Below are 72,089 nucleotides of genomic sequence, written 5' to 3'. Positions count from 1 at the left end.
CATCATTTGTATCCTAGGGCTCAGGAGTTCCCTCTTCACTCCAGGATCCAGCAGGAGCATCCACTATGCAAAGGCAAGTGAGACACCCATCCCTGGAATGTGCGATTCCTTTCTTTTTCTTTAAAGGGTAGCCTCACCTCTCTCCTCTCTTAAAAACAAATTTTTGACTGAGAAAAAAAAATACTCTCTTGAATGCCTGTTTCTCTCCCCTACTTAATATCCTACTGTTTTGGGGAAATAAAGTGGCACCAGGACATCGAGTTCATTTGAGATGGTTATTGTAAAACTTGCAAACACAAGGGACAGACAAATAATGGAAATAGCTGAGGGGTAGAGATAGGAAACATATAGAAGGGATGCAGGAGAGGAACTTTCTCTTCAATCTTTCAGCTAGGCTGGTAGAGAGCAGGAAATTCTTTTATGTCAAATGCAGAAGAATTTTATTTATATAAGTTGACAGAATAAGCTGGGAAGATACAAACAGGTGGGTGTCCTTGGTGGATCCCCTGTAATTCCCAGCATCCTGGCTGAGCAAAGACTCAGTTTACACTTCCATAGGAGACAGAAAATTTTCTGGATCAGACACTGGGATCCTTGAGACCAAAACAATGTTGAGGGTTGAAGAGAGATTACAGAAAGTCAGTGAGCTGTTCCTTAGGCAGACCAGCCGTTTGGTCCCAAACTCCACATATGTGTCCCCAGTCAATGACAGGTTGATCCCTGATACAATCCAGGAACACAACTGCATGCGGGCCTATCACCGCACACCCTACCACCAAAAAAAAAAAAAAAGTATTCTCTATCTGTATCTCTTTCTTTTATTAATTCACCCTATTTCTGTAACTATTGGGTTTTAACCCTCAGTGTTTTTGGCTTCATCAATGAATTGCCACTTTTCCTCCCTCAGAGAAGGTTGCAGTGCTCTTGTGAACACCCCTAATCCCCTGAGTATCTTTAACCTCTCCTTTGTCTTAGTAATTAAGTGAAAACTTCTGATGATTCTGGACTTTGTCTTGGAAGTGAATTACTTGCTTTTTTATTTCCCTTATAAGTTTTCATTTTACTCTATACTAATGTTCTTCTGTTAAACACAGAAAGTGGTTTAATGTTATTCTCCTAATACATGATTTAATTAATGTATATATTTACTCCTGGGCATCCTCATAATTACTAGACTCAGGCATCGGTTACCATAGTTCCTAATACTCCACAAAGGAAGATCCCATAGTGGGACTTGGATGGATTTAGGGTGAGCAGAAAAGTTATACCAACATCAAAACGGGAGAGTTCACAACTCATAAAGCACAGTCTTTTTTTTTTTAAATTTATTTATTTATTTATTTATTTATTTTTATCATTTTTTTTTATTAGTGAAACACCATGAAGTACACTTATAGACTAATAAATTTTTGTGCTTGGGTTTCAGTTATACAATGATCAAGTACCCATCCCTCCACCAGTGCCCATCCTCCCCCACCACGGTTCCTAGCATCCCTCCCACCCCCCATCCTCCCCCCCACACCCCCCGTCCCACCCTGCCACTGTGGCAGGGCATTCCTCCCTGTTCTCTCTCTCTTCTTTTGGGTACTGTGTTTTGCCAGAGAGGCGTTGAGTGGCAGTCATGTTTGGTCTATAGACCACTTTTAGCATGTCTCTCCCACACTGGGAGGGTCTTCACAACACCCTTTATTTGGTGCTCTCTTCTCTATCTGAGCTTCCTTCTCACCTAGCACATGTGGCTGGCCTTCAAGTCATGGAGCTAAATTCCTGGTACTAATCTGAGCCCTTCCTGGGTGTTAGTCTCCCGTTTTGTTGCTTTATGTTCCCCAGATGAATGCAATCTTTCTGTGTCTATCCCGCTCTTTCTGACTCATTTCGCTTAACATGATACTTTCCATGTAGTACCACTTGTATGTAAATTTCATAACTTCATCTTTTCTAACAGCTACATAGTACTCCATTGTGTAAATGTATAAAGCACAGTCTTGGTGCAAGCCATTATGACTTAAGAATCAGGACCCATACGAGGAAGGACAAGCTGAACTAGCCTGTGGGCCTAGTCTGGGATTTACTTAAATTCCAGTGGGCTTGCCCTTGGAGCCAGAGAATTATGTTTTGTAATCTATATCTCTTATCTTTTTTATCCAAATAAATGCAAGTAGTGATAAGAAATAAACTCAATTGTTTAATATGTACAATTAAAGGGAAAGGGAAAAGCAATATAGATATCCCTTGGAGACAGAGTGTCTTCTTGAGTTAAACTTCCCCACAAAATTGCCTCACTGCAAAATTGCTTTCCCTTTGTAAATCATTAATCACACCTATGGGCTATCCTATAGCTCTATCACCCTTCAGATGTTCTATAAGTATGCTCAAAGCTCTGCATTAAAGGGGCCATTTTGACCATTAATCTTTGGTCTTCTGTCTCTTAGTTCCTCTGCTGGAGAGAACTGGGGGTTAGGTCTTGACCAACAAAATTGTGAACTCACAGCTATAAATTAGAAATTGAATACAAATAGTTCTTTCTGTTCATGCTCCACTTTGACTCGGAGTATGTTAAGGTACTTTCAGCAGGCTCTTTCACTTAGGAACAATGCTACTCATTCTTAACATATATGTATACTTTGAGTATTTTTTTCTTTATTGAATTAACTTAAGATACACAATTACAAAACTGCACATGGTTGGGTTTCAGTCATAAAATATTCCAATACCCGTCATTCACCAGTGTATGTTTCCAACCTCTAATGCTCCCAATTTCATAATGCCATATCCCACACCACCAAGCCTGGCTCTACTGCAGGCAAATTTTCTTTTCTTCTCTCTCTCTCTCTCTCTGTATCTCTCTGTCTCTTTCTGTCTCTCTCTCGGTCTCTCTCTGTTGTTCTCTCTTTCTCCTTTGTGCATTATGGTTTGCAACACAGATACTGAAATGTTATCAGTACATATTTGCATCTCAGTGATCATCTCCAACAATCACTGTCATAGTTGTCTCTTCTCTGCCCTAAAACCTACCCCAGTCCCCCACTCCCACAAACATTTCTGGAAATCTTCCAACCATAAACCAGTCTTCCTGGCCCTCACTTCTCCTGTCCTTGGGTATTATTCTCATATTATGTTTTTTTTTATATCCCACAAGAGACTGCAATCTGTAACTTTGTTTCTTAAATGAATACTGCTCCCTAATAAAACTCTATATTCTTAATTTTTTTAACCTGAGTTTGTATTTACTCTTGTGGGATATATAAACCTCTCCTAGAATCTGGGATTAACTGCTTTAGTCCTAACAGTATTCCGTCAACATTTGAACCAGGCCCTGAGAGGGACGTTGAATGGGAATTGTTTCAGCAGTTTCATGCTCAAAGGAAAGGTTTTTATTAACTAAGAATAAATCACTGATGGGAATTTACCTAGGTCGAGTATTTATTTCATAATACTGAATCCACTGAAAAGAGGAAAATAGGACAGTGTTTGGTCTTTGTAACTAACTTCCATCTAAAACATGCGTGCTATAGAGGGAAGTATCATTTGTGCTACTTGCTTAGAGTCTTTACAAAAAGTCATTCAATGCAAAGTTATTAGGAATATATTAAGCTTATCATCTGGTTAGGTTATGGGAAATTGTGAAAAAAGCAACCAAAATTTTTACAGTCAAAATATTGAATCTTTTACCTTTGAACTGGATACAAGCATAAGCATAAGGATACTGTGCACTTTTTCTTATAAATATCACAAATCAATTTTTTTACAATTTTTTAAAAGCTAGGTGATTATGTGTGCAGATTAGAATCTTTACCAATATAGAAATAAGGCCTGATAGGCTCAGAGAAAGAGGTCTTTGGGAAAGTGAAAATGGAAGAGCCAGTATTCAAGTTGTAAAAGGAAACAAGTCTGGCCTTATAGTCTACAAAAACGCCTAGAAAGCCAACATTCTGCAGATAAAGAGGAGTTACGGGAGATGTAAGGGCTACATGACCATTAACGTTGCATTGTCTGTTGGCCCAGAATCCAGACTTAGGATCCCGTCTTATGGCATTGTCTCTCGGTACATTTTCCAGACAAACTCCGACATCCCTGTGACACTCAGATCCTTGTGAAAACATTATGCTAAAGAAATGTTTTCCAGAACTGTAGGCCCCATATCCCAGGACACAGGGTAAGTCTTTAAACCTAGCAGGATTCTCATGCTTCACTCGGGGAGATCCTCGAGTCACCTGTTTTTTTTTTTTTCTCATTCAAAAGTAGCTCTTTGTGTGCTGTGTCTGGATCAAGAGTAGCAACAGCTGCAAAAAAAAAATGGATTATAAAACAAGGGAAAACAAAATGACATGGTTACTTCATACTTATCAGTATATTTTAAATATTATCAGCCCATGCTCAGAAAAAAAATCTCTTTCTGACAGCCTTTATAGTCATTTTATCAAAACTTGTGAGAAAAAGTAAAATAGAGATCATATCGGTCACAAAGGATGGTGAGGGAAGATTGAAGAGCTAATATATGATTGATAGTGGACAGGACTGTCATGATGTGGCATTATAAAATATCTGCTAACTGCTGTAATACACTACTAAGACTCTAAGTACTCTCTTTCTCTTACTCAACATTATTTCTTTCTAACATTAATATAAGCCAAAGAACAGATGAATAGATTTGTTCATTTCTCTCTCTCAGGTCAGACTCTGTCCTGTTCTTCAGATCCCTCCACTTGTATTTGAGGCCCAGAATGATGAGGACTCAAAGACTATCTCTGCGCTGGGTGCCTCAGTGTGCCTTAGTCATTGTCCAAATGTATTCTTTGTTTAATTCACTTATTAAGCTCTCCTTGATGCATTCTAAACAGAGGCTGATGGAACACATTTGGCATTTTATTTGTAAAACTTTGCATGGTTAAAAAACAGACCTTGTTTGAAAAACCATCAAAAATTGGGCAATGAAAAAAAAGGGGGAAAAAGGGGAGAGACGAATAGATGTACAGACACTTCCTTAAAGAATACATGCAGATGATCAATAAGGATATGAAAAAAATGTTCTCCATCATTTGCTATAAGGAAAATTCACATCAAAATAGTAATGACATATCATCTCACACCAGGGAGATTGGCACACACCAAAAAGACCATCTACACAATGGAGTACTATGCAGCTGTTAATAATGGCATCAGATTCATCCTAGATACACTTGCTTTTTGATCTCACTTTGAAGAAACAATTGGCCATGTAGGGAGACTCATGCGAAGTACTTGAGAATTTTCTTCAGGAAATACAGGGAGACATCCAGCCTCCAACCAGCAAAGAGCTACTCCCTAAGATGTATCAAGAAGTGAATTCTGAGGACACAATCACAAAGATTTTGGAAGTGGATTGTGATAGTTTAATGTGAAAACACAAACTAGTGATCGTATTTATTGAAACTTTGTTAGAGTTCATTTTGAGGATTCCTCTGAGCTGTAGTCAGTTTACTGAAATTTATGAGCTCCTGTGTTCTTATTTGGGTGGTGGTGGTGGGGGCGAGGGGTAGATACAACACTTGGTAGTTCTCTGGACTTGCTCCTAACTTGGCACTTAGTGACGATTCCTAACAGAACTCAGGGACCGTATTAGATGGCAGGGATCTACCCTGGGTTGGCTGTATGCAAGGGAAACACTCGACTTGTGATACTATGCTCCGGACTGACACTGCATTATTTTTTTGTGTAAAATCATTTTAATACATGATTTTAAGTATTTATTATGATAATCCATAGTCTACAGAATGGGCTGTAATATCTTTCATTTTATTTATATTTTATATATTTTTTATTGGCTCACCATGAGATACAGTTATAAAACTGATCATGGTCAGGTTTCAGTCGTAAAGTGTTCCAACACCCATCCCTCCACTAGTGTACATTTCCCACCACCATGTTCCCATTTTACCTCCCGCCACACTTCCCCCAGACTGTCTCTATGGCAGGTACTTTCCTTTTCTCTGTCTCTGTCTCTCTCTATCTATCTCAGTCTCTGTCCCCCCACACACACCCCTTTGGGGTATTATGTTTTGCAATATTGGTATTGGAAGGTTATGTTTGTTCCTTCACCTGTTTTCAGGCTGTAGCATTTTAACTGCAATAAAGTCTTGGAAAAATAAAACACAGCTAGAATTTAAATTGTAACATCTATATGAATGGTTAGCTGTTTCAAAATGTTTAGTTCAACACTTATTAAAAAACTAAGTTAGTATTTTATACAAGGCAGATTTACTTTGAGAATATTTTCGGTGACACTGCATTATTTTTAATCAATAGATATTCATTAAATTAAACACAAAAGTTTTCATAGTGATTCTTATTTTATAGCCTAACAAATCATAAAAATATCTGTTTCCAGTGTTTTCTTAAGAAGCTGAAATTGTAGATTACTATGGAAATATAGCAATTATGGAAAGAATGAAGAAACATACATCAAGTCTTTGACTAGGTAGCTCTTGGTTTCAAATGGTTCAAACATTTATTGTTACGTGGTCTAGCCCTAAAACCACTGGCAGCAGAGTCACTCTTAACCTACCTTTCTACAATTATTCTGGGAACTGAATGACATAAATATAATCATTATGTCCAATTCCTATTTTCTATGCTTTGTATAATTAATGATTTTTAAAAATTTGTCACAGTGTACTGAGTGTGAAGTGTTATTTTTTATATACATATAGGACAGGTATAGAATTCATTTCTCTGTGGGACATCATTAGTGAACTGGAGAGAAAGAGCTGAAGATTCATCAATAAAAACAATACTCTAGGAAAGAAAGATGGTGGCCGCACGGGAGCCTGGTGGAGAGCAGGTCTGAGCCGGGAGTGGGGGCGCGATGGGTACCTCATGGGTTGGGGGTGCCCTCTGGCCCGTCCTTCATACCCGACCGAGGTCACCAGTTGCCCCCCACGAGTGGCTCTCCGGCAGGGCCATGGCCCCAGAAGCACAGAGACCAATCTCTTAATTATCTGACTCTCAATAGAAATACTTGCAGGGTTAATAAATAAAATAGCAGAAATCCAAAACCGCGCGGTCGCGATAGACATCATTTAATTCTTGAACCCAGCTGTAGAAAACAGATCATTTCACAATGCTTTTTCAGCATGGCTGAGTTTGGGGGGCGGGTAAAGTCTAAATAATAATGGTGCAACTTTTATCAAAACAATGAAGCTAGTCAAAGTAGACAGTGTTAACTAGAATTCATCTACCCCACAGACATTGGGGGGGGGGGTTGGGGGTGTTTATTGGGGTTCTTCGTGGTGAAAAATAAGTATTGGTAAAGGGAATTGTGATTGATATTTGCATGACTGAGACCTAAACTTGAAAGTTTTGTAATTTTTCCCACAGCGATTCAATAAATAAATAAATAAATAAAAAACAATACTCTAGCTAGAACCTGTCGAGAAAAGAGCAGTAAGTTGTGTTGCCCAGTATTCCTCCCACCTCTATTCTTTAAGGAATTTTAGATGTCACATACCATTGTCGGTCTCAAACAATTTCATCAATTGACTCAAAATGCTATCAAAATCAAGCATAAAGTGAATATCCAATAAGACATCCTGTGGTGCATTTAATTTCAAAGCAGACGTCCTGGATAAGAAGAGTCCAGAAATTTCATCAGAACAATATTCTGTGGATTCCATAGAGCTACTATCCCTCCCTCCTGAATTCAAAAAGCACTCACCTGTCCAAAGTGCCTCTCACATCCTATAAAGCAAGAAAGATAGATGTTGGTATAGAAATATTACCATTTCACCATTTCATAGAACTTTGGTGGGTGGGTGTTCCTTTATAATTATGCCAAGGAAACAATGTAAGAGTTGTACTCCTATGAATTAATGAATTCCCAGGGAATTATTCTGATCCCAATTTTCTTGCACAGCATTCTTCAGCAGTTTTACATCTGTGGTCCAACACCTGTCTGCATATCTTTCTAAAGACTAGCAGTTATGACTACCATGATAGATCATTGATATTCAACATCTCTACCCTTATTTGCCTTCAGCAATACATGCACAATGTTTGAGAGAAACACTGGCCCCGTATAATAGCATGACAGTATCTGATCAACCACCAAGTATGTTTTCTTACTTTGGGAACAAAGCGAGTTTTTACTTCTACCACCACAAATCTGTGAGCTGTTTGGAGCAAGATCAGGAATTGTCTCAAATTTTCTCATTAAATGCTGTTTTCATTCAGTGACCAAATTTCTTCTGAAGAGGTCATAGTGGGCATTGTTTGTCACAAAGGCCCTTACAGATGAACTCATGTAGGTCCTTGGAGACTGACTCACTAAGGTGGTGGCAACAGGTTTGCACTGAGGTGGAAGGTCTTGCTGCGCCACCTCCATCCTTAATGAAAATAAAATAAGGAGCTCAAGGTATTTATCACAGTGTGCAATATCCTTACTATAGCTAAAATAAGGCCTCATAATATTCGCTTGAACAAGAGAGGAGCAAATCAAGGGAAAAGTTGATCAGCCGTTTTGGTGCCACTTTTTAGCCCTCATGTAGGTGTTTACAGAAATAACTTTGAGGAGATCATTTGACACTAGAAATCTCTAGAAATCGGACGGAGGCCAATGGATACCTACCAAAATTCTCCCATGGTTCCCAAGAACTGCCATATCTATCAAAGTGGCCTCTTTACACAAAGACACTCTACAGACTAGTGAAGGACATTTGTATACAGGCATTGATATTTAATAGAAGCATTCATTTAAATCTTCCACACTTCTGTGCATTTTTGAGAAAGAAAGCTTCAGGCCATTTTGCCAAATTCCTCACCAGTTTCTCTAAATCCCAGGAACTGACACCTTCATTCCTCCACATGCACAATGTCACCTGTAGTAACTCCTGGGCTGAGCCCTGACATTTTCTTTCCAGTTCCAGGATGTGTCTGTTCAGTTCCTGGCTTTGCTTCTCAATATTGGCTTCATTGTCCTTCAGTCTCTTTAGAACTTTCTCTTTTTTATTTTCCAGTCTCCATAGATAAGATTTCTCCCCCATGTGCAGGATCATGTGCAATATCTTAAAGTAATACTTAATGGAGTTTTTTCTAAAAAGAATATCAGACTAAAGTAAAGAAAGTCTATTAAAGCAACAGTGGAATGTATTTCTTTCAATAAATAAACCATCCAAATATAGTAGTTTTATTCACTTAGATAATTCTAATTTAATTCTAATTGAACCTTTACAGGAGACAGGAAATTTAACTAGCAGGGATTTGGATTTCTCTCCTTGTTACTTGGATATTGTATCCTCCCATTACCTATCGTGTTAAATTGAGGGAAGCAGAAATACCCTCTGTGAGTCCAAATTCAAAATTCACAAAAGAGATCAGGCCATAGGTTTGGAAAGTTAACCTCAAAAGCCAATGTCCTAATACAAGACTTAAACCCAAGGACAGTAAACACAAGGGCCAGAATTTTGCCCCATAGTTGGTATCCTGTCTCATGAGCTGGGGGAGAAGGCAGCTGGAATAGAGAAGGGATCACTAAGATAATGATGGTTGGATGAATTGTTCAGGATGGAGATGTGTGCTGAAAGTAGATAAAGGACTAAACTTGATGACCTCTCATTATCTATATTGCAATCCAATATGCACCAAAGTAGAGAGAGTATGGGGGAAATTGTCTTCCATAGGGGCAAGGGGGTGGTTAGAAAGGCCAGGGGTATACCGGGGACGTTGGTAATGAAAAATATGCACTGGTGGAGGGATGGGTTTTGATCATTCTACGACTAAAACTCAATCATGAATGCTTTGTAACTATCTCAAGGTGATTCAATTTTTAAAAAAGCCAATGCCCTGTGAAATTCAACACAGACTTTTGGATTACATTAGTGTTGCAAGAAGAGCACTGAGTTTCTCCCCTAAACAGTCTGGTCAATCATAGCAATAGACCTTATTCTGCCATTGCAGATGTTCTTGCCTTATTTTCTGCTTATCCTCATGAATTTTTTGAATATGAATCCCCCCTGAGAGATCCTGTTACTCACAATGATCACTTTCTGAGCATGGAAATTACATGCCAGACACTACATTGTGCTAAATTTCTGAGTGGTACAGGAAGGTACTTTGAGATGTTTAAAGCTTGTAAACAAGTCAAGATTAATCTAAGTAATGACAACACTTCTTCTTTGCCTAACTGATATTAGGACTCCTCAACAATTGCTTTTGAAATATCAAAGAAACATAAGCTCAATTTTTATATTTGTAATCAGCAAGGATCATTAAATAATTTATGATTTATCTACTTAGGGCTGAAGTGATAGCACAGCGGGTAGGGCGTTTGCCTTGCACGCGGCTAACATCGCCAACCCGAGTTCGATTCTTCCGCCCCTCTCGGAGAGCCCAGCAAGCTACCGAGAGTATTCGATATGCCAGACACAGTAACAACAAAGTCTCCAATGGAGACGTTACTGGGCCCGCTCGAGCAAATCGACGATCAACGGGAGGGCCTTTACCTTTACCTTTGGGCTGGAGCGATAGCACAGCGGTAGGGCGTTCGCCTTACAAGTGGCCAACATGACCGACCCAAGTTCGATTCCTCCGCCCCTCTCGGAGAGCCCGGCAAGCTACCGAGAGTATTCGATATGCCATACACAGTAACAACAAAGTCTCCAATGGAGATGTTACTGGGCCCGCTCGAGCAAATCGATGATCAACGGGAGAGCCTCTACTTAGTCTAGATGAATGAGATTAAAGCATACTTTTTTGCCTATTCCTTCTATAGGTGTAGATCTTAAGTTGAACATATCTGAGGCCAATAAACTCAAATTCTTACCTGAAATTTTGATATTTTCTCTCTTATGTTCCCTTGCCATTCCTTATTTTGTTCTTCTAGTTTCCTCAGGTATGCCAAAGATTCCTGGAAGTATTCCTGAAAGAAAAAATGTTTGATAAGGGTCTAATAACTGGGAAAGTTTTCATTATATATGTCAGGGGAGAACATAGACTTGTGAACATAAAATAATATTGTGAAATTGTATACTTATACTTTCAAGGATACATACTGAGGGATTTTTAAGTCCTTAAAAAATTGATATTCTGAGAGAGAAGTATCTGCAAAAGGGGCAGGCTCATGAATGGAAGGGTTGGAAGGCAAAGGGAGAGAAACTAGTGACACTAAACATTGGTGGCAGGAAATGTACAAGAGTGGAAGGAATGGGTGTTAGAATATTGTATGGCTCAAACCCAATTATAAACAACCCTATAATTGTGTATCTCATGGTGCTTCAATAAACAAGATAATTTAAAAAATTTATCTCCTGAACAAACTGACCAATTGGTAAGGTTATTAATATCCTTTTTTTTTCTATTTTAGAAACAGATTCATTTAATGAACCAGGCCCAAGGTATATTATGCTGCATTCTCCTAGTGAACACTTTACAAAGGACAAAAATATAATAATGTCCGAGTTCTTGAGAAAAGATGACTGGTTAAAGAATCTTTGGTATATCTAGACAATGGAATACTATATTGTTCAGCTGTTAGAAAGGATGAAGTCATGAATTTTGCATACAAGTGGATCAACTTGGAGAGTAACATGTTAAGTGAAATGAGTCAGAAAGAGGGGACAGTCATAAAAAGATTGCACTCAATGGGAGACTTACACCCAAGAATAGTAGAGATGAATACTAGGAGGATTGCTCCATGGCTTGGATGCTGGCCTCACATGTTGCGGGAAAAAGCAGTTTAGATAGAGAAGGGACCACTGAGTATATGTTGCTTGGAGGGACCGCTCGAGATGGAAGATGCGTGCTAAAAGTAGACTATAGACCCAACGATGGCCACTCATTACCTCTATTGCAAACCACAACACCCATAAGGAGAGAGAGAGCAAAAGAGAACTCCTTGCCATAGAGGTGGGGTGAGGTGGGGGGCATGAGGTGGGTGTGGTGAGAGGGAGACTAGGATCATTGGTGGTGGAGAATGGGCACTGGTGAAGGGATGACTGTATGACTGAAACATAAGCATAAAATGTTTGTAAGTCTGTAACTGTACCTCATGGTGATTAATTAAAGAAAAGAATATAATAAAGTATAATAATATTTTCTATTATTTTCAATTTTTTATAATTACCACATCATGTTTGGTGGGGTTCAGACAGTAGGCAACAAATTATAGAGAGAAATATATATATATATATATATATATATATATATATATATATATGCCTCTCAGAGCCCTGCAAGCTACCAAGAGTATCCTGCCCACATGGGCAGAGTCTGGCAAGCTCCCCGTGGCATATTTGATATGCCAAACCAGTAACTATAACAGGTTTCATTCCTCTGACCCTGAAAGAGTCTCCAATCCTTGGGAAAGACAAATAAGGAGAGTCTGCTAAAATCTCGGCTGGGAATAATAGAGACATTACTGTCACCTGCTTGAGTAAATCGAAAAACAACAGGATGACAGTGATAAAGTGAATATTTTTATAGTACTGTGTTAAATACAGAAACCAAACCTTGATTATTGATACCTTGACAGTTTTTATATGTTAGTATGTAATAAGTATGAGTAGTCCAAGTGCCATTGTAGTTTTTTGAATCCAGGGACAGATGGTGAGATAAAACAGGGGTTAAGGTGCTTACCTTGTAAGAGCATACATGATTCAATCCTGCCTATGGTTCCCCAAGCATTGCCAGAAATGAGCCCTGAGCATAGAGCCAGGAGTGAACCCTGAGCATTTCTGGGTTTGGTCCCCAAATCCCAAGGTCAATGGAAGAGAAACAGGACAAATGAATGTCAATGTCAACATGCTTTGATGAGGATTTTCTGTTTGATCTCCAGAACCATTTTTTCTCTGAGTGTCAACAGATATGATTCTGTATTCCTGAATATGGCCAGGTATGGACCCAGTGACCCACAGTACCACAGGACCCTAGCACTGAATAGTCAGGCCTCTGGGTCTTGAGTCACATGGAATGACCACTGTATCAGGGGACACTACTAGGAAAATCCTCTTGGAAAAATATAAAGAGACAGAGAAGAGCTGTAATATCTTATGATAAAAGTCATTATGCAAGCAATTTAAAATATATAGTACCAATATCAAACTTCTAAATTATTTTTCAAACTACTTTCTCTCATTTTAGAAGCACACTATTAAGGTTAATCAACTTTCTATCTTAAAAGTAGAATTCAGTTATCTTATTGCTCTATAAAGTCAGTGTATTACTTTGTCAAAATATAGGTATACCTATCAATTGTTCAATGCTATCAAGGGCTTTATGAATTTTTTCAGGAAACACTATTGTTTGGTCATGGGCCAGGATATGAATGTACATGGAGATTACAACAACACTCTGTGTATATGCATTAATATGCCTCTGTTTATATATATATATATATAAATGTATATATATATCACTGTCACTGTCCTCCCATTGTTCATCGATTTGCTAGAGCGGGCGCAGTAACGTCTCCATTGGAGATTTTATTGTTACTGAGCCTGGCAAGCTATCCGTGATGTATACTATATGCCAAATACAGTAACTATATATATATATATGTATATATATATAAAAATATATATTAGATGATCAGTCATTATAAAGTTTATCTAAAGATAGAGTGATGAAAACTTAATCATCATCCTGGGATTCAGACTAAATTATTTTAAGTTCATGGATGCAAAAGAGGAACGGGTACTTGGTGAAGCACCCTGGGCAGGACTCACCTTGTAGCCTTGACAGGCATCTGAGCAAGGACCGTGCTGTGCCCTTTGTGCTGTGGTGTCCACTCACAGCTGAGCTTCTCTTGGTGCTCTTCACACAGATGCTCCTGCTCAATCTTCTTAATGGTGCCAGTGAGGTTTCCTAGCTGCATACTGGGTCAGATACTCTCCCTTTGAAACTGTGCCCCACATACAGGACACTGGTAGTTTCTCTGGAAAGGTGACTGCTGTTGTTGCTTCTCAAGATTTTCCAATATGCAAGAATGGCAGTAGATGTGCCCATAGTCTATGATTACTGGCTCAGTCATTAGCTCCAGGCAGATGGGGCAGGTGGCTTCCTCCCTCATGGTCTTGGCTATGCCTGAGGCCATGGCTTCTCCTGGAAATCTTTAATACTGAAAATTATAGGTAGATATCAAGTAGATGAGATTTTTCTGTAAGTCATAGAAAAGACGTGAGCCTAGTGGGACTGACATTTTGAGATTATGCATTGGGTGTGGAATGCGGTAGTACTATCACAAGTGTTGTAGATTGATTAAATTAAAAATATTTAAATTAAGTGTTGTAACTAGATGCATTTAATTTCTTAGTTGCTGTAGGTACTGGTGTAACTGGCAGTTCAGAAAGAGAACAGACCATAACTACAGAAATTTTTTTCTGGATCAAATCAGAGAGAAGCCAGAAATTATTTCTCACACAAATTACAGATGAACAGAAAAAAATATTAGGAAAGTTTTAAAAAATTTACCAATGACCTAACCATCACAAATAGTTTGTTTCTGATTAATTGCTTGTAACTATGGAAGCAACACTTAGGAATGACGGCTGTGTATGAAAAGGATTCAGTGGATTTATACTTGACTCATGAAAATCTTTCTGTATTCTATCTAATCCTACCTCTAAAGAACAACAATATCAGTTAAATAAAGCCCAGGGAGTTGCCTCTAGAGTGACAGTATGAACTAATAAGTAACTGATATGTCCATTCTATTTTCCTCCTTGATTTGAGGGAAGGAAAATGGATCTAAGAGGAGAAGAGTAGGTCCTTGATCACAGTTTCTGAAACCTCAGAGAAAATGAAAGTGCAATTGCAAGACTCCCTAAGAAAAGCTCATACTCAAATGATTTTAGCAATGTATAAACAAAATGGATGAAAGAAATTTGGCCTGCCAGAAATGATTCCTAAGGGCAGAGACAGAAACAAATCTTATGTCCCAAAGACATGCCTCAAAATTAAAAATTCAATGGCAATGTAATGAAATCACCAGAGATTCAAAACTCTTCCCTGTGACAATAGCTGAAAAATCTTATGTGGGCCTAGAACTTCCAGCAAGTCACTGTGGAGAATATCCACATATAACCTTTTCCCCAGAGACATCTAGGGCTCTTGTTCCTCTGGAGAAGCTCACAATCTCTTTTGAACAAGTTACCCTTTCTTTCTTATCCCTTAAAATGAAGTTACTTTATGTTAAAAGAAACAAAAAATTCTTGGTACAGCCTCTAACCACTTTCCAAGAAAGTCATTCAGTGTTACCAAGTACTTCTCCTCTCAGAGACAGATGTTTCACATATGTAAATCATAAATGCATTGCATCACTTCACTAAACAGGTTTTAAAGAATGAGCAAAATGACTGTGTAAATGCTTTTCACAGACATAAGACTAAATAGATTTTAAAAATGGGCAAAAATTCTGTGCAAACACTTCACAAAAACACAGTTTCTTAACATGTTAAAATGTCAACAACATTTATTATTAGAGAAGTCAAAATTCATATAATAATACAGGACATGCCCCAGAGAAAAAGATCTTATTCTCATGCATAACACAAGGGTTGACAATAACCACTATATACACACACTTAGTTTTTCTTAACATATTTATTTAAATAATAGCATCACAAGCAGCTTTTCTAAAAATGCTTTATTACAGCCTAGAGATCAGTAAGTTCTATTATAAATGAGTTATTTTAAAAAATATATTCATTAAATCTAAGACATTCAAGAATATAATCAAGGCTGTGCCTTCTAGGTGTTTCTCTCTGACTGTCTGTCTCTCTCTCTCTTTATCTCTCCCTCTCTCTGTCTCTCAAACACACACACACACACACACACACACACACACATAAGAATTAGGCTTACTGAGCAAACATTGGCCTTAGATTTTTACTATCTACCCCAAATACTCACATTTTTTTTGTCAGTCTCCTCAGCAGCTTGCATTTACTGAGGTCTGGACAACGGAGCTCACTGGATTAAACTCCAAAGTGAAACAGCTGTCAGTTAGATCAGAAGTAAAATTGTTGGGTGATTCATGTCCTGTTCACCACATGTTTCAATTTACATTCTTCTCACTGGTTGGGGACTCCGAAGAGCAATGCCTTTACTTCCCAGCAATCAATAATACCATGTGATGGGGCTGGAGCCATGGTATAGCTTTTAGGGCATTTGCCTTGCAACTGACCAACCCGGGTTTCATCCCTGCCATCTGTTATGGTCCCAAAGACTGCCAGGAGTGAGTCCTCAGTGTAAAGCCAGCAAAAACCACTAAGTATGGCCAGGTGTGGCCCCAAAACAAAACAAATCAAGCAACAAAACCTACAAACCAAGTGACACAGTCAAAACCTAGGAAGCTGTTTTATGAGCCCAAGAAACTGCAAGCGCCAGTGTTCTGACTTTCACTTCAGATCTCTCTACATTTGCTCCTGAGTCTCCTAGGAGTTAGAAGTATTCCTGGTCCCTGTGAATATTTCCCCAAAGTTAACTTGTGATTTATTATAAGCACATCTGAAATAAGGTGGGAAATGACGTATAAGATAAGCAAGACTCACAATGACCAGAAACTCAGCTTCCCTGTGTGTTCTGTGTCTGAGGATGCTTTGCAGATCCCAATGCTGTAGCAGCAGCAGCAGCTTCTGGGACTGCACGGAAGCCATAAAGCCTCATCAGTGAATGTTCTTAGCTGGAGCCACAGCACCCCTGGATATCACTGCTCACAGTGTCTCAGTGTGGGGAAGTTTCCTGTCTCCCTGTCTGTGTCCTGAAATGAGCAGGTTGGATTCAAGGACAGCAGTGAGTAATGAAAGTTTAGTAGAGTAAAGAACTGCTCTGGAATGGGGCTGAGACTAGGGAAGGCTAAAGCAATGCACAGCTGCTGTGGAGGACTCTTACAGGGACTGGGGCACACAGTGTCACTAATCAGGCCTAAACAGTTTTCACAAGTCTTGGGTTTTTTCTACCCAGCTCCCACAGATGTTTTGTTTAGAATTTTGAAAAAAATCTTCGCTACACATCCATCCTGTTTCTGCTTGCTGATTCTTGTATCCTGTGACCTTATCACGGGGACATTACATCTATTGGCCTCTTAAGGACACTGAAGAACCTACAGATTAATTCAAAATTTAAGATGGTGAGTGTTGTCAGATACTCTCTCCTGGCACCTGGCATGGGGAAAAACTGAGGTTTTGCTGTCATTAACCTGCCCTGTGCTTGTGGGATCCAGTGTGCAATGAAGAGAGATTCGCTAAAGCCTCACTAATAAAAAGTAGGAGCAAGTGTATTATTTCGCCTCAACTGAGACGTAAGTTGAATGGAGAAGAGAAACAGATGGCTGCCTGAAAATAAAGCTTTTCCATATTGCAAACCTCAGTTGTAAAAGGTAAAGGTAAAGGTAAAGGCCCTCCCGTTGATCGTCGATTTGCTCGAGCGGGCCCAGTAACGTCTCCATTGGAGACTTTGTTGTTACTGTGTCTGGCATATTGAATACTCTCGGTAGCTTGCCGGGCTCTCCGAGAGGGGCGGAGGAATCGAACTCGGGTTGGCCATGTTGGCCGTTTGTAAGGCGAATGCCCTACCCGCTGTGCTATCGCTCCAGCCCTTCAGTTGTAAGAGCCATTATAAAAGTACACATGCAAGTTTCTGAAATAAACAGGAACAGTGACCCATGGGGCTGTTAAGGAAATTGCGGGATGGGCAAATGTCAAGTCTGGACCCTAGAGTTGCCTGATCCCATGGGTGCTCCCTGTTGGTGGTTGCTGCTGTGAGGGCTGTTGGGGTCTGACCTGGGCATCAGATCTGCACCAGGAGTTGGGGCTGAGACAAAAAAATTTCTGCAGGTACAGAAGCTCAGTCTGAATAAAAACAGTGAAAATATAAACTACGCTGAAACATTGTATAACAAAATATCAAAGAATATCTTTTTTTGGAAAACTGCTTTGACTGTCCTTTTGGTTTGTCTCATTTTCTGAGCGATAGCACAGCGGGTAGGGTGTCTGCCTTGCACGCAGCCAACTATGGCCGACCCGAGTTCGATTCCTCCGCCCCTCTCGGAGAGCCCGGCAAGCCACCGAGAGTATTCGATATGCCAGACACAGTAACAACAAAGTCTCCAATGGAGACGTTACTGGGCCCGCTCGAGCAAATCGACGATCAACGGGAGGGCCCATTTTCTGAGACCAGTCCTGCAGGTTGGAAACTGGAAGACCAGTTTGGCAGCAATCAGTGTTAATATGCAAATATACATATTAATAGTGCCCACATCAATACTCATAAGAAACATTCAAAATATGCTCACAAAGAGAGGCTATTTCATTTTTTTTTTAATTTTTTATTAGTGAAACACCATGAGGTACAGTTGTAGACTTACAAGATTTTTTGCTTGGCTTTCAGTTATACAATGATCAAGTACCCATCCCTCTACCAGTGCCCATTCTCTACCACCAATGATCCCAGTAACCCTCCCCTTCCATCCCCCCATCCCACCCCGCCTCTGTGGTAGAGCATTTTGTTTTGTTCTCTCTCTCCTTTTGGGTGCTGAGGTTTGCAAAAGAGTCATTGAATGGCAATCATGTTAGGTCTATAGTCTATTTTCAGTATGCATCTCTCATCCTGGGAGGATCCTCCCAACATCCTTTACTTGGTGTTGCCTTCTCTATCTGAGCTGCCTTTTCCCCTAGCATGTGCAGCTGGCCTTCAAGTCATGGAGTGAACCTCCTGGTACTTATCTCAACTACTCTTGGATGTTAGTCTCCTATTTTCTTACTTTATATTCCCCAGATGAATGCAATCTTTCTATATCTGTCCCTCTTTCTGACTCATTTCACTTAGCATGATACTTTCCGTGTAGTATGACTTCATCTTTTCTAACAGCTGCATTGTACTCCATTGTGTAGATGTACCAAAGTTTCTTTAACCAGTCATCTGTTCTTGGGCACTCAGGTTTTTTCCAGATTTTGGCTATTGTGAACAGTGCAGCAATGAACATAGAAGTACAGATGTCATTTCGGCTATGCTTTTTTGCCAGGAGAGGTTATTTCACATCAAATGGAAATATTATTTAAAGAAATAACAGTTGTATAAATTAGAACCACACATGTTTTCTGTGACTATGTAAAGTGTGTGGAATGTGTGTTATTTTGTGTGTGTGTGTGTCTGTGTGTGTGTCTGTGTGTGTGTGTGTGTGTGTGTGTGTGTGTGGAGCATACCCAATCATGATCAGAGTTGTTCCAGGCTGAAGGTGGTGCTTAGGGAAATAAGCAGTTATGTGTATTGAACTCTGAACTCCACCATGCAGAGTTTGTTTTGAAATTTTCAGGATTTAGTGCCATCACCTCAGATGAGCAATATTTTTTCAAGGTACTTTTCTAGTTCCCTAAAGTGTTGAACAAAATTATTACCTTGTGATGCCATAACTCTACTTCTATATATGTTCTCAAGAACAATGAAAATATGTTACAACAACAATGATCACTATGACTTCTGGGGGATGACTTTTGTAGTCATGCTTTGACAGCATATAAACTTTAAGTCCTGGGGTATATTGTTCCTAGGCCAGAATACTGGAGAGTCTCTCTGTCCTCTTAGTGCTCTTTCTGCTACTTCCTCCCTACTGCAGGAGCAGTATCTAGTGAGAATTGAAATATTAATGAGACCAGCACACAGGGAAAGTGATTAGAGACAGCAGGATGTAGTGCTAAGAGGCAACAGCAAGACAGAACTGCATCTGGTCACACCCTGTTTCTCTAAGTGTGGGATATTACCCCTAAGTCTTTTAGGCTTCATCAATGAATTCCCTTTTCCTATATAAATTAGAAATTGACTATAAATACTTCTTTCTCTGTTTATGCTATACTTTGACTTTTACTTTGACAAGCTCTCTTACTTAGGAACAATGCTACTCATTCTTAGCATATATGTACACTTTATTTAATTCTTTTTTTAAATTGAATTACCTTGAGATACACAATTACAAACCCAATCATGGTTGGGTTAGAGTCATACGGTGTTCCAAGACCCGTCCCTTCATTAGTGTACATTTCCCACCTCCACTGTCTCCAGTTTCCCTCCTGCCACAACCCCAACTCTACCTAGCCTGCCTCTACAGCCCTGCATTTTCACTTTTCTTCTCTGTCTCTGTCTCTCTATCTCTCTCTCACTCACTCTCTCTCTCTTTATCTCTCTTGCTCCCTCCTTTTGGGCATTATTTCTGCACTACAGATACTGAAGGGTTATCATGGATATCCCTTCGACTCCTTTCAGCCCTTAATTTGTATTCAGAGTGATCATCTCCAACTCTCATTGTCATAGTGGTCTCCTCTCTGTCTTAACATACCCTCCTTCCCCCCACACTCATGGCAAGCTTCCAATCATGGACCAGTCGTCCTCTTGGCCCTTGTTTCTATTAACCATGGTGTTAGCCCCATACTATGTTTTGTTTTTTTATATCCCGCAAGTGAGTGCAATCTGTAACACATTCTTAAATGAATAGTGTTCTCTAATAAAGATTTTTATAATCTTTATTTTTCTGACCTTGAGTTTGTACTCACTCTTGTGGGTCACATAAACCTGTCCAAGGATCTAGAATTAACTGCTTTAGTCCTGACTGTATTCTCTCAACACTTGCACAAGCACTTCAAGGGAGATTGAATAGGGATTGTTTCAGCACTTTTATGCTCGAAGAAAAGGTTTTTATGTCCTAAGAAAAAAATCACTAATGTGAATTAACATATGCAGAGTATTTCCTTCATAAAAATGAATCTACTGATGAGCAATTAACAGGACACTTTATGGTCTTTTTATTAAGAGGTTTAGACGAACCTCTAAATAGGTTTGCCATGTGTGGTGCTTGCCGAGAGTCTTTATATCCAATCATTGAATGCAAATCTTTTAGGTTTCTACTAAAGCTTGGCATCATTCTAGATTACGGGAAACAGTGAAGAAAGCAACCAAAATTTCTGCGTTCACAGAATTTGAAACTGATTCCTTGAGCTTGACACAAGAATAAAAATACTGTGCTTTTCCCTTACAAATCCTACAAATTTTTTTCTTACAAATTTCTTACAAATATTAGTCACGAGGGTTCAAATATGTCTCTTTTCCAATACAGAAATAAGGCCTGATAGGCTCAGGAAAAGAGGCCTTTGGGAAAGTGAAGATGTGGGAACCAGTTTCCACGTTATAAAAGGAGATAAGTCCGACCTCATAGTCTAAGAAAACCCCTATATAAGTAACGTTGTCCAGAGAAAGAGGAGTTATGGGAGACGTCAGTGCAACATTGTCATTGTTTTCACAATGTCTGATGGCCCAGAATCCAGTCTCAGGCTCCCGTATCATGAAGTTGTCTCTTGGCACATTTTCCAGACAAACTCCTACATCCCAATCAGATTCTCCTACAAAATAGATTTCAAAATAATATTTTCCTGAGGTGAAGGCCTCACATCCCAGGACACAGGGTAAGTCTTTAAACCTAGCTTGAGTGTCCTGCTTCTCTTGGGGACTTCCACCAATGACTGTGTTTTCATCCTCGTCCACCTGTAGGTCATTGTGGGCTGTATCTGGATCTAGAGTAACCTTAACTGCAAAGAAATTAATAAATTTTAGAAGAAGAAAACAAAAGAACATGGTTACTTTATGCATAGTAAAAGTAAAAAGGCCCTCCCGTTGATCATCGATTTGCTCGAGCGGGCCCAGTAACGTCTCCATTGGAGACTTTGTTGTTACTGTGTTTGGCATATCGAATACGTCACGGGGAGCTTGCCAGGCTCTGCTGTGCGGGCGGGATACTCTCGGTAGCTTGCCAGGCTCTCCGAGAGGGGCGGAGCAATCGAACTCGGATCGGCCATGTTGACTGCGTGCAAGGCAAATGCCCTACCGCTGTGCTATCACTCCAGCGATATGCATAGTATTCAGTATATTCCAAATATTATCAGTGCGTGCACAAAAGATTTCTTTCTGACAGTCTTTAAAGTCATTTTATGAAAAATCATTGTAAAAAATTTTAAAAATCATATCTGTCTCAAAGAAGGGGAGTATTGAAGAGCTAATATACATGCTTAGAAGTGGGCCAGACTGCCATTATGTGGCATTGTAAAATATCTGGTAGCAGCAGCAATATACTATGAAGGCTCTGACTAGAATCCTGTCCTTATTTAATATTATTGCCATCTTTTGAAGTCATGAAATTTATGTACAAGTGGTACTACATGGAAAGTATCATGCTAAGAGAAATGAGTCAGAAAGAGGAACAGGCATAGAAAGATTGCATTCATCTGGAGAATATAAAGTAACAAAATAGGAGACTAACATCCAAGAATAGTCAAGATAAGTACCAGGAGGTTCACTCCATGGCTTGAAGGCCAGTCGCACATGCTAGGGGAAAAGGCAGCTCAGATAGAGAGGGGAGCATCAAATAAAGGTCGTTGGGAGGACCCTCCCAGGACGAGAGAAGCCTGCTGAAAGTAGACTATAGACCGAACATGATTGCCACCCAATGTCTCTTTTGCAAACCACAGCACTCAAAAGGAGAAAGAAAACAAAACCCACAGGAGTGGGTTGGGGTGGATGGGAGGGATAGTGGGAGCATTGGAGTTGATAATGGGCACTGGTGGAGGGATGGGTATTCAATCATTGTATAACTTAAACCCAAGCACAAAATTTGTAAGTCTACAAATGTACCTCATGGTGTTTCACTAAAATTTTTTTTTTAAATTATTATTACCATCTTTCTCACAGTAATATAAGCAGAAGACAAGATAAATATAATTGACATATTTATTTATTCTCTTGTCCAAAGTCCTGCCTATTTTTCCAAATGACACTGACACAGTATCAGAATGGGAAAATACAGTTAATTCCATACTTGGTTATTGAAGACACAGGTTGTTACTGGGGCTGTGGGATGACATTGCTTTGTCCTTTCTCCCTTTCTCCACAAGGAGCTTAGATTTATCAGGTTACACCCATCACAGTGCTCCGGAATCACTCCCATTTTTTCATTTATCGGTAACCACTTCTCTCTGCTCTCCTCCCTAACCAGTTAATCAGCTTTTCCCCTAATCAGACTCTGTTAATTTGTTAGGTCAGATCCTTCTTGGACACTGAAATTGTCACTTAATCACTTAATCACTTAACTTCCCGTTAGTCGTCGATTTGCTCGAGCGGGCGCCAGTAACATCTCCAATTGTCCCTGTCGCATGCTAGTGTAGCCCAATGGCATCTGTTCGCTCCAGGAACATGAAGAGCCTCAAACCAATCGTTCATGATCTTGACGAAGAAGTCTGACCATCTGGTAAGTGGGCGGCCACGCAGTCTTTTGACATCCCATGGAATCCAGTCAGTAACAGCTCTAGTCCAGCGGTCATCTTTAAATCTCATTACGTGACCAGCCCATCTGATTTTCGGCACCTTGGCAAATGAGACAGCGTCCCTGATTTTTGATCGTCGACTGATGTCAGAACTCCGGATTCTTTCTCTCATTTGAGTGAAACGTGATATTCCAAGCATAGCTCTTTCTATTCTTCTTTGGGAGACCTGAATAGCGTTCTCATCTTGTTTGCGTAGGGCCCAGGTCTCTGAGGCATATGTTAAAGCAGGAAGAACAGTGGAATCAAAGAGATGTGCCCGGATCCGGAGGTTCTTCGTCCTCTTAGCTATTTCTTCGACGTTCTTGGAGGGATTCCAAGCCGCTCTCTTCCTCCTGCACAGCTCGGGTGCCAGATTATTTGTCATGTTGACCTCTCGACCTAGGTACACATAGCTGTTGCATTCGGAGATGGTTGTTCCGTTGAGAGCGAATGGGGCATCAGGAACGAGGCTGTTTCTCATAAACATTGTCTTCGTAAGATTCAGCTGTAGTCCTACCTTTCCACACTCACGGTCAAAGTCGGCCAGCATTTGTGCCACTTGGCTGATGTTTGGTGTTATTAAAACAATGTCATCAGCAAAGCGGAGGTGGTGTAGTTGCCGACCATCTATCTTCACTCCCATTCCTTCCCATTCCAGTTGTCGCATGATGTTCTTGAGGGTGGCACTGAAGACTTTCGGTGAAATGGTATCACCCTGCCGCACCCATCTCTTGACATCAACGATCACTTCTTTGTAGAATGGTGAGATCCTGGTAGTGAATCTGCAATATAGCTCACGGAGGATCCTGATGTATTGGGCTTGAATGCCCTGATTGGCTAGGGCTTCAATGACTGCTTCCGTCTCAACAGAATCAAAGGCCTTCTTTAAATCAATGAACGTTAAACAGAGCAGCATCTTGAACTCCCGAGAAACCTCAATGAGCTTGGTTATCATGTGGATATGGTCGATGGTGCTGAATCCTTTGCGGAACCCTGCTTGCTCGCATGGTTGTCCTTCATCTAGTGTTCTGCCAATCCTATTTAGGATGACTCGAGTGAACAACTTGTAGATGACAGACAATAGGCACATCGGGCGATAGTTGCCAATGTCATGGATGTCTCCCTTCTTGAACAGTTGTACGGTCCTGCTGGTTTTCCATTGGCACGGAACCTTGCATTCAGACAGGTAGCGAGTGAAGAGCCGAGCCAGTGTATTGATGAGTACTGACGGCAGGTTCTTCAGGTGTTCAGGTCTGACCTTGTCTGGGCCGGGTGCTGTTTGTTTCTTTACCGACGAAATGGCGTGTCAGATTTCGGAAGGGAGAACATTGGGAACGACATATCCATCCTGTGGAATTTGGTATGTCGGCAAGTGGACATGGCTATTGAAGAGATTTGAGTAGAAGTCATGGATAATCTTCTCCATTGCCGTTCTGGAGGATGTAATGGATCCCCAGGATGTCGGAGGGCAGTCATCTTGGTCTTGTAGTTGGCGAAAGACAGGCGGGCGTTATGAATACTTTTCCCGGCTTCTGCCGCATCTACCAGTACTTCTGCTCTTCTCTCTTTGAAGTCTTCCTTGATCGCATCTCTGCACTGCTTTGCAAGCTCGGACATTAGCTTGTGGTTGCCTGAGGCATGCGCCAAACCACGCTGGCGAATTAGCTCAAGAGTTTTAGAAGATAGGCGATTTTTTGTGGCTATCTCTCTCTTGGCATTCCTCGCACATTCATGGAGGTGCTGAACCAATCGATCATATTCCTCCTCAATGTTGTCAACAATGGCATCTTCCCATGTTGCCGCAATAGTACCAAAGAGTTCCCAGTTGGTGGTCATTCTGGGAGTTCTCTTTTTGAACTTTGCAGCCCTTTCTCCCCGCTCTGTGAAGTAGAATTTTGCACGAAGGAGATGGTGGTCCGATCCTGTTCGAAATTTTGGGACAACAGCGACATCAGTCAGGCAAAACCGTCGATTGAATATGATGTGGTCTATTTCGTTGTGGAATCGTCCACTGGGAGACTCCCATGTCCATCGTTTAGATTCTGCCTTTTGGAACTGTGAGTTACCATGAATGGTCTTGGTCGACATGATGAACTCAGACAGAAATTGTATTGGAAGTTAATATTGCCTTTCTCCTCTCCTTATGTCTTATGTCTTTTGAATAGTTTACTTTAAAGCAATGTCCTTTTTGTATAGATACAGGAAGTCCTTAGGATTTAATTGGCTTTTAATATTATTTACTCCCGGGCATCTGCTTTCTTCACTTAAGCCTTATTGCCCTTGGTTCCTAACACCCCCAAAACAGGGTCCCGACAGGGGACTGAATGGACACAGGGTAAACGGTGAGCTACCCTGGCATCAAAATGGGCCAGGCCAAAGTGCCACGATTCTCAACTATAAGTTAAGAGTTTGATCATAGACAAATGCTGTCATGATCCAAAAGTAACGACGGGACTAGGACCCTGCTAGGGATAGGAAAGACTACCTGGCCTGAGCACTTTAGTCTGAGATCAAGATGGTCCTAGGAGGGCAATTCTATAAGTTTAAGGTATTTTTTACTTTATCCATACAAAATGATTTATATTATGAATGCTTATATGTTTGTTGGACAAGGAGAGGAGAAACACACCCATGGGATTCTTCTCTAGGGTGGGTCATCCTGCTGAGAGAGTATCTGTCCTAGAAGCAGCTTTCCCGGGGGAAAGAATTCTACCCCTATTGTTTGTGACCACACCTGTGTGTAATTGTTATCCCAACCCCTCATGCTTTGGGATTTAACTGTACTGTAAGAGTGGGCTGGGGGATCAGAATCGAGACTCCAGAGAAGAAGAAAGGGATCAGAATCCAGACTCCAGAGAAGGATAAGAAAGGGGATCAGAATTCAGACTCCAGAAGGAAAAGGAGAAGGGAGATCGAGAAGGGGAATGAAGTAGCATGGGGGAGGAGGAAGCAGGGGAGGAAGAGGAGAGAGACAGGAATGAACGGAGAGAGGATTGGAATAAACTGCAACTAAGACCAACCAGCCTGGCCCTCGTTTCCTTCCTTCGCCTGCCCATTACCACTGACCTCCCCCGGGGTGGGGGAAGTGGGTGAGGCTACCGAACTCTGGCGGGAGTACAGATAGACCGTTGCCACTGCTGTGTTCTTTTTGAGTTTACACAGGGGCCTTAGGACACATGGCTACTCTTCAACTTTAAGTATCCGCTCTCTTGGGATTCTCATGCACAATACGCACTAGTAAAAGATTATGTACCAAGGACAAATGTACCAAAAATGATCTGAGTAAAGTTAAGGATGAAAGAAATAGAATGATCATTATGGTACTAAGAGCACAATTTAAAAAACAAAACATTTGTTTGTTCCAGCTAGAGAGTTAAGTCAATTAGTCACCTAATGTCTCCTTGTAAACACTGAGTAGATGATCAGAAGGACATAAAAATAAGGTATACAGAAACACTTCTTTCTGTTTTTTTTTCAATCTCCAAACCATTCCCCATCTTTTAATGCCTTGTCTTCCTAAACATATGACTTCTGGGAAACCAGCTTCCTTCCTTCTACCTGATTTCATTTTTCTTAGCCAATGAGAGTGTTGGAGAGAATGAGTGAAACAAAGAGGTGGAGTGGCAATCATTACTATGAAAGTTTCTCCCCAGTGCTCTGAGAGTCTGCACTTGTCTTTCTCAGGTCACACTCTGTCCTGTTCTTCAGATCCCTCCACCTTTATTTGAGTCCCAGCATGATGAGGACTCCCTCAGTATATGTGTGCTGGTTCCTTCAGTGTTCTTTAATCATTGTCCTAAATCTATTCTCTGTTTAACTCACTTATCAAACTCTCCTCAATGAGTTCTTAAAAGGAGCTGACTGAACACATTTGGAATTTTATTTATAATACTTAGATTGGTTAAAAAATAAACCTTGTTTGCAATACCACAACACCCAAAAAGAGAGAGAGAACAAAAGAGTATGTTCTGCCACAGAGGTGGGGTGCGGCGGAGGGGACGGGGTGGGGGCGGTGGAAGGGATGCTGGGACCATTGGTGGTGGAAAATGGGCACTGGTGGAGAGATGGCTACTCAATCATTGTATGATTGAAAAACAAGTATGAAAGATTGTAAGTCTGTAACTGTACTTCACCATGGTTCACTAATAAAAAATTTAAAAAAAAAAACTTGTTTGAAAAAATACCATCAAAATGTGGCGAAGAAAGAAAACCAAAAAAGGGGAGAGAAGAGATGAACAGACCCTTCCTCAAAGAAGCCATGCAGATCACCAATAGGCTATGAAAAAAATTTTTTTCTGTCACTTATTATGAGGGAAACACATATCAAAATGGCAATGAGTTATCATCTCACACCAGTGACACTGGCACAAACCAAAAAGAACAAAGCGATCAGTGTTTGAATGGGTGTGGGGGAAAGAAAGCTTCATTCACTGTTGGGGAAAGGTCACTTGGTTCAAACTATTTAGAAAATGAACAAATATCAAAATAAGAATGAGGCTTCTATATGACACAGTCATTACACTTCTATGCACACTTAAAAGGATTCATACAACTCATTTTGAAGTTGATGAGGTCTGAATTATAAGAAGCTTTTCCCTTACCTACCTAGCAACTGTATCCATTATCACCCATTATAATGGCATAATATTCTCACAGTGTGTATACACTACATTTTCTTATATGAAACATGTCAGGCTAAGCATGCCTTAGAATTCAGAACAGTTTTCTGTCATAAATGCAAATTTGTATATCTATACTCTAAGTATGGGGACACACCCAGTGCGCATTTCATCACCACTCCTACACTAAACAAAGTCAAACAAAAATGACTAAATACTGTCCAATCGAGGACAGTGAGGCTGGCAGACTAACAATGACTTTAATAGTCCCCACTGAAATCTTGTGAACTACTATGTTCTTTGCTCTTGGGCTGGAGCGATAGCACAGCGGTAGGGCGTTTGTTTTGCACGCAGCCAACATGGACGACCTGAGTTCGATTCCTCCGCCCCTCTCGGAGAGCCCAGCAAGCTACCGAGAGTATCTCGCCTGCACGGCAGAGCCTGGCAAGCCACCCATGATGTATTCGATATGCCAAACACAGTAACAACAAAATTTCCAATGGAGACGTTACTGGGCTCGCTCGAGCAAATCGATGAACATGGGGAGGGCCTTTTTACTATGTTCTTATTGGATTGGGGTGGCGGGGAGGGGGGTGTTTGAGGGCCACACTTGGTGGTGTTCAGGACTTACTCCTGACTCTGTGCTTAGTGATCACTCCTGGCAAAATTTAGGGGATTTTGGAATGCAGGAATCAAACCCGAGTTTCCTGTATGCAAGGCAAACACTCAAACTACTATACTGTGCTCAGGCGTAACACTGCATTATTTTTAACCACTAGATTTCCATTAAAATAATAAAGTTTTCATAGTGGTTCTTATTTTATAGTCTAACAAATCATGGAAAAATCTTAACTTTTAGAGTTTTGTTTTTAAGTGCAATTTTCGGTTATCATGGAAATAAAGCAAGTATGGAAAGAATGATGTAACAGCAGTTTTTTTTTACTAGGAAGCACTTGGTTTTCATATGGTTCAAACATTTATTATGCTACTTGGTCTATCCCTAAAACCACTGGCAGCACAGTCTTCACCTACCTTTCTGAAATTAATTTGAAAATTGAATATCATAAACATAATCCTTATGTTCCAACCCTGTTCTCTATACTTTGTGTAATTGATGATATCTTTTTAAATTTGTCACAGTACACTGAGTGGGAAGTGTTAATATTTTGTTATGTATACAGGACAGATATTAATGTTATTTACCTGGGAGATATCACTAGTGAACTAGAAGAAAAGAGGTTGAAATATCATCAAAATCCAATAATCTAGCAGAACCTTCCCAGAGTAGTAAAACGACTTTCCTAGTTTTCCTCCCACTAGTATTATTTCAAGAATTTTGGATGTCACATACCCTTATCAGTCTCAAACAATGTCAGCAATTGACAGAAAATGCTATCTACATCAGGCATAACTTGAATATCCAACGAGACATCCTCTGGTGCATTTATACTGATAGCCAAAATCCTGGTTAAGAAGAGTCAAAAAACTTCATCAGAGTCACATTCCATTAGACTCCATATTGCAACTATCTCTCCCCCCTGAATTCAAAGAGCACTTACCTGTGCAAAGTGTCTGTCACATCCTATAGAGCAATAAAGATAGATGTTGGTATGGAAATATTAAAATTTTATAGAATCTTGATAGGTGGCTGTTTCTCTGAAACCTTGCCAAGGAGCAAATGCAGTGGTTCCAATCCCATGTATTAATCAATTCCCTGGGAATGATTCCCATCCCAAGTTCCTTGTACAGGATTCTTTAACCCTTTCCCACCTGTGGTACAATACCTGTAGGCCTATCTTTCCAAGGACTAGCAGTTATATCCACTGCAGTAAACCATTAATATTCACCCTTTCTATCCTTGTTTACTAGCATGAGTACATTCACAGAGTTTGAGAGAATCACTGAAACAGTATAATATCATGACAGTATCTGATCAACATCAGAGTATGTTTTCTTTCTATGGTGCATGAAGTTATTGCTACAACCACATAACCTGTGAGCTGTTTGGAGGAAAATTGGGAGCTGTCTCATACTGGCTCACTCTTTTGCATTCAGTGACCTCATTTATTCTGAAGAGGTCACAGTAGACATGTTTGTCACAAAGGTCCTCACAGGATAATTCATGTACATCCCTGGAAACTGATTCACTAAGATGTTGGCAGCAGATTTGCACCAAGATGGAAGGTCTTGCTGTGCGACCTCCATCCTTTATGAAAATAGAATAAGGATCTCCAGGGCTTTATCACAGGAAGCAATAACCTTAATGTTACAAAAACCAGACCTTATAATATCTATTAGAGCAATATAAAAGAATAAATCAAGAGAAAGTTTATCAAACATTTTAGTCTTTGGTTTTAGCCCTCACCAGTCAGCAGGAATATCTTTGAGGAGATTGTTTGACCCCAGATATCTCTACAATTAAGACTTAGGCTAACAAAAATTCTCCCATGGATCCCTGAGAACTGCCATATCTATCCAAGGGGACTTTTTATGATTTACACAAAGGTACGTTATAGAGTAGAGGGTGACATCTCTGTACAGGCGTGTGTATCTAAAAGAAACTTTCCTTTAAATTCTCCATTCTCCATACTGTATGCATTTTTGAGAAAAAAGGAAGCAGACCATTTCTCCATATTCCTCACCATTTTCTCTAAAGTTCCAGGAACTGACGGGTTCAGCCATTCTCCATGTACACAGTCTCACCTGCAATAACTCCTCAGCTGACCCCTGACATTTCCTCTCTAGTTCTTGGATGTGTTCGTTCAGTTCCTGGCTTTGCTTCTCCAGCTGGGCTTCACTGTCCTGCAGTCTCTTCAGAACTTGCTCTTCTTCATTCTCCAGTCTCCATAGATAAGATTTCTCCTCCATGTGCAGGATCATGTGCAATATCTTAAAGTTATACTCTATATAATTTCTTTTACTCAGAATATCAGACTAGAATGAAGAAAGCATATTCAAAAATGGCTGAAACTTTAGGTATATTAAAATAAAAATTTAGTACTTTCATTCACTTAGAATTACGTAGAACATATGGAGACAGGAAGTTTACCTTTCTCAGGAATTTGGTTTTCTCTACATCGATTTGCTCAAGCGGGCCCAGTAACAGCTCCATTGTGAAACTTCTTGTTACTGTGTTTGGCATATTGAAAACTCTCAGTAGCTTGCCAGGCTCTCCGAGAGGGGCAAAGGAATCGAACCTGGCTCTGCCAGGCTGGCTGCGCACAAGGCAAACGCCCTACAGCTGTGCTATCACTCCAGCTCTTTCTCTACATATTACTTGGAATTTTTGTCCTTCTACTACCCAAGGCTGTTGAATTGAGGGAAGAAGGAACACCCTCTGTGAGCCAAAATTCAAAATTCACACAAAGAGTTCATGGCAGAGGTTTGGAAAGACACCCTCAAAAACCTTCTGACCTGTGAAATTTTAATATAAACTTTTGGATTACATCAATGTTGCCAGAAAAACTCTGGATTTCTCTCCTGAGCATTCTGGTCAATCCAGGAATAGACCTTAGTCTACCATCATAGATAATCCTGTACCATATTTCTGTTCAATCTCAACAATTTTGAATATGAATTCCACCTAAGAAAGACAACCTGTTCCTCATAATGATTATTTTCTGAGTGTGGAAATTGACATGCCAGATCCTGCATTGTGCTAAATTTCTGAGTGTTAGTTCTAGGCTTCAAATAGCTAGGTACTTTGAGATGTTTAAAGCTTCTAAACCTGTCAAGATGAATCTATGTAAGGAGAAAACAACTCTGCATATCCTAACTACTATTAGGAATCCTCAACAATTACTGCTGAAAAGTCAAAGGAACACGAGCTCATTCTCATATTGCAGCAAACTAGAAATATTCAAACAAATAATTTGAGATTTTCTCTTTAGTCTAAGAATGAGATTAAAGCATTGTTTGCTTTTGTCTAATCCTTCTCTATAACTAATCTCTATTATATATTAGTTCTATTAGTTCATTACTCAAATTCTTACCTGAAATTTTGTTATTTTCTCTCTTAGGTCCCCTTGCCATTTTTTATTTTGGTCTTCTAGTTTCCTCAGGTATTTCAAAGATTCCTGGAAGTTTTCCTGATGAAAAATTGTTGATGAAGGCTTATGAATTGGGCATTTTTTCATTATGTATCTAGGGGGAGATCACAGACTTTCAAACAGAAAATAATATTGAAATGTGCATGGTCCTTATACTTTCAAGGATACAGACTGAGGGATTTGTGTGAAGTGAAAAAATTTGATCTTCTGAGAGAGGAGTGTCCGCCCTGGAGGCAGGCTGCTGGGTGGCAGACTGAAAAACAATGGGAGGGAAACTGGTAACATCCATGGCGGAAAATGTACACCAGTTGAAGAGATGGGTATTAGAACATTCTATAGCTGAAACCCAATCATGAACAACTTTGTAACTGTGTACCTCATGGATATTAAATAAAACAAAATTTAAAATATAATTTTTGATCTCCTGAACAACCTGAAGGAATTGTTAAGGTTATTAATGTAATTTTTCTATTTTAGAAACAGATTCTTCTGGTAAGCCATGGCCTAAGTTACCAATGCTGCGTTCTGCCATATGAACACTGTACAAAGAAAAAATATAATAATGTATAATATTTTCTATAATGTGTTAAATGTAAAAATAATCGCAGAATATTGACACCTTGACATTTTTATTAATATTGTAAGTATTAGTATGTATAAGTAAGAGTAGGCAAGTACCACTGAAGTTTTTTGTAAGGGTCCAGGATGAATGGAGAGATGTTCAGGAGTTAAGGTGCTTGCATTGTAAGTGCATACCTGGTCCAATCTAAGTTTCAACAACCAGAGCCAGAAATGAACCCTGAGCAGTGAGCCGTGAGTGAGCCCTGAGCACCTCGGTGTGTGTTCCCTAAAACCCAACCCCAATATAAGAGTCAACAGGACAAATGAATGTCAATGAGACAGAGCACATACTTTGAAGAGGATTCTTAGTTTCATCTCCAAAACAGTATTTTCTCTGAGTGCCAACAGATATGATACTGGTATTTCTGAACATTACCAAGTATGGACCCAGTGACCCACAGCACTGCAGGACCCTAGCACTGAACAGTCAGGCCACTGTGTCTTGTATCACATGGAGTGACCACTGGATCATGGGACACTGCTAGGAAAATACTCTTGAGAAAAAATGAAATGGACAGGAAGTTGCTGTAATATCTAATGGAAAAAGTCATTATGCAAGCAATTTTAAATTATTTAGCACCAATATCAAACTTTTTAATTATTTTTCAATAGACTTTTATTTAAGGAGCACACTTTTAAGGTTAACCACTTTTCTATCATAAGAGTAGTATACTTGCTCTATAAAGTCAATATATTTTTTGTCTGAAAATATTGTTATACCTCTCAGTTGTTCAATGCTATCAGTGGCTATATGAAATTCTTTCAAAGAACACTGCTGTTTTCATTGGGCAAATATCTTACAGATATCATTGTTCATGGATATTATGATACCAATCTTTGTATATGAATTAATATGGCTGTTAATATATATGTATATATATTAGATGGGCAGGCATTATAAAGTTTATCTAAAGATTAAAATGATGAAAGCAACATCCTGGATTTCAGATTAAACTGTTTCAGGCCCATGGATGCAAAAGAGAATGGGTACTTGGTGAAGTACTCTGGCCAGTACTCACCTTGTAGTCTTGATATGCATCTGCAAAAAGGACCGTGGTGTGCCCTCTGTGCTGTGGTGTCCGCTCACAGCGCCAGCAGATGAGCTGATCATCATCTTCACAAAACAGGCTGAGCTTCTCTCCGTGGTCCTCACACAAATTTTCCTGCTCCATCTTCTTAATGGTGTCAATGATGTTTCCTAGCAGCCTACTGGGCTGGATGCCCTCCCTTTGAAACTGTGCCCTACATACAGAACACCGGAAGTTTCTCTGTGATGGTGACTCCTGTTGCTGGATCTCAAGATTTTCTAATATGCAAGAATGGCAGTAGAAGTGCCCACAGTCTATCATCACTGGCTCAGTCATCAGATCCAGGCAGATGGGGCAGATGGCTTCCTCCCTCATGGTCTTTGCTGCGGCCGAGGCCATGGTTTTCCTGGAAATCTTTAATGTCGAATCCAGTGGTAGAGATCAAGCAGGTGGGATTTTTCTCTACATGATGAAATAATACGTCACTCGAGCTTGATGGGAGTGACATTTTCAGAGCATTTAGTTGGGTGTGGAATATCATAGTTTTAGACTAGACACATTGAATGCTTTACTATGTGTAGGTACTGGTATAACCATCCCTCCAAATATAGAACACACCATAACCACAGAAATATTTTATGGATCTAGTCTAAGAGAAAGAAGCCAGAAGTTATTTTTCACACAAATTACTGTTTAGCAGAAAGAATATTGGGGAGCTTTTAAAATAGTTTACCCCCAATAAATAAATAAATAAATAAATAAAATAATTTACCCATAACCTAATCATCACAAGTACTTTGTTTCTAATCAATTGCTTGTACTAGTAGCAACACTTAAAGTTATGGCTGTCAAGGAAGAAGTTTCAGTGGATTCATATTTGACTGACAAAAATCTCTCTCTGCATTGTATTTACCCCTAACTCCAAAGAATAATATCAGTTGAATGAAGACAGGGAGATTCCTCTAGAGTGACAATGTAAACTAATAGCTAACTGATATGTCCATTCCATCATCTTCCTGATCTAAAAGGTAAAGGTAAAGGCCCTCCCGTTGTTCGTCGATTTGCTCGAGCGGGCCCAGTAACGTCTCCATTGGAGACTTTGTTGTTACTGTGTTTGGCATATCGAATACGTCATGGGGAGCTTGCCAGGCTCTGCCGTGCGGGCGAGATACTCTCGGTAGCTTGCCGGGCTCTCCGAGAGGGGCGGAGGAATCGAACTCAGGGGTGGAGGAATGAAAGTTGATCTGAGGGAAGTAGAAGAGTAAGTCCTAGATCAGAGCTTCAGATGACCCAGAGAAAATGAATCTGCAGTTGCAAGTATTCCTAAGAAGAGCTCATAATCAAATGACTTCACTAGTGTATGAATAAAATGGATGAAAGAAATTTGCCCCTCTTGTCGTGATACCTGAATTTAGAGCCAGAAATAAACCCTCAGTCCCAAAGCCAAAAATTATGATCAAAAAGGCAATGGCAATGCAATGAAACCACCAGAGGTTTAAAACTCTTCCCTTATGACAACAACTGATAGTGCTTACTTGAACTTCAAGTCAAGGCACTGTGGAGAATATCCATATATGACCCTTCCCAAAGTCATTCAGGGCTCTTGCTCTTCTGGAGACGCTCACAGTCTCTTTTGAATGTGCTATCTTTTGTTTCTCTTCCCTTATAATAAAATTACTTTATGTTAAAACTAACAAAAATATCTTGTTAATAGCCTCTAACCACATGTCAATAAAGTCATTCATTGTTACCAAGTGGGTCTCATTTCTGAGACATGGACGTTTGATATATGCAAATCATAAATGTAATATACCATTTCACTAAACAGGTTAAAAATGAGTAAAATGCCTGTGTAAATGCTTCTCCAAGAAATAAGACTATAAAGTTTTGAAAAAGGGCATAGCTTCTTTGTAAATACTTCTAAAAACACAATTTCCCAATATATGTGAAAAACATCAACATCATTTATTATTAGAGAAGTGAAAACTGAAATAATAATATAGTACGTGCCCAAGGTAAAAAGGCCTTATTTTTTTTCAAACAGTTGTTCACAGTAATTCAATACATTCAATATTTCAACATCAATTCAACCACCATTATACTTTCCCACCACCTTTATTTTGAGTTTTCCCACCATCACCCAAGCCTACCCCAAAGGCATATTTTAAATAATTTATTTTTTATTGCTTGTTATGAATAATTGACTCAAATGATCCAAAAAGTTTTCCTTAAAGGAAAGTGAGTGAAAATTGTTGCATCTTATATTGGAGCCACTAAGGCCAGGAATTCAATATTATTAACATAAATTTAAGGTTTTTTTGTGCTAATCTATATATACATATATTCATGTATATATGTATATATATTTTTATTAATATTTTTCTTCCAATTATATCCCACCAAATATGGTGTGCTACTCTTGGTATATCAGTGAAGGCCTTATTCTTATGGATAATTTAATGGTTGACAATTATATACAGACACTAAGATAAAGGTAAGGTAAAGGTAAAGGCCCTCCCGTTGATCGTCGATTTGCTCGAGCGGTCCCAGTAACGTCTCCATTGGAGACTTTGTTGTTACTGTGTCTGGCATATCGAATACTCTCAGTAGCTTGCCGGGCTCTCCGAGAGGGGCGGAGGAATCGAACTCAGGTCGGCCAAGTTGGCCGCTTGTAAGGCGAACGCCCTACCCGCTGTGCTATCGCTCCAGCCCTAAGACACTAAGATATTCGCAGCATATTTATCCACATTATAGCATCACAAGAAGCTTTTCTAAAATGCTAGATTACTGGCCGGAGATAGAGAAGTTATAATAGATATCATTTATTTCAAAAAGTATTTTCAAAAATATGTTCACAACCCAGAATATTATGAAGATAAGAGGCTGCGCCTTCTTGGTGTTAGATGGAGGATGCCAAGAAGGAGCTAGAGTGAATATCGCCTTCTAGTGGGTCTATTTCTATCACCTTATCTATCTCTATCTCTGTCGGTCTGTCTGTCTGACTCTCTTGAGTCTCTCTCTCTCTCTCACACACACACAAACACACACGCAAACACAAGCACACACACGTGCACATGAATTTTACACTCACCTAGCAAATCTTGACCTTATATTTTTACTCTATGCCCCCCAAAACTCACATTTTTGTTGTCAGTTTCCTCAACAGCTTCTATTTAGTGAGGACTCTACAAGGATGCTCACTGGATTAAACTCTCAAGTGAAATTGCTGTGGTGATCAGATCAACAGTGAAACTGTTGTGAGGTTCAAAGTCCTGTTTGCCACATGTTTAAGTTCACCTTCTGACTGGGTGTGGTCTCCGCAGGAGCAACACCTTTACTCCCCAGCAATCAATAAAACCAAGCAATGGGACTGGAGCCATAGTACAGCTTATAGGGCCTTTGCCTTTCAACCCACTGACCTGGGTTTGATCCCTGGCATCCTATATGGTTCTGGGGGACAGTCAGTAGTGAGTCCTTTAGCACAAAGTCAGAAAAATCCCCTGAGTATTTACATGTGTGGTCCAAAAACCACGAAACCAAACCACACCAAACACCCAACCTCCAAACCAAGTGACACAGTAAAAACCTAGGAAGTTGTTCTCTGAGCCCAGGAAACAGCTAAGAGCCAGGGTTTTGACTTTCACTTCAGATCTCTCTACATTTCCTCCTGAGTCTCCTAGGTGTCAGGAACCGTCCTGGTCCTTGTGAATTTTTCCACATTGCTGTGATTTACTTTAAGCATATCTGAAATGGGGTGGAAAATATGTTATAGATAAGCAGGGTTCACAATGACCAGACACCCAGCTTTCCTCTTTGTTCTGTGTCTCAGGATGCTTCTCAATCTTACTCTGCAGATCCAAATGCTGTAGCAGCAGCAGCAGCAGCAGCAGCAGCAGCAGCAGCAGCAGCAGCAGCAGCAGCAGCAGCAGCAGTTTCTGCGACTGCACAGGAGCCACTAAGGCCTCATCAGTGAATGTTCTCAGCTGGAGACACAGCACCCCTGGCTATCAGTGCTCACAGAGTCTCAGTGTGGGGAAGTTTCCTGTCTCCCTGTCTGTGTCCTGAAATGAGCAGGTTGGACTCAAGGACAGCAGTGGGCAATGAAAGTTTAGTAGAGCAAAGAACTGCTCTGGAATGGGGCTAGAGGAGGCTAAAACAATGCACAACTGCTGTGGAGGACTCTTACAGGGACTGGGGCACGCAGTGTCACTAATCAGGCCTAAACAATTGCCACAACTCTTGGGTGATTTCTACCCCGCTCCCATAGACATTTAGTTTGGAATTTAAAAAAAAAATTTTGCTGCATACCTATACTGTTACTGCTTTCTAATTCTTGTATCCTGTGGCACCATTCAGGGCGGAGTTCATCTATTGACCTCTTCAGGGAAACTGAAGAGCCTGCAGATTTATATGACATTTAAGATGGTGAGTGTTGTCAGATAATCTCTCCTGGCACTTGGCCAGGGGAAAACTGAGGGTTTCACTGTCATCAGTCTTCTCTGTGTTTGGAGTGCAGGCTGGAAAGTTGAAAGACTCAGCCAAAGTCTCACTAATAAAAAATAAGAACAAGTGTATTATTTCTGCTCAACTGAGAATTACTGTTGAATGGAGGAAACAGGTGACTGCCTGAAAATAAAGCTTTTCCATATTGCAAACTTTAGTTGTAAGATTCATTATAAAAGTGAGCATGCAAGTTTCTATAATAAACACAAACAGTGACCATTGAGGGCTGATAGGGAAACTGAGGGATAGGCAGAAGTCAAGTCTGGGTCCTAGAGTTGCCTGACTCCCATGGGTGCTCCCTGTTGGTGGTTGCTGCTGTGAGGGCTGTGGGGGCCTGTCCTGGGCATCAGAGCTGCATCAGGAGTTGGGGCTGAGACACAAAATTCTTACCGCTGCAGAAGTTCAGGCTTAATCAGAACTGGGAAAATGGAAGCTATGCAAAATCATTATGTAATAAACTTTTCAAAGCATATCTTCTTTTGAAGACTTCTTGGACAGTCTTTTTGGTTTGTCTCATTTTCTGAGACCAGCCCTGCAGGTGGGGACTGTAAGACTAGTTTAGTGTTAATATGCAAATATACAGATGAATAGTGCCCAGCATCATAAGGAAACTCTAAATAAACTCACAAAGTGAGGCATTTCACATCTAATGGAAGTTTCCTTTAAAGAAACAAAAGTGGAAAAATGTAGAACTGCACATTTTGTTTGTGACTATGTAAAATGTGCAGTGTGTGTGTGTGTGTGTGTGTGTGTGTGTGTGTGTATTTGGGGGCAGACCTAGTCAGGGTTGATAGTCAGGGTTGTTCCAGGAGGAAGGTGATGCTTAGGGAAATAGGCAGTGCTGTGTTTTGAACTCTGGCTTCGCATGCAGAGCATGTGCTTTGAAACATCCAGCCGTTTGTGCCATCACCTCAGACATGCAATATTTTTGGAATGTAGTTTTGCAGCTCCCTAAAATGTTGAACAAAATCATTGCTATGTGATGCCATAGATCTACATGTATATATGTTCTTAAGAACATTGAGTATATCTTACAACAAAAACAATGTAAGATATGACAGCATTATTTGTGGTATCCCAAATTAAAAACAACGCAAATGCTCACCTATTGATGAATGAAATACATATAATGTGAAGTCTATTCAATGTAATATTGTTCAGTCATAACAGATATCAAATCATTTTTTTTCCTTTGACGTTGGAATTCAGACCAGGTATTGAAACCTGTGAAATGTGTGCATTATAATCTTTGCTGATTAGTCAGTCATGAAAGAAATTGATGCAAGCAAGCGATGTTGGAGCAAGGAGTATCTCTAGAGAGAATGATACCAAGACACAGACTAAAGTTATTCTGTATCCAGCATAAAGAATCCCCAAAGGGGCTGGAGCAATAGCACAGCAGGTAGGGCGTTTGCCTTGCACGCGGCCAGCCTGAGTTCGATTCCCAGCAACCCATATGGTCCCCTGAGCACCGCCAGGAGTAACTCCTGAGTGCAGAGCCAGGAATAACCTCTGAGCATCACTGGGTATGACCTAAAAATAAAAAAAAAATCCTCGAAACATGAAGAAGGCTAAAAATGCTTTGAGATACACAACAGAGAGTCAGATTCTGACCCCGGCCCCAACACAGAGAAAACATGAATGCTTTGGGGAGAATCTGCACAGAAACCAAGAAGCAAATGACTGTGATAAGGATATGAAAGAGCAGTAAAAGTCCTTAGTTATTCCCTTAACAACACGGTAGGTAAAGACTCTTTTTATTTATTTATTTATTTATTTTGCTTTTTGGGTTGCACCACAAAGGCCATATGCCCAGTGTCATAAATTTTAAGTTTAAACTCTTTGTTGCTACATAATATATATCATTACACTTACACTTACACTTAACTTCCCGTTAGTCGTCGATTTGCTCGAGCGGGCACCAGTAACGTCTCCATTTGTCCCTGTCGCGTGCTAGTATAGCCCAATGGCATCTGTTCGCTCCGGGAAAATGAACAGCCTCAAACCGATCGTTCATGATCTTGAAGAAGAAGTCTGAGCATCTGGTAGGTGGGTGGCCACGCGGTCTTTTGACATCCCGTGGAATCCAGTCGGTAACAGCTCTAGTCCAGCGGTCGTCTTTAAATCTCATTACGTCACCAGCCCATCTGATTTTCGACACCTTGGCAAATGAGACAGCGTCCCTGATTCTTGATCGTCCACGGATGTCAGAACTCCGGATTCTTTCTCTCATTTGAGTGAAACGTGATACTCCAAGCATAGCTCTTTCTATTCTTCTTTGGGAAACCTGAATAGCGTTCTCATCTTATTTGCGTAGGGCCCAGGTCTCTGAGGCATATGTTAATGCAGGAAGAACAGTGGAATCAAAGAGATGTGCCCGGAGCCAGAGGTTCTTCGTCCTCTTAGCTATTTCTTCGACGTTCTTGAAGGCGTTCCAAGCCGCTCTCTTCCTCCTGTGCAGCTCGGGTGCCAGGTCATTTGTCATGTTGACCTCTCGACCTAGGTACACATAGCTGTTGCATTTGGAGATGGTCGTTCCGATGAGAGCGAATGGGGCATCAGGAAGGAGGCTGTTTCTCATAAACATTGTCTTCATAAGATTCAGCTGTAGTTCTACCTTTCCACACTCACGGTCAAAGTCGGCCAGCATTTGTACCGCTTGGCTGATGTTTGGTGTTATTAAAACAATGTCATCAGCAAAGCGGAGGTGGTGTAGTTGCCGACCATCTATCTTCATCAATATATCATTATGATAGATAAAAGAAATATTCTAAGAATCAGTAAAGTAAAGTAAAAGTAAAGGCCCTCCCGTTGATCATCGATTTGCTCGAGCGGGCCCAGTAACGTCTCCATTGGAGACTTTGTTGTTACTGTGTTTGGCATATCAAATACCTCACAGGTAGCTTGCCAGGCTCTGCCGTGCGGGCGAGATACTCTCGGTAGCTTGCCGGGCTCTCTGAGAGGGGCAGAGGAATCGAACTTGGGTTGGCCATGTTGGCTGGGTGCAAGGCAAATGCCCTACTGCTGTGCTACAAGGAAAATTCAGAACAGCCAAAAAGACAGAAATATCTTGAAGTTAATCATAGTGGCATGGAGGGCAATTTTAAAAATAAAATCTTCTAACTGGCTCTTCTAGGTGATTTACCCACTGTGTACTTGATTTATAATGATCATGCTGATTAAATGAATAAATAATGAGATAGTAGATTAATCATTAGCAATGATAAGATTATGAAACGTTGGGATCCAGAAAAATCACTTGTGAAAATACACTTCTTAGCTGGAAGCTCACGTGTTTCTATTCCCCATTCTTCCCTGCCTTACTCTATTACCAGAAGAAGGACCTTTGTGGTTACATCAACTGTTCTTTTCCCTCTACCTAACTTCTGTTTATTTCAATTCAGGTAGACCTAGACAAGGTGATGGAGACACAAAGAAACAGAGTTTCTTTGTTACTGTGAACTTTTTTTCCAACTAGTGCTGTGGATCAAGAAGGTCTTCATTCCTCTCCTTCTGGTCACTCTCTTGTTCTAGAGTCCTCTCCCTGTACTTGAGCCCCATGCTGATTAAGGTTCCCTGACGATTCTAGATGTGGTTAATTCACTGTCCTTGATCATCTACCTAAATCATATCTTTGTTTAACCTTTTTATTCAATTACTTTCTTTAGTTCTTCAAATGATCTGAAGGAAATATTTGCAGTTTCATATTCTTTGAATAATGAATCAATCTTGTTTGAAAATGTTTGAGGTCCTATAAGAAATATACTTGAACCAGATTATATCAGTTGGAATTTTTTAAATCCACATGTATATAAAACTTTTTAAAATATAAACAGAAATGTAGAAAGTTTGCAAATGGATAGTATAGTTTTTTAATTGTGGATAAGTGATTGTGTAGTCATGGCTGATAGAATCATGAGACAGAAAGCTTGAGTGCTGAAGATTGTAGTGCTAACATTTCCAGAGATTTCAGGCACTTATGTATTCCCTAAAAATGCTTAAAACAATTGGAAGCACTACCAGTATTTCTAATCTTCCATTTCAACATTGCTTTGGGAGTTGGGTGTAGGATAACACTAGTTTGTTGTTTCTGCCTTGCCACAGGGAGCTTAGGTTTATTGGGTTACAACATTCACAATGCTCCCAAGGCACTCCCATTCCTCTGTTTGTCTCTTTTTTTCCCCTCCATGTTTTTCTTTAACCTCTTATCTGTATTCTGCTTCCACAACCAGTCAATCACCTTTCTCCTCAAATCAGATACTGTTGACTTGTAAGGTCAGATCCTTTCTAAGGACTCTGGATTTTGTATTTGTGAGCAAAGTATTGCTTTCCTTCTTCCCTTATGTCATTTTGCATAGCTTACTTCAGAGTAGTGTCCTTGTGTATAGACACAGGAAGGCAGTTAATGCTATGCATTTGTAACTAGTTCTTAGTACCCTAAAGGCAGGGTTCTGAAGAGGGACTGGATGGATCCAGGGCAAGCTGTGAGCTACCCTGGCATCGAAAAGGGCCAGGCCAAGTGCCATAATACTTAACTCTAAGTTAAGAGCATGGTCATGAACAAGTTCTTTCAGAATCCAAAGAATAACAACCGGATTAGGACCCTACTAGAGTTAGGAAAGACTAATATGGCCTGAGCACTGTAGTCTGGGATCTAAAGTGAGATATCCCCAGGAAAACCACTCTACAAGCTTAATGTATCTCTTAATGTGTCCGTACAAAATGACTAATACTGTTAACAAATAGAATTATGATGAATGTTTAAATGGTAGTTGGGCCAAGGAAAAGAGAAACCCACCCTTAGATGGTATTTTCCCTTGAGCAGATCTCCTAGCAGCAGATCTTTGTATTATCAGAAGGAAGGGCTTTCATATGTTGATTGTGCTACCTCACTAAGGTGTAGTTGCTACCCCAAATGCTTGAAGGTTTGTCAGGAGACCAAGGCTGCGAAAAGCAGAGTGCATGAGGGACAGTGAGACACTGGAATGGGGCACTTAGTGAGACTGGAACAGGTTCATGTGGAGAATGGAATGAAATGTAGCTGATCATCAACTGCCCTGGCTTTCTTTTCCTCCTTCGTCCACCTATTGCTATCAGCAGTTCAGGGTGTGAGAAGCGGCCTGAGACCACTGAATGCTGGTGGCGATAGAGCGCAGCACTTTTATTTTGTTGTTTGATACACAGTTGAATGATGTGCAAACACAATCATGCAATCATTATGTTTTGCACCTTGTTCTATACACTTTAAACATGATTTCATTTCATGGTGATTCTGTTCATGTTCAATCTGTGACATTTCAGCTAAAATGGACAGAAACATGGAACAACTAAAGAGCTCATTTACCTTTCAGATAATGGCAAACCAGAGAGCAAGTGTATAAAGAAAGAATTTGTATATAAAACAAATACTCAAGTTCCTATTTAGACACTAGATTTTCTAACAGGAAAATTATAAAAATTACAGTTAAATAACTAAACATTCTATGAGCCTGTCTAGAGTAACTTCCCACCACTAGTATTTCCAATTTTCCCAAACATCAATCATCTGGGATATACTTGTGTTACATTTTTCGATATCACTCTAAAATTTTCCTACTATCAAAGAAGAGCTCAGAAACATTGCACACAGTACCAATACTCTTCTAGCAAGCCTTTGGAATATTGAATGTCATGACAGACTTCCTTGAATTAAGTAAAAGTTGAGTAGAAAACTCTGTTGAGAGGTAAATGTTAGGTAACCGTGCTGATACCCAGCTGAGTCTATAAACAAAAGTCAGTAGTGGGTTTTGCGCTTTAGGAGAAAATAGAGGAAACAGAAAGATTTAACTTTAGCATGATAGGATTCCTCCATATGTTACATAGAATATTTCTTCCCTCTGTCCAAAGTGCCTGAGATAAAGGAAGAAGAGTTTTCTCTGTGAGTACAAATTGAACATCCATATATAGAGATCAAGTACAGATTCAAAGAGAACCCTGGAAAAAGGAATATCACTTCCCAAATGGGTAAAATGTAAGTGTAATATGACAGATTACTCCTGTGTTTCCAAAAAGGTCTAAGTATCTCTGAGGACAGGTCAGCGCTGTAAGTAGTAGAGACTAATAGTCTGTGGTTTCATGTATGTGTTCTTGCATCATTTCTGCTCACCTTTGTGGGTCCCATGAGTCTGAGGGATATAAATCCCTCTGGAATGATCCTGTCCTTAGTGTTGACAAAGGTTACTTTACGAAAATGGAATTTTGAGTACAAATTCTATTTTGGGGTAAATATCTCAAAATGGAGATTTCGGCTTCAAATAGGAAGACACATTGAGATGTCTGGAACTCGCATCCCAGTCAAACTTGAATGTAGGTAAGGAGGAACACTGTTTGGCTGCACCAGGCTGAGAATCCTAGATAAACACTGCTGAACAGTGAAAGGAATTGGAGACAAATTCTCCTAGATGTTGACAACGAAAGGCTAAGAACAAATACTCTGTGATTCATTTATTTCATCTTGTTTAATGATATTAAAAATCATGTTGTTCCATGCAATTTAATTTTTAAAAAAGAAATAATGAATTCCTATGTGGTAAGAAAAAACATCTTTGTAATTTGCATGTTATTTCTATATACCTAAGCTCTACAATGAAACATAGTCAAAGAATAAAATCAATTTCTTAATTTCCATTTTATTTTTTGCTTTTCTATGTACAACTTCAAGGCCTTGTATTCACCATCCACTTCACTTAATTTTGTCACAATTTCCTGGAATTTTGTAAAGAAAAATTTTTTTGATTAAAGTCTATCGTTTTGATAGAGAATCCAGTCCAGTAAAGAAAGAAAGAAAAAAAGAAAGAGAAAAAAAGGAAGGAAGGAAGGAAGGAAGGAAGGAAGGAAGGAAGGAAGGAAGGAAGGATATCTAATTAATTCACGGTCAGGGTCCTCCCGTTGTTCATCGATTTGCTCGAGCGGGCCCAGTAACGTCTCCATTGGAGACTTTTTTGTTACTGTGTTTGGCATATCGAGTACATCACGGGTAGCTTGCCAGGCTCTGCTGTGCAGGCGAGATACTCTCGGTAGCTTGCCGGGCTCTCCGAGAGGGGTAAAAGAATTGAACTCAAGTCGGCCATGTTGGCTGCATGCAAGGCAAACGCCCTACCACTGTGCTATCGCTCCAGCCCATCTAATTATTTAAATAGATTAAATTATCTAATATGTGTGAACTTCCTTCACCTTCAGGGTACTGAAGCTGAAATCAAAACCTTGATCTCCTGGTGCTGGAGTGATAGCACAGATAGCACCTGGGTTCGATTCCCAGCATCCCGTATGGATCCCTGAGCACTGCCGGGGTAATTCCTGAATGCAGAGCCAGGAATAACCCCTGTTCGTCACCAGGTATGACCCAAAAAGAAAAATAAACAAATAAATAAAAACCTTGATCTCCTAAACAACCCTGAATAGGTAGTAACATTTAACTTCATTTCTGTCCCTTAAAAACTGAGATTCATCTACTGACCATGACCTAACCTATATAAATATCTATGCAAATACCACTATCTTCTTTCCAGGGAAATACTATACGTGGAACAAGATGATAATCTCAATAGAGATTTCAGATAATATTGTGTTAAATTCAATGACCAATACCAAATTTTTTTACACATGTGGCAGTTTGTATGTATTACCCAACAGAAAGTGTCGTTTAATACCATGAACTTTATTAGAAAGCGTCAATAAAATTCAATGTGTGTTATCTCTAAAGAAACTTCTAGCACTGATGCTTTTAGTGAAGAGTCCCTAAATTTGAACCACAAAAAAAAAAAGTTTCCTCTAAGCACCATCTGGTCTAGTGCTAGAACTGTAAGCATTTCCAAGCTCTGGTGGGTTTTTCTGTTGAATCAGACCTCTGGACTATTATTGCAGAGTGACACCCAGACTATGGCAGAATTCTGGGAAGACAACTCCAAAACAATTGTAAGTGTGAAGGAACATAGGTGCAATATCTACCGAATATCATTCACTGTCACTGTCACTGTCCGTGGGCCCAAGTAACATTGTGAGACTTCTTGTTACTGTGTCTGCATATCCAGTATGTCACAAGTATCTTGCTAGGATTTGCCATGTGGGTGCGATACTCTCGGTAGCTTGTCAGGCTTTACAAAAGGGGCGGAGAAATTGAAATCCTGTAGAACGGCTTGGCCAGGTGCAAGGCAAACGCCCTACTCACTGTGCTATCACTCCAATCCAAATGTCATTAAGACACAATTTTAAATGTCTTGATATCAAGCTGTTTCTTTTTTCCTTTGGTTTTTGGCCACACCTGGCTACTCCAGAATCACCTCTGATGGTGCTCAGGGGACACTATGGGGTATCAGGAATAGAATCTGGGTTGCACTTGTACTAGACAACCATCTTCCTTGCTCTCCAGGCCCAGAGAACAAGTCTTTAAGTCATTTTTCAAAACCATTTTCTCCCTTATTCATGGAGAATATTATAAGGTTAACCAAATTTCTATTTTCTCGAGAGGAATCAATTGTCATCATGCTCTACAAACCCAATATAATGTACATACTCCTGTATGAGTATATAAGTATGCTGTTAAATTCTTCAGTAATACCAAATAAAGGGGTCTGTGAAACTCTCCAACGCATCATGTTGTTCTACTACGGGCCAAGTGCTTTACGTAAATGAATATCCTTAAGAATTATGACAACATGCTGGCTTCTTCTCATATGTCCTAGAACTTCCTCTGGTATTTGGCATTTTATGTAGTTGTCTGTTGTGCTCCAATCCTTAAACTCATCTTGAATTTCTCAGCCCAGGTACAAGAGTTCATTATTTGTATCCTCAGATTTGAGAGCCCCAATATCACTCCAGGATCCAGCAGGACCATCCACTATGCAAAGAAAAGTGAGACACCTGCCCTTTTTGGAATGTGCAATTTCTTTCTTTTACTCTACAGGGTACCCTCAGAATTCTTCTTTCCTCTGGAAAAACAAAAATATCTTTGCGGGGGGGCCCCGCTAAACCACTCTGCGGCCCGCGGAGGAGGCCCTAGAATCTGTAGGTGCAGGGAAGGACCGACCAAATGAACACAAGACACAAGAGACAGAGTACAGTTTAGAAACAGAGAGAAAAAGGGACAGGCTTTATTGAGGGATACAGACTGTTTATATAGGTTCTGGGATAGCACAGTCACAAGGAGAAACAATATAACCATACATGGTAAGGTCAGCAACAAGAGCTTTACTTAACCTTACTTAACATTCAAGATAAACATTTGTACATCAAAGGGTCTTATGGCAGTAGGTGCATCCTGAGCTTTATATTTGCATGTCAAAGGATCTTAGGCCAGTAGATGCATGCATCCTGGAGGTTACTATAGATAAGGCCAGATAAGATAACTGTCAGCCTGATGTTATGTGGCTATAGATCAGGTATCCACTGAGATCAGGAAGTCCTGGGAGACTGTCACCAATGTCTGTCCCAAGCAGTTCCTAACATGGGAACCACGGCCAGGATTTATGAGAGGGCTCTTTGCTTCCCACTTATCTTGAACACCTGTTTCTCTCCCCTACTGAATATCCTACTGGTATGGGTAAGGTATAAGGAGAAAGAGAGGGACACCAGGACACCCAATTCATTTAGCAAAGAATTTTAAAAGTTGTCAACATGATGGACAGACAAATAATGGAAATGGAAAGGGGTAGAGATTGAAAACATTTAGAAGGGTTTCAGGAGAGAACCTTTCTCTTTCATCCTTCAGCTAGGCCTGTCAGAGAGCAGGGATAGCACTCTGCCTACTTCCTTTAGGCGACCCTGAAAATTCTAAAATAATTCCAGTTCATTCTTTTATCTCAAGTGCAGAAGAACTTTCTCTAAGTTGACAGAGTAAGTTGAGAAGAGACAAGGCAGGTCGGTGTCTTTGCTGGACGGCCCACCCCCACCCCCCAGCAGTTCCCAACATTTTGGCTGAGAAAAAGGCTTAGATTACATTTACTGGAGCCAGGAAATTTTCTAGGTCAGCCAGTGTGATCCTTGACACCAAAGCTACATTGAGGGTTGAAGACTGGGTACATCAGGTCAGTGGCTGCCCTTTATACAGGCCAGCAGCATGTGAAACCCAACCCTGCATATGTGGAACCTAGCAGCATGTGGAACCCCCTAATCAATGACAAGATGATCCCTTAGGCAGAACCAAGAGCACAGCTGTCTGTGGACGCAACCCTACCCCAACCCCTGCCAAAATAAAAAATATTCTGTATCCACATCTCTGATCATTATTGATTCACCTAATTTCTATAACTGTTGGATTATAACCCTCAGTGTTTTAGGTTTCATCAATGAATTGCCATACTTCTTCCTCCAGAGAAGCATACATACAGTGCTCCAGTAGAAATGACATCTGTGCCCATATGTTCATTGCAGCACTGTTCAGAATAGCCAAAATCTGGAAAAAACCCAAATGCCTGAGAACAGATGAATGTTTAAAGAAACTTTGATACATCTATATAATGAAATATTATGCAGCTGTTAGGAGAGATGAAGTCATGAAATTTGCTTTTAAGTGGATACATATGGAGGATATCATGCGAAGGGAAATTTATCAGAAAGAGAGGAAGAGATATAGAAGGACTGCACTCATTTGTGGAGTATAAAATACCATACCATGAGACTGATATCCAAGGACAGTAGATACAAAGGCTAGGAAAACTGCTCCATAGCTGGAAGCCTGTCTCATGAGCAGGGGTGTGGGATGGAGGGGTGGAGAAAGCAATCACTAAGAAAATGAGGAATCGGTTGCAAGATATAAAGCCCAAAAGGAGAGAGAATATGGGGGATATTGTCTGCCATGGAGGCAGTGGGAAGGTGGGAAAGGGGGGTATATTGGGGATATTGGTGGTGGGAAATGTGCACTGCTGGAGGGATGGGTGTTTAATTTACTCTTGTGTGACACAGAAACCTATCCTAGCATCTGAGATTAAATGCTTTAGTTCTCCCAACTGTCACTGTCCTCCTGTTGTTCATCGATTTGCTCGAGCGGGCCCAGTAATGTCTCCATTGTAACAATTGTTACTGAATTTGGCATATCGAATGTGTCACAGGTAGCTTGCCAGGCTTTGCCATATGGGTAAGATACTCTCGGTAGCTTGCCGGGCTCTCCGAGAGGGGTGGAGGAATCGAACTCGGGTTGGCCATGTTGGCCACTTGCAAGGCAAGCGCCCTACCCACTGTGCTAGAGTATTTCGCCCCACGGAAGAGCCTGGCAAGTTACCCATGACATATTCGATATGCCAAACACAGTAACAACAAAGTCTCCAATGGAGACATTAATGGGCCTGCTCGAGAAAATCGATGAACAATGGGAGGACAGTGACAGTGACAGTTCTCCCGACATCTGCACAAGACACTGCAAGGAATGATGAATGGGGATTATTTCAGCACTTTGCTGCTCAAAGAAAAGATTTTTATTTTTTTAATTAAAAAAATTTTGAATTCTTACAAATCTTTATTTTTTTGTTATTAGTGAATCACTGAGAGGTACAGTTACATACTTATAAACTTCTGTGCTTGCATGTTAGTATACAATGATTAAGTACCCATATCTCCACCAGTGCCCATTCTCCATCACCAATGATCCCAATATCCCTCCCTCCACTCCCATTCCACTTTTGTTCTCTCTGAAAGGTTTTTATTAACTAAGAAGAAATCACCTGTGGGAATTTACCTAGGCTGATAATTTGTTTCATAAAATTGAATTCACTGAAAAGAGGAAAACAGGACTATATGTTCTTTGTAACTAAATAACTTCCCCCTAAATCATCTGTGCTTTAGAGGGAAGTATTGTTTGTGCTACTTGCTTAGAGTCTTTATAATCATTCATTTCATGCAAATCTATTAGATATATACTAAGCTTAGCATCTGTCTAGGTTATGGGAAAAAGTGAAGAAAGCAACCAAAATTTCTATCATCAGAGTATTTGAATTCTTTTCCTTTGAACTGGATACAGTATTAGGATACTGTGCCCTTTTTTCTACAAATCTCACAGATCCATTTTTTTACAAATATTTTAAAAGCATGCTGACTAAGTGTACAGATCAGAATCTTCACCAATACGGAAATAAGGCCTGATAGGCTCAGAGAAAAAGGCCTTTGGGAAGGTGAAGATGTGGGAGCCAGTTACCACGTCATAAAAGGAGATAAGTCCGGCCTCATAGTCCACAAAAATCCCTATATAGTTAACGTGCTGCAAAGAAAGAGGAGTTAGGGGACATGTAAGAGCTATATAGCCATAATCTTTGCAACGTCTGATGGCCCAGAATCCAGACTCAGGATCCCGTCTCATGTCATTGTCTCTTGGCACATTTTCCTGACAAACTCCGACATCCCACTCAGGTCCGCTTATACTATATATTCCAAAGTAATGTTTTCCTAAGGCGATGGTCTCATATCCCAGGACACAGGGTAAGTCTTTGAACCTAGCGGGAGTCTCATGCTTCACTTGGGGTAATCCACCAGTCGCCCTTTTTTCATCCTCGTTCAGAAGTAGGTGACTGTGCGCTGTATCTGGATCTAGAGTAACTTTAACTGCAAACAACAAATAAATTAAAAACGATAGAAAACAAATTGACATGGTTACTTCATACTTAGTCTATTCCAAATATTATCAGCCCATGCTTAAAAAAACTGCTTTGGATAGTCTTTCTAGTCATTTTATCAAAATTCAGTCACTGTCACTGTCACTGTCCTCCCAATGTTCATTGATTTGCTCGAGCAGGCACCAGTAAGTAACGTCTCACAACAAATTGTGAGACATGTTGTTACTGTTTTTGGCATATTGAATGTGTCACGGGTAGCTTGCCAGGCTTTGCCATGCAGGTGAGATACTCTTGGTGGCTTGCCATGCTCTCCAAGAGAGACAGAGGAATTGAACCCTGGTTGGCCGTGTTGGCCACATGCAAGGCAAACGCCCTACCCAGTGTGCTATCACTCCAGCACATCAGAATTCATTATAAAAAGTAAAATAGAAATCATATCAGTCACAAAGAATGGTGGGGAGGATTGAATAGATAATATATGATTAATACTGGGCAGGACTGTTCTTACGAGGCATTGGAAAATATCTGGTAATAGTAGCAATATACTACTAAGTCTCGAAGTACTCTCGTGTGCTTACTCAGCATTATTTCTATCTTTCTCACAGTAATATCAGCAAAAGAACAGATGAATATATTTGACATTTTTCCTTATTCTCTTCTCCCAAGCGGTCCCGCCGTTTCCAAATGACACTGACACAGTATCAGAATGGGGAAAGACAGTTATTTAAATACTTCCTTATTGACACACAAGATGTCATTGGGGCCTCAGGACACATGGGCACTGAGCAACTTTAAGTATAAACGTTCTTTGATTTCTCATGAACCATAAGGATTAGTACAAGAGGATATGCCAAGTACAAATATACCCCAAAATGACCTAAGTAAAGGAAGAGAAAACTGGGATAGTCATAAGAGTACTACCCAATAGGACAATTTAAAAAATAAAACATGATAACAGATTGAACCTAGTGATTTAGTCACTTAGTCACCTAATTTGATTAAGCACATTTATTAAACACCAAGCAGACCAGAAGCACACAGGAATTAAAGAATGTGGAAACGCTTCTTAGCTGTACTTTTGCTTGTTTGTTTTTCTCTAAACCACTCCCCATCTTGTAATGCCTTATCTTTATAACCTCAGGACTTTTAGGAAACTAATTTCCTTCCTTCTACCTGACTTCATTTTTCTTACCAACGAGAATGCTGGGGAGAACGTGTGAAACAAAGTGGTGGAGTGACAGTCATTACTATGGAAGCTTTTCCCTAGTGATCTGAGAGTCTGCACTTCTCTCAGGTCACACTCTCTCCTGTTCTTCAAATCCCTCTGCCTATATCTGAGGCCCAGCATGGTGAGGACTCTAATTGCTTCAGTGTTCCTTATTCCTTATTCAATTTTCTAAATATAAATAAAAATATAAATATATTCTTTGTTTAACTCACTTATTAAACTCTCCTCAAATGAATTATTAACAGGATCTGATGGAATACATTTGGGATTTCATTTATATACATTGAATAATCTGGAGTGATCGCGCAGGAGGAAGGGCATTTGCCTTATACCTGGTTGACCAGGGTTCAATTCCTCTACCCCTCTTAAAGAGCGCAGCAAGCTACTGAGAGTATCCCACCCTCATGACAGAGCCTGGCAAGCTACCCATGACATATTTGATATGCCAAAAACAGTAATAACAAATCTCACAATGGAGATATTACTGGTGCCTGCTCAAGCAAATAGATGAACAACCAGAGGATAGTGCTACAGTGCTACTTTGAATGGTTAAAAATAGACATTATTGGAACAATCATCAAAATTGGCTAATGAAAAGAAAATCAAGGCAGGGTAAAAAATAGAGGTACAGATTCTTCCTCATAGAAGACATGCAGATGTCCAATAAGGATATCAAAAATGTTCTCCATCATTTACTATCAGGAAAATTCATATCAAAATGTTGTCCCGCGGGGAAGCTGCGGCCGGTGTCCCCGCTGGAAGGTGTCCGGTTCGGCGGGAAAGGGGCACAGGGCTGAGAGAGAGGAACCGCAATCGTGGCTCCCCCTACCCACCTTAGTCATTCAGGATTTAAGACTAACAGTTGACTGTGTGTAATAACCCCCCTATTTGGGCAACTTTGTATAACAACTTTCAGGACCAGAGACCTATCGTGTACAAGTTACGGTGAACTTATGCAGTAAAAATAATGACTTTTATGTTTATTATTATAGTTTACTATAGCAGTGTTAATGATGCCATCAGATTTGTCCTAGAGGCTCTTGTTTTCTGATCTCACTTTGAAGAAACAATTGGCTATGTAGGGACTCGCATGCACAAGCATTTGAGAGTGTTCTTCAGGAAACACAGGAAGGCATCTAGCCTGCAACCAGCAAAGAGCTACTGCCAGAGGTCCTACATGCCATCAAGAAGTGAATTCTACCAATAAGCACCAAAGCTTGGAAGTGCATTGTGTTATTCTCCAGATGAAAACATCACCCCGGCAATCATGGTTATTAAAGCTTTGTTAGACTCCAGTACGAGGATTCCTCTGAGCTGTGGCCAGTTAACTGAAATTTGTGAGTTTATCTGTTCTTCTTATTTGTGGGGAAAGGGGAGTTGACGCCACACTTGGCTTTGCTCAAGACTTACTCCTAACTCTGCACTTAGTAACCAATCCTGACAAAACTCAAGGACCATATCAGATGCCAGGGATCTATCCTGGGTTAGCTGCATGCAAGGTAAATACTTGATTTGTGATACTATGCTCAGGATTGACACTGCACTATTTTTAAACACTAGATTTTCATTATGTTAAAAATGAAATTTTTATAGTGGTTGTTATTTTATAGCCTAACAAATCATAAACATATCTTTGTTTGCAGAGTACTTTTTTTTAAAGAAAATGCAATTGTAGGTTACTTGGAACTTAAGCAATGATAGAAAGAATGAAGAAACAAACAGAAAGTTTTCGAGTAGGTAGCTATTGGATTTCAAATGGTTCAAATGTGTTACCTTGTCTAGCTCTAAAACTGCTTGTAGCATAGTCTTCACCTACCTTTCTACAATTACTCTGTAAATTGAATGATATAAACAAAATCATTGTTATCCCAAACTTTTCTCTAAGCTTTGTGTAATTAATGATTTTTTAAAAAACTGTCACAGTGCACAGAGTGTGAAGTGTTATTATTTTGTTTTTTATGTAGGACAAATATAGAGGATATTTCCCTCGGAGACACAACTAGTGAACTGAAGAGAAAGAGCTAAAGAGTCATCAAGTAAAACAATACTCTACCTAGAATCTACCCAAAAAAGAGCAATAAAATGTGTTGCCCAGTATTCCTCCCACCTGTATTATTTTGGGAATTTTAGATGTCACATACCATAATCAGTCTCAAACATTTTTATCAATTGATGGGAAATGCTATCAAAATCAGGCATAGTGTGAATATCCAATGAGACATCCTCTGGTTCACTTATCACCATAGCAGAAATTCTAGAGAAGAAGAGTCCAGAAATTTCATCAGAGTGATATTCCATTGGATTCCGCAAAGCTACTCTCCCTCCCTCCTGAATTCAAAGAGCACTCACCTGTCCAAAGTGTCTGTCACATCCTATAGACCAAGAAAGATAGAAGTTGGTATGGAAAAATTAGCATTTCATAGAACTTTGATGGGTGGATGTTTCTCTATAATTATATCAAGGAATAAATGCAGTCATTCCACGTCTATGAATTAGTGAATTCCCAGGGAATAATTACAATCCCAATTTACTAACACAGCATTCTTCTACCTTTCCAAACCTTTGGTTCAACACCTGTCTGCATATCACTCCACAGAATAGCAGTTTAAGCACTGCAATACAGCATTTATATTCAACTTCTACCCTTGTTTACCTTCAGCAGTACATGCACAAAGTCTGAGAGAAACACTGGACCAGTATAATATCATGAACGTATCTGATCAACCACAGAGAATGTTTTCTTTCTTTGGAAACATGGGGAGTTATTACTTCTACAACCACATAAACTGTGAGCTGCGTGTAGGTAGATCAAGAATTGTCTCAAACTTGCTCATCAAGCACATACATTTTTCAATCAATGACCTAATTTCTTCTGAAGATGTCAGAATAGACATTGTTTGTCACAAAGGTCCTTACAGATGAATTCACATAGAGCCCTAAAGACGGACTCACATATGTGGTAGCAGCAGACTAGCACTGAGGTCCAAGTTCTTGCTGTGCCACCTCCATCCTTTATGAACAGAGAATAAGGACTTCCAGGTTTTTATCACAATGTGCAATATCATTACTATAGCTAAAACCAGGCCTCCGAGTATCTGTTTGAGCAAGATACAGGAACAAATGAAGCAGAAAGCTTACAATCATTTTGGTGACTGGCTTTTAGCCCCCAAGAATTGACAGGAATATCTTTAAGGAGATCATTTAACATGAGATACCTCAGGAAATTAGACAGAGGCTAACAGATGCATACCAAAGTTCTCCTGTGGTTCCCTGGGAACTGCCATATCTATGCAAGGGGCCTGTTTTGTGATTTGCACAGATGCTTTACAGATTGTCAAAGGACACACATATACAGAATTATGTGTTTAGTAGTAAACATTCATTTTAATTCTCCATGCTTGTGTGCATTTTGAAGAAACAAGGCAGCAGGCCAGTACTCCAAATTCCTCACCAGTTTCTCTAAAATCCCAGGAACTGACACCTTCATCTATTCCTCCATATGCACAGTCTCACCTGCAGTAGTAACTCCTGGGCTGAGCCCTGGCATTTCCTCTCCAGTTCCAGGATGTGTTTGTTCAGTTCCCGGCTTTGCTCCTCCAACTGGAATTCAATTTCTTGCAGTCTCTTAAGAACTTCCTCTTCTTCATTCTCCAGTCTCCATAGATAAGATTTCTCCTCCATGTATAGTACCATATGAAATATCTTAAAGCTGCACTCGATAAAATTTCTTTTATTCAGATTTTCAGACTAGAGTGAAGAAAGCATATTCCAAACACAGAGTAATGTTTATTTTTAGATTAAAAAATCAAAATATAGTAGTTTCATTTATGTAGAATTAAAAAGAACTTGTAGGAAACAGGAAGTTTCTCTCTCCAGATTTGGGTTTCTCTACATGCTACTTGGAGTTTTTGTCATGCCACGACCCATGAGTGTTAAATTGAGAAAAAAAGGAAATACGCTGTGTCAAGAAAAATTAAAAGCTCACACAAAGAGATCAGTGCGGATGTTTGAAAAGACATAATTATAATCCTACTGACTTATTAAATTTGAGTCTAGACTTCGGGATTACATCAGTGTTAACAGAAAAGCTCTGAGCTTCTCTCATGAGTAGTCTGGTCAATCCAGAAATAGACCTAAGTTTGCAATTGTAGGTGTAGTTGAACCATCTTCTGCTCATCCTCAGCAATTTTTCAAATACGAATTCTACCTGCAGAGATTCTGTTCATTACAATGATTAGTTTCTGAGCATGGAAATTGACAGGCCAGATTCTGCATTTTGGTAAATTCTGAGTTGGAGGTCTACACCTCATACGGGATAGTATGTTGAGATGATTAAGGATTGTAAACCAGTCAAGATGAATCTAAGGAATGAGAACTGCTTCTGCTTCTCCTAACTGATATTTGGACACCTCAGCAGTTACTTTTGTAAGGTCAATAAACAGGAGTTCAATTCTCATAGTAGTAGCCAACCAGGAATATTAAAATAAGTAATTTGGGGTTTATCTGTTTAGTGTAGATGAATGAGATTAATATATTCTTTTGTTTTGCCTAATCCTTCTATGCGTCTGATCTTTAGAGCTAACATATTTGAAGTCAATGAACTCAGATTCTTTTTTTGGGTGAGTCACATCCAGTGATGCTCAGGGTTTACTCCTGGCTGTGTACTCAGGAATCACACCTGGCAGTGCTTAGAGGACCATATGGAATGCTGGGAATCGAACCCAGATTGGCCGTGTCCAAGGCAAACACCCTACCCTCTGTGCTATTGCTTCAGCCCCTGAACTCAAATTTTTACCTGAACTTTTGCAGTTTGCTTTCTTATATTTCGTTGCCATTCCTTTATTTGCAATTCTTGTTCCCTCAGACATGCCAAAGTTTCCTGGAACTTTTCCTAAGGAAAAATTGTTTGATTAAGGTTTTTTAATTGGACAACTTTTTATTATATATCTCAGGGGAGATCACAGACTTTAAAACTTGTATAGTTCTTATACATTTTCAAGGATACATTCTGAGGGACTTGGATGAAGTAAATATTTCATATTCTGAGAGAATACTATCTACATAGAGTCAGACTATGGAGGGGTTGAAGGGTGGGAAGGCAGCAGGAGGGAAGCTGGTGAATTGGTGGCAGGAAATGTACACTAGAGAAAGCAATGGGAGTTGGAACATTGTATAGCTGAAACCCTATCATGAAGAACTTTGAAATTGTGTACCATGGCGTTTCAAAAAAGAGAATTAATAGACTGAATTATTTCAGGTCCATGAATGCAAAAGAGGAATGGGTTCTTGGTCAAGCACTCTGGGCACTACTCACCTTGTGGCTTTGACAGGCATCTGCAGCAAGGACCGTGGTGTGCCCTTTGTGCTGAGCTGACCGCTCACAACACCAGCAGATGAGCTGACCATCATCTTCACAAAACAGGTTCAGCTTCTCTCCATGTTCTTCACACAGATACTCCTGCTCCATCTTCTTAATGTTGCTAATGATGCTTTCTAGCTGCTTACTGGGCCTGATGCTCTCCCTTTGAAACTGTGTCCTACATAAAGGACACTGAAAGATTTTCTGTGTTGGTGACCTCTGTTGTCGTTTCTCAATATTTTCTAATATGCAAGAATGGCAGTAGATGTGTCCACAGTCTATGATCACTGGCTCAGTTATCAGCTCCAGGCAGATGGGGCAGGTGGCTTCCTCCTTCATTGTCTTAGCTGTGCCCGAAGCCATAGTTTTTCCTGAAAATCTTTAATTCTGAAATAGAGGTAGAGATCAAGCAGATGAGATTTTTTCTGTAAGCGATGGAATACATGTCACTTGAGTATGATGGGACTGACACTTTCAGAGGATGAATGAGGTATGGAAGACAGTAGTACTATAATAAATATTTTAGATTGCATTACATTTTATATATTTAAATTTAGTGTCTCATTGTAATGAGACACATTTCATATGTTCATTGCTGTTGGTGCTGCTGTAACTGGTAGTTCAGGAAGCGAACAGACCATAACTACAGAAATTATTTTAGGCTCAAATCTGAGAGCGAGAAGCCAGAAGTTATTCCTCGCTCAAATTACAGATGAACAGAAAGAATAGTTGGAAGTTTTTAAAATAGCTTACCAATGACCTAACCATCACCAATACTTTGTTTCTTGCTTGTAACTATTAAAGCAATACTTAGAAATTAGGGCTGTCAATGAAGGAGATTCAGTGGGTTCATATTTGACTAATGAAAATCCTTCTGTGTATTGTATCTACCCCTACCTCTAAAGAGCAACAATATCAGTTCAAAGAAGCCAGGGAGATCCCTCTAGAGTGACCATGTAAACTAATAGCTGACTGATATATCCATTCTGTCATCCTCTCTGATTGAGGGAAGGAAAACTGATCTGAGCGGAGAAGAAGAGTAGGGCCTAGATCAGAGCTTCTGAAGATCCAGAGAAAATACACCTTCAGTTGCAAGACTACCTAAGAAGATCTTATAATCAAATGACTCTAGCAAAGTTTGAACAAAGGAATGAAAGAAAGTTGCACTGTCAGGAATGATTCCTAGTGCAGGGCCAGAAATAAAACCCTAGTCTCAAAGAAAAAAAAAAATCAAAATGAGAAAGTCACTGGCAATTTAATGAAACCACCAGAAGTTCCAAATTCTTCCCTTATGACACTTATCTGACAACTCTTACATGGGCATAGAACTTCAGGCCAAGCCATTGTGGAGAATACTCACATATAACCTCTTCCAAAAGACACTCAGCAGGGCTCGTGCTTGTTTGGAGATGCTCACACTCACTTTTTGAACATGTTACCCTTTCTTTCTCTTTCCTTATAGTGAAATTACACTTTGTTAAGAAGAAAACAAAAAATCTTGGTATAGCCTCTAGAGACATGTCAAGAAAATCATTCATTATTACTAATTGTGTCTATTGCCAAGACAGATTGATGTTTGACATACGCAAATCATAAATGTAATATACTACTTCACAAAACAGGTTTAAAACATGAGCAAACTGTTTAAATGTTTCTCAAAGACATGACTCAATATTTTTAAAAATGGTTAAAAGCCTCTGTAAATATTTCACAAAGACTCAATTCCTCATACATGTTACAATATCCACAGCATTTATTATTGGAGAAGTGAAAATTCAAATAATCATACACATCATACGCCAGAGAAAAAGGTCTTATTCTTATACATAGTTTTAGGGTTGACAGTGACAATTATATACAGATCCATAGTTTTTCGCAACATGCTTATTTACACAGTAGCATCATATGCAGTTTTTCTAAAATGATAAATTACAGCCTACAGACAGATAAGCTATATCATAGATTTATTTAAAAAATATATTGATGAAATCTAGACACATCCCCGAATACTATCAAGGATGTGATTTCTAGGTACAAGATGCAGGAATCCCAAGGACCCAGAGAACATCATGCCTTCTAGTTGTTCTATTTTTATCTATCTATCTCTTTCTGTCTCTCTCTCTCTCTTTCTCTCTCTCTCTCATTCTCTCTTTCACATACACACACACATACATATGACCATTAGACTCACTGAGCAAATATTGGCGTTGCATTTTCACTCTCTACCCCAAACACTCACAGTTTCGTTGTCAGTCTCCTCAGTAGTGTGAATTTACTGAGGTCTGCACAAGGATGTTCACTGGATTAAACTCCAAAGGGAAACTGTTCTGGGGTTCTGATCAGAAGTGAATTTGCGGTGAGGTTCAAAGTCCTGTTTGCAACATGTTTCAGTTCACCTTCTGCTGACTGGGTGGGGACTCTGTAGAAACAATTCCAGAAACAATGCCATTACTTCCCAGCAATCAGTAAAACCAAGTGATGGGACTGGAGCCATAGTACAGCTTGTAGAGCATTTGCTTTGCAACCTGCCCACCAGGAGTTTGAACCCTGGCATCTGGTATGGTTCCCAGCACTGCCAGGAGTGAATCCTCAGTGCAAGGCCAGGAAAAAACTCCTGAGTATTTCCAGGTGTACCCCCAAAACCAACCAACAAAACCCCCAAACCAAGTGACACAGTAAAAACTTAGAAAACTGTTCTCTGAGCCGAGGAAACCACCAAGAGCCAATGTTCTGGAGTTACAATTCAAATCTCTCTACATTTGCTCCTGAGTCTCCTAAGATTTAGGAGCATTCCTGGTCTGTGTGAATTTTTTCTCATTGTTAAGTTGTGATTTATTTTAAACACATCTGAAATAAAGTGGAAAATAAGTTATAGATGAGAAGTGCTCATAATGACCAGAAACCCAGCTTCCCTGTGTGTTCTGTGTCTCAGGACGCTTCTCAGTCTTACTCTGCAGATCCCAATGCTGTAGCAGTAGCGGCAGCAGCTTCTGGGACTGCACGGGAGTTACTAAAGCCTCGTCAGTGAATGTTCTCAGCTGGAGCCACAGTACCCCTGGCTATCAGTGTTCACAGAGTCTCAGTGTGGGGAAGTTTCCTGTATCCCTATCAGTGTCCTGAGGAACAAACAAAAATTGGACTCAAGGACGATCACGATCATGATCTTCCTGTTATTCGTCGATTGCCTCAAGAGAATTTTTAAAAAAGTGCCATATTCAAGGCACTTTCAGGGTTAGGAGAATGAGACCCATCATTGTTACTGGTATTTGGCATATTGGGTACACCATGGGGAGTTTAACAGACTCTGCCATGTGGGCAGGTTATATTTGGTAGCCTGCCAGGTTGTCCAAAGTAAGAATGAGATAATAAAATGAGCTGGGTTTTATAGTCTCTGGGTCTTGGCTGTTAATGGGATTACACGGCATTGGGCGTGGTGGGGGGGGCTGTTGGTGGGTGTGACCCCTGCCTACTGGAAGATGGAGGATCTGGGTGTAGGATGCTCAACCCCGATCCGAGCAGGCTTGGAGATCTCATCCCCGGAACCCACATTCCTTTGTTCCTCTGCTGGTACCTTCATGCGTGTGGAGAGTGGTCGCAGCATGGTTGTGGCTGGTTCTGGAGGTCTTCAGCTGCCGGAGCTTTGCTCAGGGCAGGGAGGGAAACTAAACCCACCCCCCTGCAAGGGGCCCGGTGAGGATAAACAGGCACGGGGCCAAGAGAGTTTTTGTGCGCTGTTCTCTGCCAGGAGCTGGGTTTTATAGCTGGGTTTTCTTCTTTTAACCAATGTAAATACAATTACTTAGATTACTTAGAGTCAGTCCTATTCAAGTGATTTTCCACCCTTTATTAGCATAACCACTACAAAACTGCACCCTCCTTCCTGTCTCTTCAAAATTCCTCACATCCCTTCTCCATCTCCCCAAGCCTCTGGCCACCCAGTTAACTTTTTTACTGGTCCGTGTTCCCTTGCCTGGCAAGGGAAAGAACTTTTGTCAGAGCCTGTTTTTTTTGTTTTTTTTTCCACACTTGGCAGTGCTCAGGACTGTTTGGTTTTGCTCGGAGATCACTCCTGGCAGGGTTGGGGTGATCACACGTGGTGCCAGGGATTGAACCTGGGTTAGCTGCATGTAAGGCAAGAGCCCTCTTCACGTACTATTGCTCCCACCCAATTTGATTCTGATACAGCCCTCAGTGTTACCAGGGGCAGGCCAAGAGCCCTATTTACCATGCCTCTATCTGCGGGTGCTGGAGTGGGCACAAGCAGGATCTTGCTGGGTAGGGTGGTACTCTTCCACAGGGACGCTGCTCATGCTATCCCCCAATCCCCTCTTTTGTGAAGAGCAAAGAACATGCACCTGTGCAGATTGGCCTTCTCCAGTCTCACTCCCATGCCAGGCAAAACTGAAGGCCTCTGCCATCTATAAGTGTGGGTTGGAGTCTCCCAGCCCCCCCAGGGTGCTTTCACGCCTCTGCCAACCTTTTCCTTGGAGATGATCAAAGGGGCTGCCACCCCTGCTGGTGGACTCTCAGGCCATCAGGCCCAGAGGGTTCTCAATGGGCAACCACCTAGTCTGGCATGGGGAGGTCAATATGTCTAACAAACCTTCCAAGTGCTTCCTGGTCCTCACCCCTACTTGGCACGGAGTTGTGCGTGGCCTGAGAGGCGATCCTCTGAGCCTCACAGAAATGTTTCTGCACTTCCTTCCACGGGGATGGCTCCCATGGCCCCATCTGCACTATTCAGCCACCACCAGCCACTGCAGTCCAATCCTAGAGCTACTTCCTTCAGGTGACCAAGGAACTGAGACACTTTTCGCCTAGTCATTGGGAGTGTGACACCATCCCGCCCACATTGATTTCAGTTTACGGAAACCAATTTCTGATTTCTCATCTCCACATCTTTTAAAGCTTCCTTGTACCTCATTCAGGAAACCACCAAGGTTTGGGGGATGTGACAGCAGTCAATGGAGCAGTACACCCATGCACCAAGTGGTCAAGGCTGAGACCTAAGGCAAAGCAACCACCAAATAAATATCACTATCACTTACAGGGCAATTAAAAGAAATCTTAAAACCGGAAATGATTGTAAGGTTGGTCTTATCTTTTACTAAGATGCTTGAAAGATATAGCCAAGAAGCCCGGTTCTCTTAGCCAGCCCAGCTTCAGAGAAACGACCTGTTGACAGTTCCAAAGGCACCGACCCCAAGGCCACCACCACCGAGGTGCCTTGGAACACTTCCACAAGACTCAAGGACAGCAGTGAATAATGAAAGTTTAGTAAACAAAGAACTGCTATGGAATTGGGGTGTGGTTAGGGGAGGCAAAAGCCATGCACAGCTGCTGTGGAGGACTCTTACAGGACAGGGGCACCCAGTGTTACTAATCATGCCTGAACAGTTGCCCCAAGTCTTGGGTGATTTCTACTTAGCTCCCACAGATGTTTTGTTAGGATTTTTGAAACAAAAGAAGATTTGTTACACACCCATCCTGTTACTGTTTTCTGATTCATGTATCTTGTGATCCCATCCGAGGCATAGTTCATCTATTGCCCTCTTAAGGAAACTGTAGGTCCTTCAGATTAAAAGGAAATTTAACATGATGGATCTCTTCAAGATAATCTTCCCTGGCACTTGGCAAGGGGAAAACTGAGGGTTTTGCTATCATGAGCCTGCTCTGTGCTTGGAGTCCAGTGTGGAATATTGAGAGACTCAGCTAAAACCTCACTAATAAAAAATAGGAGCAAGAGTATTATTTCTCCTCAAATGAGATTTACTGTTGCATGGAGAAGACAAAAAAAAATGTCTGCTTACAATTAAAGCTTTTCCATATTGCAAACCTGAGTTGTAAGAGTCATTATCAAAGTACACATGCAAGTTTCCATAATACACAGAAATAGTGACTTATAGGGGCTGGTAGAGAAAATAGAGAAGGGCAGAAGTCAAGTTTGATTATGAGAGATGCCTGAATACCATGGGTGCTCCCTGTTGGTAGTTGGGGTCGGTACCGAGGGCTGTCGTGGGCATCAGACCTGCACCTGTAATTGTAGCAGCAACACAAAAATTCCTACTGGAAGCTCAGGCTGAAACAAAACTGGGAAAATGTAATCTATGCAGAACCATTATATAACAAACTTTTCCAAGAATATCTTCTTTTGAAAACTTCTTGGACAGTCTTTTTGGGTTTGTCTTCGATAGCACAGCGGTAGGGCGTTTGCCTTGCACACAGCCAACATGGCCGACCCGAGTTCGATTCCTCCGCCCCTCTCGGAGAGACCGGCAAGCTACCCAGAGTATCTCACCCACACGGCAGAGCCTGGCAAGCTCCCCGTGACATATTCGATATGCCAAACATAGTAACAACAAAGTCTCCAATGGAGACGTTACTGGGCCCGCTCAAACAAATCGATGATCAACTGGAGGGCCTTTACTTTTACTTTACTTATTTTCTGAGACTAGCCCTGCAGGTGGAGACTGTGAGACCAGTTTGGCAGCAATCTGTGTTGATATGCAAATATACATATGAACACTGCCCACCATCAACAGTCATAAGGAAAACTCAAACTCACAAAGAGAGGCTATTTCACATCTAATGGAAGTTTTCTTTAAATAAATAGCAGAGGGAGAAATTAGAACCACACATCCAGCTAGTGACTATGTAAAATGTGCAGCATGTGTGCCTCTGTGTGTGTGTGTTTGTGTGTGTGTGTGTGTGTGTGTATTTCGGACCCAGTGATGATCATTGTTCCAGGCTGAAGGTAGTGCTTAGGGAAATAGGCAGTGCTATTTATTGAACTCTGGGCTCCAGCATGCAGAGCCTGTGCTTTGAAACTTCCAATCAATTTTGCCATCACTTCAGACATGAAATATTTTTGGAATGTCGTTTTGTAATTCCCTAAAAGGTTGAACAAATTTATAACAATCCCATGCAATAATTCTACCCCTATATATGTTCTCAAGAACATTGAGAATATGGAGGAATGAGGAATCAATTACAATAAAAATGACGCAATATATGGCAACATTATTTGTGGTAGCCCAAATTGGAAACAACCCAAAAGCTCATCTATTGATGAATGAATATAAACCATGTGAAGTCTATGCGATGTAATATCATTCGATCATAACAGATACCAATACATTTTTTTCTTTTCCCATTGGAATTCAAACACAGGTATTGAAAGTTGTGAAACATGAATTATAATTCTTAGTGTTTCGTCAATCATGAAAGAAATTAAAGCAAGCAGGAGATACGGAAGCAAGGAGTATATTTGGAAGGAAAGAAACCAAGATACAGATTAAAGTTATTCTGTCACCAACCTACAGAATCCCCAAAAGGTGAAGAAGTCTGGAAATCCTTTGAGGTACACAACGGAGGTCCAGACACTGACCGGAGCCCCAGCCCAGAGAAGGCATCAATGTTTAGTGGAGAAATCTGCACAGAAATCAAGAGCAAAGGGCTGTGATAAGGATATGAAAGAGCAGTAAAAGTCCAAAGTTGTCTGCTGGAATCCCCGCCCCACCGCCCCACCCCTCCTTTCCAGCAATTCAACAGTCATGCCCATAAGCTAACCTGACTGGAGCCAGATATTCTTCTCATCTGCCACCATACAGATCACAGATCCTTCTATCCCAGTAGGGGGAGGGAGCAATATGATGGTCGCCATAAACCATTTCACCGGACCCAGTGACAGGTTGTTTCACTTGGGGCGCCCCAGAGGGGACCGGGTTAGACTCCTCCTAGCCCCAAGGGATCCAACCCCGGCAGCCAAAAACCTCCAAAACAAAACCACTGTCATGCTCTCAGCCACTCTCTACACGCTCGGGCGAGCCTCATCCATGAGTAAACCTTTTCTTGGAGCAACACTTCATATGACATAGCTACCCATACTCCAAGGGTACCACACCAAATTTGATGGGATTCAAAGTAGGAGGCAATCACCCTTAGAGGGAAATATTATATTAGTTTGGCTCTGCTTCAAAGCAGGGACTGGGGTTTGGGATGGAAACACTCAAATATAGTGGTGGGAAGATATAATGGTGGTGAGATTGCTGTTTGAATATTAAAGGTAATCAAATATTGTGAACTACTTATCACTTAATCACTTAACTTCCCGTTAGTCATCGATTTGCTCGAGCGGGCACCAGTAACGTCTCCATTTGTCCCTGTCGCATGCTAGTGTAGCCCAATGGCATCTGTTCGCTCCGGGAACATGAAGGGTCTCAAACCGATCGTTCAGGATCTTAACGAAGAAGTCTGACCATCTGGTAGGTGGGCAGTCACGCGGTCTTTTGACATCCCATGGAATCCAGTCAGTAACAGCTCTAGTCCAGCGGTCGTCTTGAAATCTCATTACATGACCAGCCCATCTGATTTTCGGCACCTTGGCAAATGAGACAGCGTCCCTGATTCTTGATCGTCGAAGGATGTCAGAACTCCGGATTCTTTCTCTCATATGAGTGAAACGTGATATTCCAAGCATAGCTCTTTCTATTCTTCTTTGGGAGACCTGAATAGCGTTCTCATCTTGTTTGTGTAGGGCCCAGGTCTCTGAGGCATATGTTAATGCAGGAAGAATAGTGGAATCAAAGAGATGTGCCAGGAGCCAGAGGTTCTTCGTCCTCTTAGCTATTTCTTCAAAGCTCTTGAAGGCATTCCAAGCTGCTCTCTTCCTCCTGCGCAACTCAGGTGCCAGGTCATTTGTCATGTTGACCTCTCGACCTAGGTACACATAGCTGTTGCATTCGGAGATGGTCGTTCCGTTGAGAGTGAATGGGGCATCAGGAATGAGGCTGTTTCTCATAAACATTGTCTTTGTAAGATTCAGCTGTAGTCCTACCTTTCCACACTCATGGTCAAAGTCGGCCAGCATTTGTGCCGCTTGGCTGATGTTTCGTGTTATTAAAACAATGTCTCAGCAAAGCGCAGGTGGTGTAGTTGCCGACCATCTATCTTCACTCCCATTCCTTCCCATTCCAGTTGTCGCATGATGTTCTCGAGGGTGGCACTGAAGAGTTTCGGTGAAATGGTATCACCCTGCTGCACCCCTCTCTTGACATCAACGATCACTTCTTTGTAGAATGGTGAGATCCTGGTAGTGAATCCGCAATACAGCTCACGGAGGATCCTGATATTTTGGGCTTGAATGCCCTGATTGGCTAGGGCTTCAATGACCGCTTCCGTCTCAACAGAATCAAAGGCCTTCTTTAAATCAATGAACATTAAACAGAGCAGCATCTTGAACTCCTGAGAAACCTAAATGAGCTTGGTTATCGTGTGGATATGGTCGATGGTGCTGAATCCTTTGCGGAACCCGGCTTGCTCGCATGGCTGTCCTTCATCTAGTGTTCTGCCAATCCTATTTAGGATGACTCAAGTGAACAACTTGTAGATGACAGACAATAGGCACATCGGGCGATAGTTGCCAATGTCATGGATGTCTCCCTTCTTGAACAGTTGTACGGTCCTGCTGGTTTTCCATTGGCACGGAACCTTGCATTCAGACAGGTAGCGAGTGAAGAGCTGAGCCAGTGTATTGATGAGTACTGACGGCAGGTTCTTCAGGTGTTCAGGTCTGACCTTGTCTGGGCCAGGTGCTGTTTGTTTCTTTACCAACGAAATGGCGTGTCGGATTTCGGAAGGGAGAACGTTGGGAACGACATATCCATCCTGTGGAATTTGGTATGTCAGCAAGTGGACATGGCTATCGAAGAGATTTGAGTAGAAGTCATGGATAATCTTCTCCATTGCAGTTCTGGAGGATGTGATGGATCCATCAGGAGGTCGGAGGGCAGTCATCTTGGTCTTGTAGTTGGCGAAGGACAGGCGGGCGTTATGAATACTTTTCCCGGCTTCTGCCGCATCTACCAGTACTTCTGCTCTTCTCTCTTGGAGGTCTTCCTTGATCGCATCTCTGCACTGCTTTGCAAGCTCGGACATTAGCTTGTGATTGCCTGAGGCATGCGCCAAACCACGCTGGCGAATTAGCTCAAGAGTTTTAGAAGATAGGCGATTTTTTGTAGCTATCTCTCTCTTGGCGTTCCTCGCACATTCATGGAGGTGCTGAACCAGTCGATCGTATTCCTCGTCAATGTTGTCAACAATGGCATCTTCCCATGTTGCCGCAATAGTACCAAAGAGTTCCCAGTTGGTGGTCATTCTGGGAGTTGTCTTTTTGAACTTTGCATCCCTTTCTCCCCGCTCTGTGAAGTAGAATTTTGCACGAAGGAGACGGTGGTCCGATCCCGTTTGAAATTTTGGGACAACAGCGACATCAGTCAGGCAAAACCATCGATTGAATATGATGTGGTCTATTTTGTTGTGGAATCGTCCACCAGGAGAATCCCATATCCAACGTTTAGATCCTGCCTTCTGGAACTGTGAGTTACCATGAATGTTCTTGGTCGACATGATGAACTCAGACAGTCTCTCACCCTGTTCATTCCATTCTAGGGCATGGGTCCCGATGTGAAGTTCTTCAGCTGATCTTCACGGTCCTATCTTGGCATTAAAAACTACTTATAAAATAAAAAAAATTAAAGTGCAAAGTTCTACCCTTGCAAGGTGCAAACTCTTATCTACAACATGCTGGTACAAACTCTTATATTCATAGAAAGTCTGAGCTGGTGAACTTTGAGGAAAACCTATAAAACTTACTTAGCTAAACCAAGCAGCATTCTGGTTCTGCATGAACCTTCACTTGGAAAAGCTTCTTTGGAGGTTCCAGAAGGGGATCGCAGCTACTTATATGTCCTCAACAGAGAATGATCCTTGTCGATTTGGAGAAAGCCATCTTCACTGACTCAGCATGCAGCTTCCAATGAGATGACAGGGGTTGGTGACGGAGGAAAGGGACCCTCACATAGCCAGTCAGATAAGCCAATCAACCCTAGCCTTCATTGGGGCAAAAGATGTGTCAGTCAGATTGCCTTCACATCCACATGCCCCTTAATTTCGGTTGGGTCCCTCAGCTCAGGAGAGCCCACATTCGCTCTTGAATGCATTTCTCTCATTCCATCATCTATCTTCTTCTGAAATTCTTTTCTGTGAGGGCAGACAATGAACTGAGAAACCTAAATAGAGGCCAGAACATTTTTCCCTTATCTTCAAAGAGGAATCCTTCACTCAGACCTAAAGGCATGGCATTGAAGAATGCATGTGGTGGGGACTAAGTGGACTATCCACGGACCAAGTAGTTAGATGACTGCCTTGTGGGTGGGCATTAGTGGGACATGGACAGCCACAACCTACCTGTGACTTTGGCAGATGTTAGCAAGCCTAGTTTCCAGGCGCTTCCCCAGGGACATACAGGTGACTCCAAGGCAGGCATGTTCTCTATTTCTGTCTATCTTTGCCTCTGTCTCTCTCCCTCTCTATGTCTCTGTCACACTCTCTGTCTCTCTCGGGTCTCTCTCTGTCTCTCTCGGGTCCCTCTCTCTCTCTCTCTCCCTCCGTCTCTCTCTCTCTCTCTCAGCACTTCCACTTAACTACTTCTACTAATATCATTTAAAATGTCATTCAGGGCTGGAGAGATAGCACAGCGGGTAGGGCATTTGCCTTGCACGCAGCCAACCTGGGTTCGATTCCCAGCATCCCATATGGTCCCTTGAGGACTGTCAGGAGTAACTCCTGAGTGCAGAGCCAGGAGTAACCCCTGCGCATCGCCAGGTGTGACCCAAAAAGCAAAATTAAATAAATAAAAATAAAAATAAAATAAATAAAATGTCATTCAGCAGATAAACAAAGAAGTTTCACCACGATCTTCAGGAGAACAACATTAACTCCATGAAAACTTCCCTTTGAAATATGCTGACTTGGGGAATGACTGTTGTACACAGGCTAGGGCAAAATGTAAGCTTTAAGTCCTTAGAAATTTTGTTTCTAGGCTAGAATACTGGAGAGGTCTTTCTCTCCTTTTGCTGCTCTATCCCTATCTTCCTCCCTTAGTTCAGGAGCAGTATCTCGTAGGAAGTGAAAGCTTAATGATACCGGGACACAGAAAAAATGAATATAGGAAGCAAGATTGAGTAATAATAGGCAGCAGCTAGGCAGAATTGTTTCTTTTCTCTCTTCATGACCCAGTGGAGAGGCTTTCAAATCCACTGTATTAGGTGTGGCTTGGCATGCAGCCATTATCAGGTCAAAGGAAAGGTCAGAGCCAGGTCTGCCTGGGGCCCCAGTGCAGAGGTAATTGATGGGACAGCACACTGCACTGTAGCACTGTCCTCCCATTGTTGATCGATTTGCTCAAGCGGGCACCAGTAACATCTCCTCTTACAACTAATTGTGAGACTTGTTACTGTTTTTGGCATATTGAATACATCACGGGTAGCTTGGCAGGCTTTGCCGTGCAGTTGAGATATTCTCAGTAGCTTGCCGGGCTCTCTGAGAAGGAGGAATCAAACCCTGGTCAACCATGTTGGCTGCGTGCAAGGCAAACACCTTACCCACTTTGCTATCGCTCCAGCCCCAGCACACTGCAATGACTCAAAAATGCTTTAGGAGCTAAAGTTGTTTCCATCTTAGGGGTAAGAGTTTCCTCTCTCTCTGGATTTTATCACTGTCTCAGGGAACTCAAATAGGTGGGGTTAAAGTCTCCTTGCATAAAGAAATCAAAGCCACACTGGAAAAGAAAACATCAGATTCCTTTACAGTGTTTTTCTCTTCATAGGTCACTTCTAGTCCTAAGGAGACAAAAGCTTTCACTACCAAATATTCACTCCTGTTTTGGGTGCTTGGCAAGGCACTGGGAGAGAGCCTTGATGGCATGTTACCAAGATGCAGCAAAAGAGAGGGCTGCTGCACACATTGTTTGTTTATTATCCTGCTATATATACTGCTCTATGAATATGTAACTATGCTCTTTAATTCTGCACTACTGTCAAAGGCTCTCTGAGACTTTTTGCAAAACATTGTGTTGTTCTGCTATAGGCCAAGTGCTTTACATAAATGAATGTCCTTAAAGATTATGGCACCATCCTGGGTTGTTGTCTTGTAGTTGCCATAAACTGCCTCTGGTTTCATGTCTTTGTGTGATGGACCCCAATACTTGAGCTTATCTTGAATATCTCAACCCAGGTACAAGAATTCATCATTCTGATCCTAGGGTTCAGGAGTCCCCTCTTTACTCCAGGATCCAGCAGGAGCATCTGCTTTGAAAATGGAAGTAAGACAACTGACCTTCTTGGAATGTGCAATTCCGTTCTTTTACTATATAGGGTACTCTCAGCTCTCTCCTCTCTGGAGAAACCCGAATCCTCTCTTCCACACTTGTTTCTCTCCTCTACTCAATATCCCACTGCTATGGGGAAGGTGGAGGGAGAAAGAGAGGAGCACCAGGATGTCTGGTCATTTAGCTGATTATTTTCAAACTTGCAAACACGAGGAACAGACGTTGCAGGAGAGGAACTTTCTCTTTCATCCTTCAGCTAGGCCTTGCAGAGAGGAGGAAATGCACTCTGCCTTCTTCCTTTAGGCAGCCCTGAAAATTCTAAAGCAATTTCGGTTTATTCTTTTATGTCAAGTGCAGAAGAGCTTTAGATAAGTTGAAAGAGGAAGCGGGAAAAATCAAACAGGTTGGTTTCTTTGGTGGACTCCCTATAATTTTCAGCATCTTGGCTGAGCAAAGACTCAGTTTATACTTCCATGTGAACAGGAATTTTTCTGGTCAGCCATTGGGATCCTTTAGGCCAAAACAACGTTGAAGGTTGAAGAGAGAGTACAGCAGGCTAGTGGTCTGCCCTTTACTCATCCAGGCAGACTGTGATCCCCAGCTCCATATATGTGTCCCCAATCAGTGACAGGTTGATCCCTGGTACAATCCAGGAACACAACTGTGTATGGTCCTAACCCTACTATCACACACCCTACAACCAAGAGAAAAAATATTCTACATCTGTATCTCTTCCTCTTATTATTTCACTCTATTTCTATAATAGGGTGGGTTTTAACCCTCAATGTTTTTGTCTTCATCAATGAATTGTCACATTTCCTCCCCCAGAGAAGCTTACAGTGCTCTTGTGAACATCCATAGTCCCTTGAGTAACTTTAACCTCTGCTTTGTCTTGATAACTAAGTGAAAGCTTCTGATGATTCTGGGACCTTGTCTTGGAAGTGAATGACTTGCTTTTCTATTTCCATTATAGCTTTCCATCTTACTCTATAGTAATGTTCTTTGCTTAAACACAGAAAGTGGTTTAATGCTATGCTTCTAATATAGGAGAAGTAATTAAATCACATATCTACTCCTGGCCATGGTCAGAATTACTAGACTCAGGCAACGATTACCATAGTTCCTAACATCTCATAAAGGGAGATTCCATGAAAGGACTCAGATGGAACTGGGGGGAGGGGGACATACAGGTACACCAACATCGAATAGGACAGTCCAGAATGCATAATGCACAGTCTTGGTGCAAGCCATTATGATTTAAGAATCAGGACCCATTCGAGGAAGAACAAGCTGAATCGGCCTGAGGACGTAGTTCAGGATTAATGTAAGACCAGTGGGCTTGCCCTTGGAGCCAGAGAATTAAGGTTTGGAATTTGTATCTCTAAGTTTGTTTATTCAAATAAATGCAAGTAGTAATAAGCACTGTAGCACTGTCCTCCTGTTGTTCATCAATTTGTTTGAGCAGGCAACAGTAACATCTCACAACAAATTGTGGGACTGTTTTTGGCATATCGAATATGTCATGGGTAGCTTGCAACGCTTTGCCCTGCGGGCAAGATACTCTTGGTAGCTTGCCAGGCTCTTCGAGAGGGGTGGAAGAATCAAACCCGGGTCAGCCACATGCAAG

The 72,089-nt window shown here is 40.9% G+C and overlaps 2 protein-coding genes across 2 annotated transcripts; both read right to left on the bottom strand.

Annotated features, from left to right (window-relative positions):
- Nucleotides 1–21,033: 21,033 nt before the first annotated feature.
- Nucleotides 21,034–34,025, bottom strand: LOC130040132 (E3 ubiquitin-protein ligase TRIM38-like). Its single transcript, XM_056132151.1, has 7 exons — nt 33,618–34,025; nt 31,921–32,016; nt 30,632–30,862; nt 29,922–30,134; nt 29,488–29,510; nt 29,280–29,392; nt 21,034–21,542 (listed from the first exon to the last, which is right to left on the bottom strand). Exons 1-7 carry the CDS (start codon nt 34,023–34,025, stop codon nt 21,034–21,036), a joined length of 1,593 nt encoding a protein of 530 aa, XP_055988126.1.
- Nucleotides 34,026–50,193: 16,168 nt separating this feature from the next.
- LOC130040131 (E3 ubiquitin-protein ligase TRIM38-like) lies at nt 50,194–57,657 on the bottom strand. The gene is made up of 6 exons (XM_056132150.1): nt 57,250–57,657; nt 56,731–56,826; nt 55,449–55,682; nt 54,285–54,307; nt 54,077–54,189; nt 50,194–50,696 (listed from the first exon to the last, which is right to left on the bottom strand). Exons 1-6 carry the CDS (start codon nt 57,655–57,657, stop codon nt 50,194–50,196), a joined length of 1,377 nt encoding a protein of 458 aa, XP_055988125.1.
- Nucleotides 57,658–72,089: the final 14,432 nt, after the last annotated feature.

The sequence above is a fragment of the Sorex fumeus genome, unplaced genomic scaffold (assembly GCF_029834395.1).
Source record: "Sorex fumeus unplaced genomic scaffold, SorFum_2.1 ptg000094l, whole genome shotgun sequence".
Classification (NCBI taxonomy): domain Eukaryota; kingdom Metazoa; phylum Chordata; class Mammalia; order Eulipotyphla; family Soricidae; genus Sorex; species Sorex fumeus.
The sequence above is the reverse complement of the archived record's forward strand: the minus strand, read 5'-3'. Positions and strand labels throughout refer to the sequence as shown.

Excerpts from the sequence above, each read along its gene's own strand:
- LOC130040132 (XM_056132151.1), bottom strand. The coding sequence starts at position 34,025 with ATGGCCTCGGCCGCAGCAAAGACCATGAGGGAGGAAGCCATCTGCCCC. Across the intron at positions 30,135-30,631 it reads CAGCTGAGGAGTTATTGCAG|GATGGAGGTCGCACAGCAAG; the intron begins GTGAGACTGTGT and ends ATTTTCATAAAG. Across the intron at positions 29,393-29,487 it reads GTGACAGACACTTTGCACAG|GATTTTGGCTATCAGTATAA; the intron begins GTAAGTGCTCTT and ends CTTCTTAACCAG.
- LOC130040131 (XM_056132150.1), bottom strand. The coding sequence starts at position 57,657 with ATGGCTTCGGGCACAGCTAAGACAATGAAGGAGGAAGCCACCTGCCCC. Across the intron at positions 56,827-57,249 it reads ATGCCTGTCAAAGCCACAAG|GAAAAGTTCCAGGAAACTTT; the intron begins GTGAGTAGTGCC and ends ATTTTTCCTTAG. Across the intron at positions 54,308-55,448 it reads CCCAGGAGTTACTACTGCAG|GATGTGACAGACACTTTGGA; the intron begins GTGAGACTGTGC and ends CTTGGTCTATAG.